The 72,089-nt window shown below is 41.8% G+C and overlaps 1 pseudogene across 1 annotated transcript; it reads left to right on the top strand.

Annotated features, from left to right (window-relative positions):
• Positions 1 to 14,502: 14,502 nt before the first annotated feature.
• Positions 14,503 to 34,234, top strand: LOC311606899 (large ribosomal subunit protein eL19-like; annotated as a pseudogene). The gene is made up of 2 exons: positions 14,503 to 14,508; positions 33,608 to 34,234. The product of its transcript is annotated as a large ribosomal subunit protein eL19-like (transcript).
• The last annotated feature ends 37,855 nt before the right edge of the window (positions 34,235 to 72,089 follow it).

Raw genomic sequence — 72,089 nt, 5'->3', positions numbered from 1 at the left:
TCCTGCTTGGTACCCCGTAGGTGCTAAGATTTTAATTAAGTCATTCTGACCCACAAACTGGTCAACCTATGACAAATACCTCTTGGGACAATTTGAACAAGAACCTGTGAATTGTAGCATCCTGTAGCCCTGGGTCCTATCTCTGTCAGGTGCTAGAATCCTTGTGTTCTCATAAAAACTGTCTGTTTGTGGCTATGCAAGGAGGGACTTTGCCCCAATTGCTCCAAAGAGGAGCAGTAGAGATCCATAACATGAACAAATTGGATGCACATCTGGATGCAATGTGCTTGTTATTTTGGTTCTGTTTTGTTTTTTTCGCTAGTTCTTAATTTCATCAGTTATGCCTTAATCAAATCCTGATTATTCTTCTCAGGCTTGGATAATGCCTGTCTGTCTATCTCCTTAACAATAGGGCATTTCAGAGTCTCTAAGTGCACATTTGTACTTAATTCTGTAGAACGAAATGTGCACCTACACATTGTTAATGTTTTGTTTCTTTGAGTTAACCTTCCATTTAGATGTCATCCAAACAGTGGCTCAATAGGAAAGCAGGTCTCAGCAGCCTTTGGTGTATGTGAACCCTCCCCTGTTAGACAGTGAGGTGATAATGAGAGAGCAACAGAAATCTCCCCTCTCTATTGAGAAAAAGGAAATGATAAAGAAAAGTCACCAATACCATAAATATCAAAGACAAGAGTAACCGCCTGACCAGAGGGGCAAGACTAAACTTTGGGATGGGTGGCTGCCTTTATGTTCCTTTCCTATACAAGCTGTGGGCTAAAGACGAAATGGAATGACTCTAGGATGTTAGCCCACTGCCTTCTCAGATTGGTGACTGGCTCCTCTGAAAGAAAGAGTTTACAGATTCAATTTCTGGTGTTTTTTGTTTGCTTGTTTGTTTGCTTTTGTTTCGCCTATTTGCCAGGTGATAGGAACTGGAAACAAAGTTATGCCTTTAATGGAAGCCACTTTTCCTAAAGTTTGTTCAAATAGGCTATAGAGCTTTTGGACCCAAAACTTTGGGCATACAATATAACATACAGGTAGGATTGTGGATTCCCTTGGAATGACTTGTTTATCCCGCAGTTTCCTTGCCGGTAAATTGAAGACAATAGTAATGATAATGATGGTGATGGTGGTGGTGGTGATGATGATGATGATGATGATGATGATGATGATGATGATGATGATAAAATAATAGTGAATCAGCTATGAGGATTAAATGTGCTAACAAATGCATTACTGGAAAAGAATGCTTTCATGAACAAAAGTGGCCTTTAACTATTTTTGCTGTTGTGAGTGTCTCATATTTGCCAGCTTTCAGACTGCTAAGAAAACTTTCCTTTGAACCATTAGTTTTCTTTGTGAACACAACAAATTTCCCATCTCTTGTGTTTCTTCTACGTTTGGTGAACTTGAGGGAGAGACTATTATGAACAACACAAAGACTGCATCTTTTCTTCAGTTCTTACCATCCTCAATTAGACAAAGAAAAACAGCACAATCACATCCGAAGTCTGCCTCTAGCATGGAAAGGGTGAGCCTGTATCCAGACCCTCAGATTCTCCTCAGTTTGAAGAAAATAATTTTACCTCTCACATCCAATCAATATCTTTGCTGGGTCTATTGTGAGCTGATAATTTAAATACAATTGTCTCCTTAGCAACCATCCTTTTCCAGGCTGCCTTCCTGCCTTTGAAAGAGCTGGCAGTTATAAAATTCACATTTTCAGCCAGAAACTTTTTCTTTCTTTCCATTTTTTCCCTTTAATTTCTACAGGAATCATATTCTCTTTACAAACAAACTCAAAAGATGGAAAATGGAATAGGATTTTTAAAGTAACATAAAAATTGTCTAATTATAAAGGTATTGAAGCAGAGTTTTACATAAATGGCAGAAGTTTTATTACCTTCACACTTTAGTTACAGGACCATATACATGGGACTGTTACTGAGAGGTAGACAGAGTGAACTAGTATCCTAAGATGCTAGATCTGGAAGAAGCTGAGAGAGACATTACTTTTATACCAACTTTTTCTGGCCTCTGTTTACAGAGAAATAAACAGAAGACCTGAGGACAGGTAACTTCTTCCAAGGGCTGACAGCTCCAAGAATAGAAGCTGAACTGGATCTAAACCTGGTCCTCTACCTATGACCATCAAAACTAGGCCCCTGCATTTTCTTGGAAGAGATGGACATGTGTAAATACAGGGCTTGGAAGTTATCTAAACCCTCCTTTGAAGTGCTGTGTCTGATGGGTTTCCCATTGTCCTGGGTTGCCTCAGCTTAATGAGATATTTCAGAACTTGAAGTTCCAATGTCCAAATTGAGAAAGTACTAAATAAGCATAGATCGTAGTTCACCATGATGACTAGTCCATTTCTAGGTAATTTGGAGACATTCTAGTCTCTGTGTCCTCATGTATGATCATCATAATAGTTTGTTGCTTGTAGTGGGGTGGTGGCTCAATTGTTAAGTCCTCCTTTGTAGTAGGGCATGAGTTTTATACCCCCAGAGTGTAAGCAACACAAAATCCTAGTGTTGAAAAGGCAGAGAGCTGTGGATCTTTGGGGTTCACTGGCCAGCCAGCTTACCTTAATTGTTCAGTTCCAGGTAAATGAGGAATCCTGTCTCAAAATACAAGGTGAACTGCACCCTCTGAACAGCAGCTGAGGTCCTCTGACCTCCATGTGGATGCTTGTAGACACAGACACACACACACCCTACATACACATAAACACATACTTACGATTTGCATATACACAATAATAGTTTGCCTCTTGATATGAGTCTACAATAAAATACTGAACATTCGTTTCTTTCCTTTCTCTTCGGATTTCTTCTGTACAATTGGAAACTCTTCACTCTCTTTAGCAGGAAAACATGGGTTCACTTAACTATGACAATAGAAATTCTTCCCCAGGCTTTCTCAGTTCAAGCGAAGTCAGGGAACAAGATCTTTATCGTAGATGGTCCAGTACTCAGAGACAAGTTTAAGTTCACTCCCCAAATGCCACCCACAAAGTGAAAAAAAAATAATCAAAATTTGCTTCTTGGCTGCTCTTGGCAGCTGTGATTAATCATTTGATAACAAGACAGTTGAAGCACAACTATTTATTTGCATTGGATCAAGGAGATTACAGAATATAACATTTTCATAAATTTGTTAGGATTCTAGATATATGTTAGCATGATAAATAGTTTAGGTCACAATAGATGTTTTCGTTTGAATAAAGTTATTTTGGGGATATATTTACATGATGAAATAACCTATTATTTATCCAACTGCATTTTTATGAACTAATTTTTCTTTTTGTGCCAACTTGCAATGGTGATTCATTACTTTCTGCCCTTCAATTTTTCTTGCCTTATAAATAGTTTCTTGTTTATTATTGTTAAAGTGTAGAACTCCATTCAGATCCATCGACCAGTTTCTCATGTGATCCTTGTTCTTAGCAAAGATCTTCCAAGATCCTGGAAGTCACTTAAAGGGAAATTGCTTTATTCTAACTGTACCCGGGGCCTGGAACTTAAGATTCTATGACCTTGAATGAATCATCTCCTGTCCTGGAGACTCAGTCTTCCTGACTTAGGAGGTTTTGGGTGCAAAATAAGCACTCAGTAGTTTTGAAGGAAGGTTGTGGGAGAATGGAGTACAGGCTACAAGAAAGGAAATATGTAGGAGGCCTCTAGGAAGAAGTCTTGAGGGATGAGGGAGTTGTGCTACTTCCCAGGGAGAGACAAAGAAATATCTTTTTGTACCAGTTTGTTCATTTGCCATTTCATACTCAACAGTAAGAAGAGGCTGTGGATTCCTGAAAGGTTGTGGACACCAGGTAATTTCCTCAGGATACTAGTTATATTCCTCGGGGTGGGGGGTGGGGGGTGGGGCATATTTTCAAGGGTAGGACATTTTACACTAACTTCCTATAAATAATTCAAGCTCTATCAAGTTAAAATTTGAAGTAGAAAATGGGTAGTTGCATGCCAAAAATATGATTAGCTAGGTAGTAGAAATATTTTTTTTTTTTTTGCTTGTGAAAACTTTAAGAATGTTCTTGAAGTTTCTGGATGCATTTTTAAAACTAAAATATAGTTGTAGCAAGAATGCTACTAAGTTGGGTTGTGAGAACTCCATACCTTTGATTCCCTTCATCCTTCAGAATTGAATTCTTCCCCTTCCCTACTCCTCAAGTGATGTCTAATTGTTTGGCCCATTCTCAGTAAGCAGTAAGTTTCTCCAGAGTTTCCTTTTGTATCTGACATTTCTCTTAGTAATGATCCATTTAGCTACCTTCATCCTGCACAAGAACTAGGAAACATGAAGAACTAGGAAACTAAAGTTCCAGGTTCTGCTTACATTGCTGTATGGCAAGAATAAAGAGCCCCCCTCTCCCTCTACCCCTCTCTTTCTCCCCCGCCCATGTCAGTTTCTTCATCTGTCCATAAATGAGTTGAATTATATGAACATGGGAGATTTATTTTTCTAATAGTTTAGTTCAGTGTTTCTGGGGTCATGAAACTTGGGAGTCTATAAAAGATATTCTTGAAGCTTCTTGAGTTATGGGGATTTTTATGACTTTTGCTTAGATTTCAGTTTCCTTTTACAAATTTTATTGACATTGAACAACATTTGCATAGAGTGAAAATTTTTTCCTTCTGTGTTTTTCTTTTTTCCTTTACACTGAACTTTCTTTTTAACCCACAGCCAATGTAATCTGGTAAGACCCATATTTTTTTTTAAAGATTTACACATTATTCTAGAAATATCAGGTAGTTTATATGTATCAGTACATCACTTTAAAATCAAGGGAAGGGAATGTGGACCATTTGATTCATGAACCAGGAATGAAAAGCTTAGAAAGAAGTTTCTGGTGATGAGGTAGCGGTTGTTATAAGTGTTATTTGTAGTGATAGAAAGGAAGGAAATATATTAGACCATTTATTCAACTGGTCACTTAACAGCTATCCATCGAGTGCTTACTGAGGATCAAGCACCCATACAACATTAAATAGAAAGCAACCGTGATTTATTCCCTGCCTTCCAGGGTGTCATGGACTAATTGAACTAGTAAAGCAAATATGTGACTCAGTTAGATGCTGACCATGATAGAGCAAGTACAGGTGACCATGGGGTACAGATAAAGGTGGGTTTTATTTTTTATTTTTTATTTTTATTTTTTGTAGCGTGGAGAGACTGTGGGAGGTAGGGAAGTTTCAGAGTTAACTGGGAGAACAGTAAGAAGTTTCAGGCAGAGGAAATGTAAAGGCTGAAGCTCTAGGGATGAAAAGCTGAGTGTGCAAGGGTGAGCACGCATGAGTAGTGAAAGGGAGAATAAAATCAGATGCCAGGGGGTCACTCTATTGGATGATGGGAGATGAGACTGGATCTTTAATATGACCGTATCATAAAAGACTATGTGGATCTGGATAAAGAATCTTATCTGTTATATAAAGGCTAGGGGATCCATGGGAGATTTTTAAGTAAGGCAGTAGCACTCAGGCATGTGTTTTAACGTGATCCCAGTAACATATTTATGCTGAGAGTTTACTAAGACAGCCATCTTGGAGGCAAGGCTGGCTAAATGGGTTGGATGTGATTGTTCTAATGAAAGGTTATATGTCTGTCAGGAGTACAGCAGTGGAGGTGCATGGGAGAATGGGCCCACGGTTCAGTGATGTGTGTGTGTGTGTGTGTGTGTGTGTGTGTGTGTGTGTGTGTATGTGTGTGTATTATGTATGTGTATATGCATATATATATTTATGCATGTATATGTATATATACATATATGCTAAATAAAGACTAGGTAGGAGAGATTGTGTAAGTCACTCCTCCATGGCTATCACAAATACCTAAGGAGTATAACTTCATGGGAAGAATTATTTACTTTGGTTCACGGTTTCAGGCCACCATGGAGGGAAGGAAACGGTATTAGAAAGCAAATCATCTCATGGCAAAGAGAAACCAGAGGGAGAAAAAATGCCTGAAAGCATGGGATTTCTCTATTTAAAAAATTTTAAACTGAGCCCTTAGCCTATGGGATGGTGCCACCCATATTTATACTAGGTCTGCTCTGCTTAGTTATCCCTAGAAACCACCCCCCCTCTCTTTCTCTCTCATACACACACACACACACACACACACACACACACACACACACACACACACACACGCACTCAAGGGTATGCGCTATTAATCTCCTAGGTACTCCTCAATCCAATCCAACTGACCATGAAGATTAGCCATCATAGAAGTAAAGGAGAAAAAGAGTCTAGAAGCCCCAGGTTCCTGTGTTGTATGTCATTTACTTAAATCAGGAAAGGGACCACCTGAAGAGATGGTTTTGTGCAGATTGAATCTGAGATGCTCATGAGATGTCTAGACATGGACATAAGGCTTAGAAGAGAGACAACATGACTCTTCCCTTGCCCTATTATTTCATTTACTTACCTTCATAGCCACAGAGAGAAGAAAGAGAATGGTCACTACTGGATTTTAGAGCTAAACTGGAATTCTGCTCAGTTTCTGACATGCCTGCTTAGTGACTCAGGCAGGCTGTATCCTCCTTGTCATAGATGCTTAATTTCTGAAAGAGAGAAGACAAGCCTTGCATCCTGTCATATCTGGGTAGCTTTAATGTAGTTACAAGTGGAGAAGATGAACCAGAAAGGGCTGCTAGCTTCAAGTTGTCCTGTGTTTGTATCCTAACAAGCACTTCAGCTCCTTTTCCTTCCCGAGAGCAGCAGGGCAAAATCTTTACAAGTCAGGATCTGGGTGACTTTTAGGGAAGGTATTTTCTGTGCTTACGGAAATAGCTTTATGAACTATTAGGACTTGGAAAAGAAAAGGTAGAGTGTGTTTTACTGAGAGAGAAAGCATGGGAGGGAAGAGGAAGGAAAAACACAAGATGGTTGACCAGTCGAGGAAAAGAAAGGTAGGACAACTACAGATGGTAAGAAAAATTACATGTTGTGGGGGGTGGGGAGGAGCATCTTTCAAAGATTCTGTGATGGTTGTAGGTAGGACTAAGGGGTACATTAAAAGTTGGGTATATAATATTTGATTAGAAATTATTTGTACTTGTATGGACAAATGGGGCATAAAGAATGAGAGTCAGAGAATGAAGAGTGCCGTGAAGTAGTGGTGTCTGGACATGACATGGATGCTGCACACCTGAACTCAGAGCATCTGTGTTAGGTCAAGCCAGTTAAAAATTCTAGTACGGACTAGAGAGAGGAGTCCTACACCTCACCCCTAGCCAAGGAGCTATTGGCAGTTGATGGCTGCCTTGGAAGGGAGACATACTTTTTTTGAAGAGAGGTGGCCATTGGTTGTCTGTCCATGCCCCAGTGAATGACTTCACAACCCTCCCAATATAGTCAGTATTTACTGGACTCAATTGGATAAAACAAAACAAAACAAAACAAAACAAAACAAAACAAAACAAAACAGGATGACATAAAGTTGAAAGGGACATGTATTTGGAAGATCCCAGTGGCAATTGGAAAGAAGAAATTGAGAATGGATATGTTCAAGATATATTGTAAAAATGCATGGCATTTTCAAAGAATAAAAAAAATAATTTTTTTCTCTAGCTCTGTTCTTCAAATAATTAGTAGTTAGCCATGCCCAAGAGTTCTTTATGTGTATGAAGTATTTCTTGTGACAAGTGCAAAGGGATTTGAGCTGGGGTTTTGTTGTTATTGTTTGTTTGTTTGGGGGCTTTTTTGGATCAAAATTATACAGGCTAGAGATGGAACATGTTCCATTAACATGAATTCTGTAGATACTAAAGGTCAGAGTTAGGATGACTCTAGAAGGTTCTGTGCTTTCATGAATAGGAAATCAGCTTAATTTGATCATGGTCACTAATTCATTCATTGATTCATTCATTCATTCCATACTTTCTAGATGTATAACTGAGAATGTAGTTATAAACAAAATGGAGTTCTAGCTATTAGAGGGCATTCTGATTGAAACTAACAAAATGAATAGAGAAATACATGAGAATGCATTAGGCAGTAGTAAAAGTTACCAAGAAAAGTAAGCCAGAGTAAAGAAAGGGTGGCTCAGAAGTCTTCTTCCAGGAGGTGGCATTTGAACAGAGACATGGATTAAGTGACAGGAAAAATAAATGTAAGGAGTAACTTTGTACCATTTTGTTTATGACCTTGAGTAAAAGGACAATCTCTTCATGTAGGTTTTTTTTTGTGTGCTTTGTCTGATGAATGCTGAGATGTCCATGTCTTGAGCTGGAGGTCAGGGTTCCAAGGGTTTATTTGAAAATATAAAATCCAAAGCCAGCGCTTGCTACTGCTTATGTATAATCCCAGTTATTCCTGATGAGGCAGGAGGATCACAAGTTTAAGGTCTTCTTGGGCTACAGAGTGAGTTAAAGGCTAACCTGCGCTGTTCTCCTAGACCGTGTCTCAATGTAAGGAGTAAATAATGGGGCTATAGTCAATTCAGTGGTTGAGCACTTGCCTAGCCTGCACCAGAAAGACACAAAGGACAAACCCAAGGTATTGTGGAAGACCCAGGCAAGAAGTGGGGTTAATTTCACACTTTACTATGAGTTTGATTTGGACCATGCCCTGAAGTTAATTGTATGATCTTTTTGTAAGATTTATCAGGCATCAGCAGTTAAGTCAAAGCTGGACAATATATTAGAGTGTGACTGGTCAAACTCTGCTGAAGTGACCTGGGAGAACTGTCTTAATATAGACTATTTCCAGAAGCTCATGAATTCTGTATTATAGCAAGCCATCCCATGATTCTGCAATTGTCTTGCTGATAATACAGTCCCTGATGTATTTATCATCACAACTCAAGCAGAAAGACCTGATAAATCTTGGCTACACAAGGACTTGTCTACTTTCATCTTGTTGTTCTCTGCTTAACCCTTTACCCACTGGCCAGTCCCTTTTGAAGAATTGCATAGAAACAATCAACATCATTTTCCCTTTTCATTAAATTTGTGTGTATTTAGTCTATTTTCTGGCTGCTGTTGTCTATTTCTGCTGTGCACACACATGTGTGTGCATAAGTTTGCATGTGTACGTATGTGCTTGTGTTTACATTTGTGGTGAGCAGAGGTCAACTTCTAGTATGGCTCCTCAGGGAGCCATCTTATTTCCATCTTATTTTCTGAGCAGTGTTTTTCATTAACCTGGAGGTCTCTGATTTTTGTGGCCTGCCTCTACTTACCCAGTAGAAGCATTTGCCACAGGGCTTGCTATTATTACATGGCTCTAGACTCAAGTCCTTATGTTTGTATGGTAAATGCTTTTACCATCAGAGCTATCATCCCAGCTTTCTATTATTTTTCTTAGTGAGACTAAAATTAATATAAGATGCTATCTTGTCAGCCTCTCTTGCAGCAGGGCTATGTGTATCAATTACTTATTGCTGTCATAATGCTGGATTGCAAACCTCAGTGGCTTAATACAATAAGCACTTATTGAGCTCTGGAGTCTTGCATTGATTTAGCTGGAGCTCAGCTGAGCAGTTCTACTGACCTGAGTTTTCTGGGTAATCTTACATGCCTACTGATTGGCTGGCTGTTATTATGAACAAATAATGGTTCTCGTCCTTTATTGGGTTCTTAAGAAGGCTTTCCTGGGAATTGGTAAGGACTGACAGGTAGATACACAGATGGTATTTTGAAGCTTTAGAGCACTGTCAGTTTGCCTCCATTCAATTGACTGGAGTAAGCTGCATGTCCAGTCTAGATTAAAAGACTGTAGAACTGCTTCCCGTGTGTAGAGAAATATGAAGACTGGTTCTAAAGGGTGTAAATACAGGGAGAAATTATGAGTTGGGACAACCATAAAATGAATTACCCATACAATATGATCTAATCTTAGATAATGCAATGTTTTGCTTGAGCAAGCTAGCTTGTAGCCACAAAGGGCCAATCCTAATGGTTAAGATAACAGAAAGAGAATGATAATACAGAAGGTTAGGAGGAAGTTAAGTTCTTGATGACACAGTGGGCTCTGTGAATCAACCCTGTAATCATCTTCTGGTGCATATCTTGTTATGTGAGACAATGCACTTCTCCCCCCATTGTTTAAATCACTTAAAGACTGGAGCTGTTCTGTGACTTGAGACAGAAAGTATTTATGTCTGCTCTGGGGATTCATTGATTGAGGCATCCAATTCTATTGTTCTACTCTATGAACAGATTACATACTGTGACAGATACTGGGCTTCTTTGCTTCTCCAGACTCTTTTGCAACAAGGATATAGGTCTATAAATCAAAGGCTCATACTCTAGAGTTTGAACTAGAAGACAGCAATATGAAGAAGCAAGAGTTAGCCACCTAGGTAGTAATAGTTTTGATTGTAACAACCTGTGATTGCCTGATGCCACCTTGGAAAAAGGAAAAAGACTGAAAATCCAGAGGATGCATTGATGGAAGTTCAGAGATAGAGATCACTTTGAGCAAGAAAAGATTTTTTTTATAAAAGTGAGCAAGGCTCTTTTGATGCTGAGCCAGCATCCTGCACCTCTCCAAATGCTTGGCAGCAGTTACATACTGATGATGGAAAACAGATCACCAAATCTCATCTTAAATTCATCATCTTTCTTCAAGGCCTGGTGTGAAGACATCCATTCTCAAGGCCTTTCTTATTCTTCCAGCCTGTCTATAAGCTAAAATTTGCAGCTCAACCTAGTCTCTCTTTTCGAGCAAGACTCTATCTAGTGAGCATTTGGAGAAGACCGACTTTCTGATTCATGCCATGTAGTGCTTCTCTTCCTTGTGTTAGCAGCTAGAGACAGAAAGAAGATGACAATATATACAGATTGTTTTAGCCTATTTCGCATTTTGAGTCTTCAGAAAGGAATGTAGCCTGGCACTACCTTGTTGTTAGCCCAACGAGACTTAAGATTTTTAACCCACAGAACTATACATCTTGTGTTGCTTAAGTCTTTAAATTGATGATCATCTTTAAGCCAGCTATAGCTGTTAGGATTCTGCTTCAGGCTGCTACCTGTGATGTCATTGCCTACCTGCCATGGGGCCATGGCCCTCTCTAGGGCTATATAAGGGGACATTCTTACCATGTCCCTTCCTTTCCACTCTCTCTCTCTTCTTCCTCTTCTTCTCACTCTTCCCCTCTTTTCTGTCTCTGTCTCTTTCTGGGGTACCCCTCCTCCTGTTCCTTCTCTCCCTATGCTCATTTAATAAACTCCTCTATAACATAATATCTGGCATCTGGTACCTTATTATATTATGTTCTTATCTTATTCTCATACATAAAAATAGCAACTAAATAGAATTCTTCTTACCCCATGCTGCAGGAAAATATCCTGTTTGCCTTAAAAGCACACATCTGACAGGAATACAGTTACTTGAGGATAGTCCATAGTGGCAGGCTATCTTTGCACTGTTCTACGTATTAGTTACCTAATGACTTGTATGTGTTACACCCAATATGTGGGTGAGTTCTGGAGGGTGAACACAATGTTGGATCATGACTGGACTAGAATTATAGGTTGAGTTCTTTAGGATATGAGGTTAATTGAGGCCAACGCAAATTTTTGTTTGTGGTTCAAGTAAACTGAGTGGAATACTTTTGAGTTCATGATATCAGCAAAAGGATAAAATTATTTTATTTACGAATTGTCATTTGTGCTGTGAACTCAGTGGGTAGGGAGTTCAACTGGGAAGCCTAGACTTACGACTTAGAAGTTTTCTTACCTTCTGGAAGTTTTTATAATTTTTCCATTTTTATTTTTCCTTTTTAGTATAAGACTGAGACACTGGGAAATAACAATGCATCAGAATCTTTCCTATGTGTCTTAACTCATGCATCATTGATATACAGGCCCTTTCAGCTATTAAGTCCCTGAATCTCCCTGGAATAGGCCTCCACCTTGCTAGCCTGAAAGGTAACCTTTTGTCATCCCTCAAGCCTCATTCAAATGCAATTGCCTCCTACTGGCTTTTACCATTACCCTGCTCCTGGCAGAATAGTTGCCCTCTGTGATTGATTGATTGATCCATTTGTTTTCTACTATGTATATTATAGTTATTTATCTTCAAGCCTACACTCTAACTGCCTGGATTTATTTATCTCTGCAGCCCCAATGCCAGACAAACAATAAACATTTCACAAACCTTTGTTGACTAGAATAGAATTCAAGTGGTCACCGGTTATCAAGAATAATTTAATCTTTTAACACCTGAGCAGACTTCAGCAATCACCTTACCTCCTCTTACATTTTTCCCCTAGAGAAACTGAGACACAGAGGGTGGCTGTGACCTCCTCCAGAACCCTTGCAAAAGATTTAGGGCAGAGACTAGTGCCCCTAATAGATGGTCCAAATTTATAATGGACTATGGCCCTTGATTTAGTTTGTTTTGTGTATATATTAGGATCACTAGAGAAAAGATTAAAGATATTATCTTTGGTGTACAATCTTCAAACTTACTGTGAGCATTGACGTCCAACTGACAGAGAGACAAAAGAGAATTTATAGAAGATTTATTTATTGTATGGATTAGGTTTTTGATTTCTCTCTTTTAAATAATTCATTATTAAAGGTGTGTGGGGAATTTTGTGGTGTTTTTATGTGGGGGTGGAGGTGCATGACACAGTGCTTAAGCAGAGGTCAGATCACAACATTGTAGAGTCGTTTATCTCCTTCTACCTTGCTGTGGGTTCTAGAACTCAGGTCAGCAAACTTGTGCATTAAGTTTGTTTACATATTGAGCTATCTCATAGGCCCAGAGATGGTGGACCTAAAACAAACTCTTCTGCCTTACTTTTTTTTTTTAATCAGGACATTTTATCCAGCAACCGGAAAGAGAACTTAGATAGGAAGTGAGATATCCAGTTTCTGGACATTGGTTAAAGCAGCCTGGAAGAACTGGTTCAGATATGAGCCCAGGAGGAGTGGGGAATTAGCTTAACAAACAGCCATTCTCAGCTGATGCATCCTAGCTCCTCACATGGGTTTTCATTGCTATTTCTACACTATGTACACCAACCTGTGCTTAAACTTAGGATCCTCCTGCCCCAAAATCCTGAATGCTGGAGTTGCAGGTGTGTGTCCCCGTGCCCATTTTAATTATTTATTTAATATATTATTTACTCAGAAGCTTCCAACAGGTCCTAGTGAACTTAGAAGTATATCATCAAGTGTTGAAACTATTATTTCTTGTTATTATATTAATGATAGAGGAAGAAGTGGCAGACAGGAACTAACATGAGTTACTTTTACATGGCTAACCCCAAACACATCTTGCCAGGCAATTTGTTCTTTATCTTTAAACCTATGAGTGTTTCAAGAGGAATTTAATCCCTGTGTTTCTGATTCATTTGCACTTAGCTCATCAAAATGTTGCTTTGTGAGGTGCGTTTGATGTACAAGGAGGCTCATAAGCCTTTTCATTAGCTTTTCAAATGCCTTTTCTCTTTGAAGCCAAAGTTTGTGCTCTTCCAGTGCTAAATAAGGCTCAAATCGGCAAAGTCTTCAGTTACCTTCTACCCTAGAGGCACAAATTAAGGTGGTTTGTAGAGATCAGCTATAGAAAATGCATGTTCTTTGCCAATGCATGGTGGGTGTCCTTGTGGAGAGAACACATGACCATCACTCTGGGTCCTCATGTTTTGTCTTATTGCCTACAAAGCCAGTGTTCTTTCCTTAAAGTTTTCTTACTGATTCTTCAGTTCGTGGGGTCCATCACTCTGAAACTCCTTGACCATTCTCAAAAAGCACCAAGCAGTCATCCCTTGGTATCTGTAGAGTGCTATTCCAGGGATTCACATGGGTACCCAAATTAATTACCAAGTTCATCATATAAAGTGGTTCGGGTTGTAACCTTAGACCATTCCCCTCATGATATGAATCATTAATATATGATTTATAAAACTTAATACAGTGGGAATGCTGTGGAAATTGCTTAGAGAATAATTGCAAGGGACAAAACAGTTTATATAAGTTCAATATAGACTGAACCAGTATTTTTGATCCATCCTTGGTAAAAACTGCATGTGTCTCTATAGGCAGGAGGGCTGACTACTACTCCTCTCTCCATTTCCCCCTATATTCTGTCTCAGCCTTAATAATTAATGTTAATTAAATACTTACATTTACCAGACACTCTTCTAATGTCCTCACATCTAACTTTAGTCCTTCTAGGGGAGATGTTATTTCAGCTTCTTTACAGATGAAGAAACCAAAGACCAGAGTAGATAACTAAGTTTCCTAAGGTCCCACAGCAAGAGAGCTGGTATAGTCTTTATAGAGGCTTATGCCACATCAGCATAGCGCCCATCAAGCTATCTGCAGGAAGATGCTGGTCTTCTCAGTGTCCATTCTGGCTATCAGAGAGTCTGGCCCAGTGCATCTCCCCCAAACTGTAGGAAAGGGCTGAGGACACAGCATTGAGTAGCTCTGAACTAAGGCCTGCCTCTGTTCTTTGGTTTGCTGAAATGTAGGTATTTAAGTTTTATGTGCCAATGTTTCTTCACAGCCAAATAGCGACAATGATGGTAAGTGTATGGTTGGCCTGGGCTACATTTTGATGTTTTATATAAAGAGATGTGTGAAAGGAGAGCCAGATGTCCAATCTAACAGGAGTAGGAATCTGAGATTGAGTCCTGCACAGTAAGACCCAGTGGGGAACATCTCATGCTTTGGTGTAAACATCAGCAGCACAGGGTAGTGGTGGCAGAAAACAGAGAAGAGCCCTGAGGTATCCACGACACATACGTGCTGTGTGACAGGAAGCATGGGAAGAATAGTGTCAGCTAGACAGAGCCCTGAATAGCCTGGAAAGAACGTCTCTAGATTATGGTGGTCTGTGAGCATGTCTATGAGGCGTTTTTCTAAGTTGGGTTAAGTGAAGTGGGAACCTCTCAACCTGAACGTGGGTGGCACTATTTCCTGGGCTGGGTTTGGAGCTGTGTAAGAATGAACATCAAGAGCTAAGTAAAAGGCCTGAATGCACCCATTTCTCTCTTCTCTTGACTGTAGATGAGACGTGATTAGCTGCCTTGATTTCCCTGCAGTAATAGACTGTAGGCTGGAATTGTGAGCTAAAATAAACTCTTTCTCTCCTAAGCTGTATTCTCTCACATTAGCAGAGATGAAACTAAGACAGGGTTGAAGCCACTTCTGTCCATCTGTAGCCGTTATTAGAGTGTGGTGCCTAGAGAGAGCCGAGCCTATCCTGTGCACTGCACATCAATTATGGCAAGAACTGAAGCCATTTTTAGGATTCTGCTTGGTGATTTTTACTTGTAATGCACTTGTATGATTATAAAACACATTCAGCATTGCCAATTTAGCAAATTTAGAGAAGATTGAGGAAGAAAAAAAAAGATTATACATAATTGTATAACCACTTCATAATAGCTTGGCATACTTCCTCTTCCCCACTGTCTCTCTATATATTCATATTACAGATGTGAATTAGGATTTCTTGGCCCCTTGAGATCTAGATACATTTGGCTCAGATTCTCATTTTATACTCGTTGAAGTCCAGAATTCTCAACCCTTCTGTAGCTGTCTTGGGAGTTCTTATTATATTGCCACATCTAGCTTGATTTCTTGTCCCTCACACTTTCTTGCTCTTGTAGCTGCTTTTTGCTCTAGATCTCTGAAAAAGTGTCAGGCATAGACAGGTTGGTCTTTCTTCTGGTTTTCCATTCTGAGGCAACTCTATCTATCCATCTCTCTCTCTGTCTGTCTGTCTGTCTGTCTGTCTCTCTCTCTCTCTCTCTCTCTCTCTCATCTATCATGTATCATCAATCTATCTATCCATCAATTATCTATCTATGTATCATCTATCTATCCAACCATCAATCATGTATCTATTTATCTATCTGTCTATCTATCTATCTATGGAGTGAGGAAGTGATTGATGGAGAGAAGTCTCAATGTAGTATACACAACAAAACATCCAAACAAACAACTGGCAAACCTACTCCACTCCTACTTGTTCCAATTAATTTTTTGGCTGCATTAGCATTTTTGATTTATGGTGGTGATGATATATATGATAGTGAGATCACGTGGAAAGTGAACTGGGCACATACCAGCACAGGCTCTGTTTTGAGTGCTGTTGGTATCCACAGAGGAAGAATTGCTATTGCTGTTTATTTACAATGAAGAAATTAAATAGCAGGGTGCCTAGACAATTAATTCAAGGTCACTGAGTATTCGAATCTAGATTCAAACCCAGGCCTATTGATAACATTTAGTAGACAAGCACATGTTATTTGACAAGTATTTTTTAAATGATTTACTGCATCCCTTTTCAGCTGCAGGAGGTCTTCATCATTATCTTTATTTTGTGGACAAGGAGACTGATGGATGTTCCCTGACTTAAGTAATCTGTTCAAGGTCACTTTTGAATTAGGTCTGCTTGGTCTTCATATTCAGTCTCTTTCTGCAGTTCATAGCTGTATGGGATCATCCAATTCAAAAAGCAATTGTTAAACACATATTCTCTCCCTGTACCCACATTTAAACATCACACACACTGGCAAGTGCCACTCCACTGATTATGTGTGGCAGATGACGTTTGCCCATAAGGAACTGTGACACTAATGCCATTATATTAGAAGTACAGAGACACCAGTAAGTTTTTGAGTGCTGTGTTACAGTAGCCTACTCTGGGTCTCCAGTGAGAGTTTCCCTTTCTGTTGATTTGCTTTGCCTCACAGTTATTTCAGTGTGATTTCCCCTAGTGCCCCAGCCTCCTTCAGCTCTCATTTAGAGTTCCCTCCTAGATGCAGCCATTTAAATGCATATCAGCAGCAATTGAACCCACCAGATTTCCTCTCCGATTAGCTGGGAAGACGGTCCTGTTAGTTATCTGTGAGCTGAGTGGAGAAGCTGGCAGGCTGGGAAAATTGCTTTGTTACATGACCTGATTTTGGCAGTGTAGGCATAGAGGTGACTTACATGAGTCCGCATGTTGTTGAGAAGGGGACTTGGAGGGTTATGGAGAGGAACTTGCTATGGGAGGTATGTGATTAGAGGTTACAGAATCAAATAGGGCTCTGTGTCTATATGTGTGTGTGGGTGCTTCACAAAGAGTACATGGACAGTGTATTTACAACACAAGACTAGCATTGCAGAAGGGTGTATGAAGTGCATTTTACCTACGAATGGAAATGTACATATATGGTTGCGGTTGGCCTTAAACTGTGTAGGTGGGTAGATTTGTATACAGTTAAAGTCTCTCAGAGAGGCACATCACCGCTTAACACAAAGGCTCTCATGTTAGCTTTTCATTGTGATAAAATGCCTAAGATAAATGGTTTAAGGAAGGAAGGATTTCTTTTGGCTCATGACATTAGAGGTTTTACTGATTTTACTGATTTGAGGTAGAAATAAGCTGCTCACCTCACCACAGCTAGGAAGTAGAGACAGAGAGTAAAGAACCAGGGAAAGATATAGCCCTCAAAAACACAAGTCTAGCGACCCATTTCTTTCCATTAGAGCTCACCAGTTAAGAGTTCTCTCATCTCACAAGAACATTTGCTCAACATTGTTCATAGCAGCCTTATTCATAATAGTCAGAACATGGAAACATCCTAAGTGTCCCTCAGGAGAAGAATGAATGAAGAAACTGGTACATTTACACTATGGAATTCTACTCAGCTATTAAAAACAAGGAATTCCTAAAATTTGTGGACAAATGGATTGAACTAGAAATGATCATAATGAGTGACTTAACCCAGAGGCAGAAAGAGTCAAATGGTATATACTCACTTATATCTAGACACTAGACCAAGGGGCATGTCCCATGAAAGTCTTCACTTACCAGGAAAGTGGGACAGAGGAGAGGACATCCTATTGGGACTTAGGTGAGAGAAGCATGGGAGAATGGGGAAATAGAAGGATCCAGAGGGTCCTAGAAACCTTCAAGAAGAATATTATGATGGGCAGATCTGGGCCCAGGAGTCCTGCTCAAACTATAGTACCAGCCAAGGACAAGATGTGCAGTAAAATTCGAACCCCTAGCCAGATCTAGCCAATGGACAGGACATTCTTCACAGTTGAGTGGAGAGTGGGGTCAGACTTTCACATGAACTCTGGTGCCCCATATTTGGCCACATCCCCTGGCTGAGGAGGCCTGGTGGCACTCAGAAGAAGGATAGCAGGCTACCAAGAAGAGACTTGATATTCTATGAGCATATACAGGGGGAAGAGATCCCACTCATTCACGGTCATAGGGGAGAGGAGTAAGGGGAAAATGGGAGAGTGGAAGGAATGAGAGGATACAAGGGTTGGGATAACAATTGAGATGTAATATTAATCAATTCATAAAATATATTTAAAAAAAGAGTTCTCCCATCTCTGCAAATTACACAACCAGCTTTGGAGCAAGTCCTCAATCCATGACCCTGTGAGGAACTCTTCATATTCAGTCTATTCTCCAGCACTTAGGTTCAGGAAATCACACTTATCCAGCTGTGGGGCCATGAGGCTGGGGCTTGCTTCCTAACATAGAAAGCAAACAATGAAGGATTTGAGGCAGACGAGAACAGAATTGATACGATTTCATCTGGGCATGATGTTTCTTTTTCCTACTTCACAAGTCAGATTTAGTCTTTGCACATTCAATAGACAGGAATAGATAAAGGAGCAGCGTGGCCAGGACTTACACTAATTGCATTCACTTCACTGGGAGGAAACATCAGGGCCAGGAAGGTATATTTTCTATCGGCATGTGCTATTAGCATACAGGCGAATCAGTTAGTTTGCCTTTAGGGACCTAGCAATTGCTTACATCATCACCAGCCACCACCACTAGGTGTGACGGGTGTATGCAGCCCATGAAAGGGTAATCCACCACCCCCAGCTCTCTCTGCTCTCTCTGTTCTAGGTTCCATCTGTTCTCTCTGTTCCTATGGTTTCTCTTTCTGTCTGTCTGTCTGTCCCTGTTTCTGTCTCTGTCTTTCTCTGTCTCTCTGTTCACTCTATTACAGGTTCCATCTGTTCTCTCTTTTCCTATGGTTTCTTTTTCTGTCTGTCTGTCTCTGTCTCTGTCTCTGTCTCTGTCTCTGTCTCTGTCTGTCTCTGTCTGTCTCTGTCTCTTCTCTTCTCTTCTCTTCTCTTCTCTTCTCTTCTCTCTCTCTCTCTCTCTCTCTCTCTCTCTCTCTCTCTCTCTCTCTCTCTTTCTCTTCCTTCTTTCTGTCTTCTCTTTGTCTCCCACCTCTCTTTGCCCTCATGGCTGGTTTGTTGCCTCTACCTCCTCTCTCTTCCCCAATAAATCTCCTGAAACTAGATCTGTTGCATGGAATAATTCATCAGGGGTATACCTTGTCAGGATATCACCACCATGATACACCTACATTGCATCATTATATATCATAACACGTGCAGACTCTGTATTGTGTCAGTTTAAACTTCCTATTGCTAGCCCAGGATCAGCTCAGTACCTGAGCTCTTGCAGGGTTCTATCACTGTGGATGAAAAGAGTGGGTTGTTGCTCCTGTTGTAGGAATGTAGAGATTAGCTAGACAGGTAATCAAGTGACATGAAATATGGTGTCTGGGTCATGGATGTGTGATCAAACCTCCTGAAGTGTAAATATTTTGAAAGTTCAAGGGATATCTAAGAGGGTTTGCCTACATGAATAAGGCTTAGAAATGGGCACAGACAGGAGAGTATGTGCTTGCCAAAGGTAAGTGTGTATGTGTATGATTAGTTTGTGAGACTGAGAAATATAAATAGGGAAGGAGATTGTCCAAGAGATTGACAGGAAGATAGAAAGAAAGAGGAAACAGAGCTAGATCCAAAGAGATATATTAACAGACACAGACAAATATTACATATAAGTCAAAGGAGGTAATTTCTTTTCTGTCACTCATGCAGCTCCTCTTCCTCTTTCTGATCTACTTTTTTTCCTTTCCTTGTAGCATCCTCAATATCTACTAGCAATATCCCCACGTGCATACAACGTGCTTACCTTCACACACACCTGTACTGGGCTGTAAGGGTGTACACAGCTGACATTCCAGGAGTGTCTTCCATGTGCCAGGCTGCTCTCTGCACAACACCCTGGATCAGACCATTCCATCTGAGGGGGCCAGGAGTGTGAGTCTGTAGTGTAAGAAGCAGAGTCTGAGACTCAGAGCGATGAAGTGTCTCAGGCATTGGCTACTGAATTGTAAGAGCTAAATGTGAAGGTCTGGTCTCTCAGAACCTCTATATAGACCTCATGTCACACTACCAGCAGTGACAAGGCATAGGTGAGGGGACCAGGTACCCTATCCTGTCAGTGCTGGAAAGCCCAGCTACCCATGGCCTAAGGCAGATAATCCATGATGAGGTTTGGAGGTTGAAGCAAGGTGCCCCCTCACTGCCTGCTGGCCCCCAGCAGCATAATCAGCCCATTAGCAAGTCATCCAAAGTGCAGAATCACCTTTCCTGACAGGCTGTCAGAGGCTGGCCTAGAGGTGGGCAAGGAGGCAGGAGTGGGAAGGGAGCCGACTGTAGGCTTGGCTCAATCCATAATTTAATACCAATGTGATGTCTTCGATCAGTTTCATTGCTCCTGCACGTTTTATGAAACTTTCTCCCCTTACTTTATTTTAAAATAACCGAGACTTTACCAAAAGAGGCAGCTGGAGGTCAAATCCCAGGTACTGGGGTCGGCAGAACTGTCTTTGCCTCCCGCTGGCTACACAGAAATGAAGCTTTGTGGTCAAAAGCTTACCATCCACCACCCTGACTCTATAGTGGTGAAAGTTAAGGCAAGGCTAAAGTTCCTGTCATCCCAGACTTATAGTTAAGAAAACACATTGCTGTGGAAGAACAGAATAAAGCTTTAGTGTATGAAAAGTGATGTGTTTTCTGAAGCTCATTATGAGCCAGGTGACAATACCAAGTCACTGGTACTTACTGTGGTGGCCTCAGTTCTAGGTAAAACAATGGCTAGGCAATGTCCATGAGCCAAAAACAATGATTAAATTACACCAGAGTCTGTAGAATCCTTCCTGGAACATGATAAACAAGACGGATGAAGAAACACAGACACCAGCCAGTTGGTGGTTTCTGTTCTTACAGCAAGTCCTTGCTGCATGCTGCTTGTCTGGAGGTGAGGCTTTAAGTCCTAAGAATCAATGCACTAGTTCCTGTAAAACAGCCCTGAATCTAAAGTACAAAATCCCACTCTGGTGGTCAGGCTCCAGGGAGCCTAGCTGTACTCTTTGTACTAGGCGACAGAGATGGAGCCATGGCACCTGGGAGCTACCTGGCTGGGAGAGCTATGTCCAGACGATGAGATTGTCCTTAAGGTAAAGAGAATCTGGCTTTCTGCAGGACACTGGACTTTGGTTGCAGTGAGTACCCAGACTCCATGAAGGAGTAAGTGGAGGGCTCATCCTCAAAAGGACTCCTTTCAGGGCACTTAGAAACCTTTTGAGGGAGTCCGGAAAGTGGGGCATCGCAAAAGCTACTGCTCAGATCACTGACAAACGTATTCCACATGCTGAGAGTCCCAGTCGTGGGCAAGTGAGGCTGGGGACACCAATACACTTGCTCTCTTTCTTTCAGTATGCAGCTGTTAGGCATCAAACTGTACTTGTGTGCAGCCTTACCTCCCATCTGTTCATCTCTCCAGACAGGATGTAACAGCTTAAGTTCTTGGTGTGACATGGGTACCCTCTTCACTTTGGTTGTTCTAGAGGCCTTGGAATGTGGCCCATCTAATGGGGAGGAGGAGCAGCAGTAGCTCAAAGCAAGATTCAAGGCAGAGAAGATATCATTTGCTCTAGGAGGCAGGCAGTATACCAGTTGTTGTCACCAATGCTCCTGGAGAGATTTCCTGGCAAGCTCAGGAAGCGAATCATCTCCAAGGATGCTCAGTGCCTATCAAGTATCTGGAGTCACTGTAAAATTCTCAGGAAGCTTGACACTCACTTCTGATCCTTCTCTCCACTGTTCTCTTATTGACACTGATCTCTTTTGAGTCAAGGAAGACAGAAGAATAGCCCCTAAGCTGCAAGACTCAGGACAAGTTTACATCTACCAGCACTTGATATATTCAGTTTCCAAAGCATCAGGCTTTCCCATGGCTCTTGCTAGTTTTCTTCCACCTAGTTCAAGGGTGCACCCCCATTCTCATTCTCTTATTGTAATTACAAATCCCAGGCCATTACACAAGAAGAAACATATCTCTCGCATTTCTCCCTCATTTGTAATGAGAAAGCAGAAACTAGATATGTGGGAAGGTCTGTCCAAGTCTATGGCACCTGTCTGTGGAATAGCTAAGACCACAAACTGGATCTCTTAATTTCACTGAGAGAAACCAAAGGTGGTGGAGAGGTTATTTGAAGTCAGGATCTTATATATATAAATTAAAAACAGATGATAGAATACAAGGTACCAGGCAGCAGATGTTATGTTATACAGTTTATTAGATGAGCATGGGGGGAGAAGGAAAGGGGAGAAGAGGGTAAGAGGGTAAGAGAGAGAGAGAGAGAGGGGGGGGGGGAGGGAGGGAGGGAGAGAGGACAGGTAGAGAGGTAGAGAAGTAGAGAGAGAGAGCACCAAATGGAGGGTGTCTTTTATATGGCCCAAGGCAGGGCCATACCCCTGTGGCAGGTAAGCAGTGACATCACAGGTAGGCAGACTGAAGGCGAGTCCTAACACAGGATACCCCAGGTAACCATTCCAGTTTCTCTCCCCTCCGTTGTTGTTGTTCTTCTTCCTTTCATTTTCATCCCCTCTGAGCACTGCCGTCTTTATCCTCTCATAGCAACAGTGATATAAGCTGCAACATGCCATTTATTGAGAACTCACTATGTTTTAAATATTGCATTAAATTCTTTCATTCATTTTAATGTCCTCCCCAGTGATCCCATAACACAGAGCATTTTGCCCATTTTAGAGGCAAGAAAAGTCACATTTAGAAAAGTGAAAAAACAAAAAATATTAAAGAATGGAACCCCAGGTGGTATGGCCAGCAAACCATGTCAGTCTGGACAGGCTTCAGCCACTGGGCTAACTTGGAAGGCATGCTGCTTTGAGAAGACTTTGCAATGTTGAACTAGCAAGCTATCTACCTACCCATGCTGCTGGTGCTTCTCTTCCTCCTCCTCCTCCTCCTCCTCTTCCTCCTCCTCCTCCTCTTCCTCCTCCTTCTTCTGGTTTTTTAAAACAGGGTTTCTCTGTGTTAGCCTTGGCTGTCCTGGGCTCTTTGTAGACCAGGCTGGCCTCAAACTCACAGTGATCTGCCTGCCTCTGCCTCCCGAGTGCTGGGATTAAACTACCCGTGCTTCTTCACTGCAAGCCACTTCCCTATGTTTAGAGTGAGGCTCTTCTTCACATGGTGTCTTCTCTGCCTCAGTGTGTTAATGGGAGGTTCTAATGAAGATTAAGTAGAAAGAACTAGACTTTACAGTTTGGTGAGGATGGCAGGCCACAGCATTTTTCTATTTATCTTGGTACATTAAGTGCTCATCTTAGTGCCTGTCATGTATACAGCAGGTGGCTATTAGAGACTTAAAGAATAGTCACCATTCTTCTTGCCAGCATTTTATTCCCTAAAGACATGAGTCTCTTACCTAAAGAAACAGGACTGGGAAGTAGCTCAGTTGGTGTAGTGTTGATCATATTGGCAGAGGGACCTGAGTTTGATTCCAAGAACCCAAATTAAAAAGCCAGGTATAGCTATGAATTATTGTAATTCCAGTAGTGGGAATGGAGAGACAGGCAGATCCCTTGGTCTGGCTGATCAGTCATCTTAGCCAAACTGCTGCACAGGACTCTCATTTTGGAAAACTAGATAGAAGGTGCCTGAGTGACAATAGCCAAGGTTGTTCTCTGCCCTGACTATGCACATTGATTTATGCACTGGTATACTTATATGCACCTCCTCCATCTCTCTCTCTCTCTCTCTCACACACACACACACACACACACACACACACACACACACTGGCATGCATGATGGGGGAGGAGAGAGAGAGAGAGAGAGAGAGAGAGAGAGAGAGAGAGAGAGAGAGAGAGAGAGAGAGAGAGAGAGAGAGAGGCTTCTGCATCTTTTTGCCCTGTCCCATTGCCTGTGAGAGCAGTCTGGGGTCTGAAGCTAGTGTGTCTCTGTCCTTGTGGCCTCCCAGACTCATCCTCCTCTGGAGGTTATCAGTGAATACTTAGAGGGGAAAAGCCTGGAACTGTGGGGAGAGAGGGAGGCAAATTGTCCCTTCAAAGCATTTTCTTCTGCCTTTTTATTTTTTAATTTCATTTTTTTCTTTATCCAAAGAGCTCCAGAGCTGAAATAATTTATTTTGGATTTGAATAGAATGCGATAAGCCGAAGAAGGGGCAGCCGGGTGGACACGGTGGAGGCATTAGGTTTTAAATTAGTCATTTGATGCTGGTTTGGGGGGCCAGAGCAAGGGCTCTGGCTGGCAATGTGGCGCCGGGCCCTTCACTGGCTGCAGCAGTGGTCTGAGTGGGAGAACACAGAGGGATGCCAGTGTGGATACTGTAAAAGATTTGGGGTGAGGCATTCTGGGACTGCCTTCCTGGCTTCATTTTTAGGCTTTTTCATGGGTCTCTTGCTCACTTCTCTGTGTCTCTCTGCCTGAGACTTTGGGTGAGGTCCCTTTCTTTTCACAGCATCATTTTCTTGTGTAAAATGGGAACATTTTTCTTTTCTTCTGAGCAGCATCAGAGTGAGGACAGGCACATAAATAAGATGATGGCCAGCAAGCTATGCAGTCCTGTTGCACTTTATGACAAGGATGAGCTCTGAGAATATGCTTGGTATGATCTTTGTCATGTAAACACTACCCAGAGTTATTGATGCAAACTAAGAATGCTGTGATACCATTAGGCAGTGTCTCCTGGCGGCCCCACTGTCACAAATGTGGTACTATTGACCAGAACATAGTTATGTAATACATGACTGTATTTTTTGAAATTGCTATTTACAAAACCAGAGAACAAGCAGCATTTAGCCCTCAGGCTGTGAGTTTGCAGACTCATTGGAAGAGTTAAGTAGGGCCACATGTGTGAGGTGTGAGTCTGTCACCTGCCCTGTCAGAAGCTCCTTCATGTTAAGTCTCCTCCTCAACTCAGTCTCCTTGATCTAAACCTGCTAAATCTCAGCCTGATGCGGATGTTACCTATCTTCTTAGAAGCCCCAGGGGCTCCCTGCAGTGTGCATAAGGATACCTAAATACCTTTTTGTGATGCTCAAGCATTACACCCTCTGTTCTCACTAATCATATTATCCCCTGCACCAAATAGTTCCCTTATCCATCCAAGGATAAACCTGCAGGGATTTTTGGTCCTTTGAGTATGCTATGGAGTTCTTTTTTCCTTTCTGCACCCTTCTGTGAAGCAGTGAGATCCGGTAGAACCCTCTCAGGAGGTCCCTCACCTGGCAAGCCTCCTCTGATCCCTGGCAGAACCAGGGAGTAGTCTGTTCCTCTCATTTAAGCTTATTCTGAGAAGCTGGAACTTCATGTCCTAGAACTTGGCCTTGGGTGTCCTAACTGGGAACAGAGAACAAAGGCCATGGCCATCTAAGCCTTCTAGAGGCCACTTCCTGGGAGCTTTCATTTGACTTTGCCTTAGAGAGGATTAGGTTTGTTCTATTGAAAACTGTACTTAAGGCTAAATGGAGGGTAGGGCTTGCCTATAATCCCATCTACTTATAAGGCAGAGATGGAAAGATTTAGAGTTTCTGTCCAGCCTGGGCTACATAGGGAGGCCTTGCCACAAACAAACCCAAATAAGGCTGAGTCTTTTATGCCATCCTAATCTACAAAGAGGAAGGGTGTGAAATATGCAGGATAGAAAAAGAAATTTGCTGGCAGGGGAATGTGTTTATAGTTGTGTTTCAATAATAAAGATAATAATGATGATAATAATAATAGTAATTTGTTAGTTGTCACTCAAAACAATGGCATTCATTATGGCATTTTCTTGTATATTCTTGTACTTTGCTCAAATCTGCCATCCCTCATCCAGCTCCCCTCTCCTGGTGTTCTTCCTCTCATCTCTACCATAGAAATGGTAATCCTTTTGTTACTTACTATTTTTCTAGTTGGTTGATCTAGAGCAAATTGCTTTACCTCTGCAAATTCATTTTCTTATCTTTCAATGAGGCAAACGCTTGTGTCACAGAATTGTCATGAGGATATTAAAAATAATAATTGTAGCCATAGTGACAAGTACTTATTGAGTCCTGTCAGGATCCAGGAACTATGCTAAGTGCTTTACAGATGTTCACTCATTTGACTTTACAGTGGCCTTGGAAATGAGTTCTACTTATCCCCAGCTTCAGATGGAAACACTGAGGCTCACAAATGTCCTTAGCAAGTAACCTTGGGTATGAACAGTCCTTTTTTAATGTCATTTCTGTTGTTGTTAATAACATGTCCTGATAACAAACAATTTAGGGGAGAAAGGGGCCTATTTTATTTCATAATTCCAGAATATAGTCCACTGCTGTAGCATAGTCATAGTGGTAGAAACTTGACATACCTGATCACATGACACCCCGCAGTCAAGTACAAAGAGAAATGAATGTATGCATGCTCACTTGTGTGCTTGCTTGTGCTCAGATTAATTTCTCCACTCTTAACATTCAGGACCCCCTGCCTAGGGAATGTCATAGCCCATAGTGGTCTGAGCCTTTTGACATCAATAATTTAAGACAGTCTCCTACAGACATGTCACAAAGCAACACAATGAAGGCAGTCCCTCATTGAGACTTTATTTTCCTATCACTTCTAGATTGTAGCAAGTTGGCAGTTAAAGCTAACCCTCAGAAGCCCTCTGATCTTTTACACTATGAACTCGTGGACTAAGAGTGAAAGCTTAGGGCTTGACACACAGTAGGTACTTAAGAAATGCCACATTCTTCCTTATCTTTGCGAAACTGTGTAGACCATATGGGATGGCTGTACTTGGCTCATTTGGGGTTATGTCTGGCTTCTAAAGTGTTTCATTTCCTTCTTATTATCTTGCTAGGAGAGTATGGAACATCTGGATATCCTGGGGGTGGGGCTAAAGTAGAGACACTATGGAGAGGAAGCACAGTGCTTTGCTCAATCTCACCTGCACCCATTAACCAGATGGAACTTGGAAATGAATCTGAAAGTGCAATGAGGATGACTTGAGAAAGAGATAAACACCTGGTGGGAAAGATCTCCATTTTCTTTTTAGAGCCATTACATTTACAGTAACTGATGAACTCAGTACAAACCCAATTAAGCTCAAATAGAGATGCCTAAGTTGAAGAGAACACGTACAGGCAGAGGCTTTGAGTTGGCTGGAAAGGCAAGCACTGAGATATAGTGAGTCTCGATGGAAAGATGGTTGGACCTGACACAGAGTGAGCACAAAATCAGGTTCTCCATCTGGATCATAAGACTCCAAAGTTTATTCACCTCATTGATTCCTAGCTTGCATTAACGTTAGTGGGACTCTGCTGCTTAAAGAACATAAAAGTTTTGTCTCTGACAGGCAAGGATTCAAACCCTTCCTCTTTTGTTATTTACGTTTGTGATTTGTTGTGTCTGAGTTTTGATTTCTCACCTGCAAAATGGAAACATTTACCTTCCTCATGTGAGTCTGAAATGAGATAATGGTGCATGATATCCTTCGAGGCAAATGGTAGATGTTCAGGAAGTGGCAGCTCTTGTAATTTGGTCTATATTAGACAGAAAGGGTACCTTCTTCCTCTGCCCTCATTGCTCTTTTTTTTTCTTTTTTCTTTTCTTTTCTTTTTCTTTTTTTTCCCCCTTTTCCTTTCTTCATACTCTGTAGTGTTGAAATTGACCTCTGAATCTGGTTCCAGTCACTTGACTCCTAGTGGCTAGAAGGACATTGACAAACATAACATATTCAGAGTCTTGGTAAAATAGTGTATAATGTAGCTTTCCCACTTTTCTGATTCTTTGATTTCCCGGAGGCCCTTCCCAGATGGGGCTGCCGCAGGACTGGAAGCATGCTGATGAGGCTGAGACACCACAGTCTTCCCTGCCAGGGCCCTTCTAGACCATATGACTTCCAGCCAATGCCCAGATAAGTGGAAATGTCAGCCCTGGTAAAGAGAGATGCCCAGTCAGGATTCAGATTCATGAACCAAAGCATAGATCCTTATTGTTTTATGATTCTGAGTCTGTAGCATGATAGACTGCCTATTCATGTTGTAGATACTTTTCAGATATTAGTTCAAATTCCTACTCCTAGCCAAGTTATGGAATCAACCTAAGAGTTCACTAGTGATGGATGAACAGATCAAGAAAATATATACACATATACACACAATGGGTTATTATTTGGTCTTTTTAATAAAGAGAGAGTGTTATTTGTAACAACATAGGTGAACTTGAGAAGCAGTATGCTGTATGAAATCAGCCAAAAACAGAACAACAAATACTGCGTGACCTTCCTCACATGGGAACTCTGAAAAAAATATCAAATTTCTAAAAGCAAAGGCGAGAGTTGGAGCTGCCTGGGAGAGGTTGGGGGTGGGGGAGGAGAAATAGAGAGAAGTGAGTAGAAAAGGTGCAATGTTTCACTCAGACAGAAGAAATAACTTCTGGATACCTTTTTCACAGCCTGGCCACTGTTGATTATACCTAATACTGTATTGTACACTTGAAAATTGTTACAAGAATAGACCTTAAATGTTCTCATGACACTTACACCTGCACAAAGAAAACTATGGTTGGTGATGGATGTGTTATGAGATTGTAGTAATCATTTCAGTGCCTGCACATACCATGACAGTGGACACCTTAACTATCTATGAAATAGTATATATTCACTTGTCAATTATAACTTTATAGAACGGGGGAGGGGGAAGGGAGTCCCCATTTCTCCAGGAAGTATTTTGGAGACAATTTTCTGGATGATCCACTCCCCAAGGAGGCTTTTCAAAGTTCAGTGTTTCGTATTGTGTACAGAAGCTTTGGCTAGATCTGTGAGGCCGCGCAGCAGGGATGGTTAGAACCGTGGCTTGCTAGGTTGTAGAACACAGGGAGAAGATTGTTGTTTTCTTTGGCTTATTGCCAGACAATCTCAAGACACTAGACTAGAAAGGCATGCAAATGAGCCTGGAAGCAAACTGTGGCTAAAGACAAACTGTGGGACAATCACAGAGGATACATGAAATTGTTGGTGCCTACAGAAGTGGCACTTCCTAATGCTGGGACCCTTTGATACAGTTCTTCATTTTGTGGTGACTGCCTCCCCCAACTGTAAAAGTATTTTTATTGCTACTTCATAACCACAATGTTGTTATGAACTATAAATTGAATATATGATACGCAGGATAACTGACATGCTACCCCTGTGAAAGAATTACTTGACCTGCAAAGGGATTGCAACCCAGAGGCTGAGAACTATTGATCTACAGGAAGCTTCCATTCAGTGCTAAGTTGTTGCTGGCATGGTTGGCTCTAAGTGCAGTGGTTTAGCCAGTGGATGTCATGATAGGAATGTTGTGAGTGAAGTAGCATGGGAGCCACATACCCTGTCCACCAGTAGCCAGCATGGCATTCTCTTGTTTCTTCTGGAACCACATGGTAGATAAAATAGCCACCGGTGACTGGATGGGAGGCCCACCCTCAGCTGAACCTAGGCTGTCCTCATGATCAGCTGTCCTGTAGGCTGTCTCATCCTATGTTGAATTTCTTTTGTAATTCTTTATCTGAAGTCCATACATTTATTTTCCTCAGATGACACAGTCACTTCTTTCATCATTGATTCAAAATAGGAAGTAAAAGGAACTTGATTATTTATTACACTCAAGGCCTCAAAGAAAGATTTTCAGAAAGGATGGTGAGTACACTGTCCCGAAACACATGCAAGTAGAGGCTGAATAATTATGTCTTGGCTTTGTGTACATACACATGCATGCATTTGGGCATGCATGATGAAGAGGACAACCTAATTCTTCAGGTGCTGTCTGCCTTGATTGTTGAGACAGGTTGTTTTATTGGCTTTGAACTCACTGATTATGCAATACTGACTGGCTGGTGAGCCTCATGGATTTGTCTGTCTCTGTTTTCCTCTCCCTAGACTGGGGATTACAGGGTATGCCACCAAACCTGGCGTTCCACGTAGTTTCTGAGGATTTAATTTAGGACCTAATGCTTATAGGACAAGCACACAACTAACTGACCCAGCCTCTGCATTGACTTTTCCTGAGGATGAGCTGGCTACTCCTAAAGTGACAACCAACATTTATAATTTTCTATGAGACCACCAATAGAAAAAGTATAAATAGAGCATAGTATTAAAACTGATGTAAATGCAGTAGCAATTTTGGTCAAAGAATGATTTTCATGATTATATATACTCTCCAGCTTACATATCATAAGAAATAGTACATCAAAATGTTTTCTTTTTTCCCGTCATGCCTCGGGTAGGACAACTATCAAGATCAGAAAGGCTCTAATGACAATTCCCATGTCTCTCTAAAGGCCTTTCCTATCTGGCCTCAAAGCTGATGGGGAGGAGGCAAGACTGGGTGTGAGGACTGGTATGTCTGTCCTTCCTTTGTGTGCTGCTCCATCTCTGCTTGCTCACACAAGGCTGTAAGAGTGCTTTGCTCCTAGGGACATCAAGTGGACTGTGACCAGGAGTAGTTTCATGGAGATTGAAGAACAGTAGGGAGAGATATGTGCCAAATCAGTGACATGAGCAATGACAACGAGGATCCGATACAACAGATAATTAATTCTACAGGTGTATAAGACAGGTCCAGTATCAAATCCAGAAAGGAAACATAATAGTTGTTAAGCACCTACTGAGTGCTTGGCCCTTTTGATATGCATTTATACACATAACAGAAAAGTCTGAGCTGCAATGTAAGCACAAGCCTATGAAGTGCTACATTCACTCCTATCTTCATGGCATCAGATACCCTGTGGACTTTAGATAAATCTAAAGAAATTGGACTGTAGGCTGAATAATGGTCAAGCCAAAGATGTCTGTTGCATAATCCCAGGGACCCAGGAATTTGACTTAACAGAAGAAAGGAACTTTCAGCATGCGATTGTGTTAAGGATTTGAGTGGGGGATGTTGTCTCCTGACCTTAAAAGGGGAAATAAAAAGGAGAAAAGCAAGAATGTCAGAGCCTGGAGGGAGTGATGTCATACAGGAAGGAGAATATGGAATGCTATCAATGGCAGTCAAGGAAGATGGTGACTTCTAGAAGCTTGCAGGAAGCAAGGACAGATTCTCCAAAGGAGCCTAGCCTTTACTTAGCCCCATGAGACTCATTTATTGGACTTCTGACCTTTAGAACTATAAGAAAAATCAATGTGTATTGCTCTAAGATAGTCTTTGTGTGTTTCTTGGTAGTAGTAGCTAATTCACCTACTTATCTTGGGAAGCAAATTCAACATCACTATCATGTTCTTATTGACCTGCCCAAGGAATAAGTCTACCTTGTGCTATACTCAACTGAGAATTTAACTTTGTCTAAACAAAATTCTGGATTCTTAAGGGGGAGATGAGTCTAGAAAACCATTAAATGATTATTTTGATCATGGGAAATCAAAGACAGCATTAGACAAAATATTGTTCATGGATTATTAAGAAGAAATCTTCTTCCCTGCCATACCCCACTAACTGGCTCTACCTGGTTCCTGAACAAGAGTTCAGGAAATAGGATTATATTGCTGTTTAAGCCCTTTAATAAAGGTTGGGGTGATATTTCAGTTGTTAAAAGTTTTGCTGGCACAGCACGAGGACCAGAGTTTGATCCCTAGCACTCATATACAAGCTTGGCATGGTGGAGCACATTTCTAATCCTAACACCGAAGAGGAAGAGACAAGCAAATATTTGGGGCTTTCCTGTCAGCCACTCTGCTTGAATCAGCAAGCTCCAATTCTCATAAAAAGATGAAGAGTGATTGAGGAGGGACTCAATGTTAACCTCTCCATAGATATGCACACAAGTGCATACACACAAACAGACACATACATATAAATGTGTTCCTCTGTACACTTGTCCCCACATGTACATACATATATACATGCACTTCCTCATTTACATGTACCCTCCAACATGTTCACAAACAAACATATAGGTATCTGCACCTGCATTCACATATGTATATACATATGAACAATATCTGTACACAAGGGCTCATACTTGTGAAGATATGCAAATTCATTAAAATAGAAAGCTTTACAGTAATGTGCCATCACCAAGACATCTGACCCTGTCATTAGAGTATGAACCTTGCTGAACTGTTGTCTTAGTTACTGTCTTATTGCTGTGAAGAGACCCAATGACCACAATAACTCTTTTAAGAAAAAGCATTGAACTAGAGGTTTGTTTGCAGCTTCAGATACTTAGTCCGTTATATTTGTGGCTGGGAGCATGGTGGCAGGCATGAGAGACATAGTGCTGGAGACATAGTTGAGATCTGCATTCTGATCTTCAGAAAGACTGTGTGTGTGTTTATGTGTGTGTGTGTGTGTGTAGTTGAGAGAGAGATTACATTATTACATTCTGATCATAGCCTCCTCCCTCCTTTCTCCCTATCCTTTAGAAAATGGGAGCCCAACCACCACCAACCCAGCCCAGCACATCAAATCATCTTAGGACTGAGTGAATTCTCTTCCACTGAGGCTAGGCAAAGCAACCCTGTCAGAGGGAAGTGGTTAAAAAACAGAGAAGAGAGTCCATGTCAGAGACAGCTCCTGCATTCAGTACTAGGGTAACCACATAAAGACTAAGCTGTTCATTGACTACATATATATAGGGGGCCTATCCATTCCATGCATGGTCCTTTGTTGGTGCTTCAGTCTCAATATGACCCTGCTGGGCCCAAGTTAGTTGATTCTGCTGGTCCTCTTGTGGAGCTCTTGTCCCATCTGGGTCCCTCTATCCCCAGCCCCTTTTCCACAAGGCTTTCCAAGCTTTGACAACTGTTTGCCTGTGAGATTACCCTGCCTACAACAAGGCCAAAGACTAAATTAGAGTAAAGATTGAGGGAATACTCAAGCAATGCCTGGGCCAACCTGAGTCCTCCTCCATGGGAGAGAGCCACCGCCTGCCACTATTAACAATACTCTGCCTTGCTTGTAAGTGGGAGCCTAGCATAGCTGTCCTTTGAGAGCCTGCACCCAGCAGCAGACATTGAGATTCACAGCCAAACAGTAGGTGTGTGGCTTTTGAAGCCTCAAAACCCAGTCTCAGTGAAACACTTCCTCCAACAAGGTCATACATCTTATTCCCTTCAAAAAGTGCAACTCCCTTGTGACTAAGTATTCAAATATGTGAGTGTATGGGGGCCATTCTTATTCAAACCACCATAGCTGTACAGACTGTTTCTGGTGTAGTTGAAAGTGGGTATTTAGTAGCAGGTGGCATAAACCAACTTTCACCATATACATCTATTTGTCCATACAATTTTCCATGATCAACTGGGAATTAACCACCAGAAAACTAACCTCTAATCTCTTACTCCACAAAGTTTAAGAAACATGGAAATATGACCCTATTAACTACCTGGACGTGAATATTGTGAGATACAAATTTTTAAGACTTTTATATACAGTTGACTCTCAAGAGATCATGTTAACATTTTTGTATGGAGCTCTTTCCTTTTGTTGTTGCACCTGCAGCCATGACTCTGGCTACAGAAGAAGCTTGCCTCTATGTCCTCCGCTGTGGAAAAGAAAAGGTCTGGTTGGACCCCAAATGGCACCAATGAAATTGCCAATGACAACTTTCATCAGCAAATCCAGAAGCTGATAAAAGATGGACTGATCAACCAAAAGCCTGTGACTGTCCATTCCCTGGCTCAATGCTGGAAAAACACCTTGGCTCAAAGGAAGGGCAGGCATAATGGCATAGGGAAGCTGAAGGGTACTGCCAATGCCTGTATGCCCGAGAAGGTACCTGGATGAGAAAGATGAGAATCCTGCTCCGACTCCTGAGGAGATACCGACAATCTAAAAAGAATGACCACCATATATATATATCACAGACTGTACCTGAAAGCCAAAGGGAATGTGTTAAAAACAAACAAACAAACAAAACAAACAAACAAACAAGCCGATTCTCATGGTGCACACCCACAAGCTGAAGGCCTGCAAGAAGCTCCTGGCTGAACAGGCTGACGGCTGCAGATCTAAGATCCAGGAAGCGCCTCCAGGCCAAGAAGGAGGAGATCATCAACACTTTCCCCAAGGAGGAAGAGACCAAGAAATGAAGTTTCCCTCATGTCTGTATATAGTAGCCTGACTGTGGCCTCACGAGGATCAGTTATTAAACATGCCTTTGTCTGTTAAAACAAAACAAAACAATAACAACAACAACAACAACAAAACTCCAAACCATTTACACACATATTTTGTGGATTTGAAGACTCCAGATTGTACTTATCTATCCTGTAAAGACTCATAAAAATGCTTCCCTTGTTCATTTGGTGTGGCTTTCACTATCAAGCTACTACTCCTGGTTTTCATACTGTGTTTGTGATTCTAGCTTCTTGGGTTTCACCTGCATCCATCATCTGGCAACCAAGACGATGGTCAAGCCACATGCTAGGCTTTGGTGGATTGGAGAGGGGAACGTTTTCTCCTTTATTCTGTGTCACACTTGCTCACCCAGATCTCTGTAATAGTTTGAATCTGAGTTGTCTCAAATAGGTTCACATCTTTAGCTCTTTCTTATTCTCCCATTTGATTACAGTACTTTGAATACTGTCAAGCCTTTAAAGTGGGGGTTGGATGGCAGAAGTAGGTCACTAATAGAAGACCTCTGAAAGTTATAGTCAGGTCCCTGTTTCTAGCCACTGTTTCTGCATCTGCTATAAAGAGAACAGCCATCATGCCCCTGTAGGCACAAATGGAGCAGTGCTAACTGCCATGCATGCCTCACCATGATGGCAGAAACTCCTTTATAGCCATGGGTCTTGATATATGAACTGTTCCTCTTTTAAATTGTTTCTGCTGGAAATTGTGGTCACAGTGATGAAAAAGTAACAAATATTATAACCCTAGAGCCATATTTTAGTCCTAGATTCCACAGACTTTCACAAACATACCTCTTATGGCTTGACAGCCAGGATCTTGCTCCGCTAAGATGCTAACTTCAACCAGAACACTTGTAAAGAAGGGATCAGAGATGAAGCACTTGCTTCCTTTTCCCCATCTGTTCCACTTTGTTATTTCTGCATCATTTCCTTGGATATTGGGGTAGACAGTCAAAATCCAGTGGGGACATCAATACTTCTAGAGGTTGAGTTTAATCTCCAAGCAATACCAACAGGATTTACTATTAGGTTAGATGTGAGAAAGAAGGGAGGGAGGAAAATAGGATGTTATCTAGATATCTTCTGTGTGTCCACATGTAAACAGTGGTTCTATCTCCATAGGAAATACTGGAGAAGAAAAAGGTACAAGGGTAGATGGCAAATTTATTATTGAACATTCTGAGTTAAGAAGGGGACAGCAGCTTTTTATGTGGGTCTGAGAAAGAAGACAGGCACCCCTGATGCCTAGGAAGTGCCTCTCACTGATCCTGAGGCCTCTGTGTTTTAGGACCCAGTCTGCATTCCCACTTGGCCTGTGGTATTTTCCTTCCAGATAAACAACTTTGCTGAGCACCAACATTAGACAAGGTCACTCTGTAATTGTGATGAGGTTACAGACCTCTTCACAGTCTTGTCTGGGCACAGACAAGATCAAGGTCACCGTGAAAATCAAAGAAAGAAGCAGCTCCCTGGCTTTGTCTGGGTTAGACTGCCTTGTCTATTCCTGCTTTCCCCTTGCTGTATTCTTCCTTTCTCTGTATTAGGTGAGATTTGTAGTGGTAATCCAGATGTGGAATCATTCCCCCTTACAGGTGTTCCCCAAGTGCTGGACACCCCAATCCCAAATAATCTAACAGGGCCTCACATTCTGTGTTATTCTTGGCTTTTCTTACTGAGAGACCTCAAGGTTCCATGCCATAGGCATTCTCAAAGCTGTGATGAGTGCTGAAGTTAACTCAGTTTAACCACAGGTGTGTCAACAGTCCAGATGTGTTTCTGGTTCTTCTTGTTTGGGAGAGATTGACAGCTCTGCATGGATGGCTAGTGATGATGGCCCCCGTGGGCCACATAGGCATTATCTCTTCTCTACGGTGTTTCTGCTTGTTCTGCTTACAACAACCCTGAAGAAACTTGTTGCAGACTGTGAAATGGTCTCCCTTACTCACAACTCTCTGGGTTTTTGTTTGTTTGTTTGTTTTGTTTCATATAATCTCCCTTCTCATTTTAATGCCTCCCATTGGTTTTACTGTGTAGCTTTATCCCCTGAGCCCACCTCCATTTTTCCTGGGTCTGGAAGAGCATGATATTCTCAGAAGGATTTTCCCACTTGTTTTCATATGTCTCTGTGTGTGCATGAATGTGTGTGTTTGTGAGAAAGAAGGGGGGGGGGGGCACATGTACATGCCTGAGTATGCCCTTGCACTTGTGGGAATTGTTTCTTAGGTGTCATTTCACCTTGTTTTATAAGACACTTGCCAATTGGGGTAGGCTGGCTGCCCAATGAGACTCAGTGATCCAACTGTCTTCACTACCCCGTGCCATGATTATAAGTGCCAGCAAACATGTCTGTCATTTTCACATGGGCACTGGGGATCGAACTCAAATCATCATGTTTGCAAACAAGCACTTTACTGGCTGAGTTATCTCCCAAACCCTGTATAGATCTTTCTTCAAAGGGTCTTGCATAGTGTTTCTTTTTGCCTCCACTGTGAACAAGATTTACTGCACACCTTAGAACCATGGAAGAAAAAAAGCAAACCCTGTGTCCAAATCCAAGTTGGAGCAAAGGAGCAGGCAGCAGGAGCTGCCCTCTCCAAGCCTCACCCAGCAGTTCTGGCCACCCCAAGGATGCAGCTCACATTCTTGGGATGTGGATTGCCATTGATCCTCTCCTGGAGGAGTCTGGCAGTTCTATTTGGCTATGAAAAAGAGCCTGCCATGTTGATGAATTATTTAAACCTTAGCAGCACCCAATTATGCAAATCCGATTATCTGTTTAAGGGCAGCTTGGCTTGGAACAGCTTGTAGTTGTGATACTTATTATTATTATTATTTTGGCTGAAAACCTGGCAAATTCAGTTGAAAACGGAGAGTTTAATTTAACCGGAGGCCTGCTTAGCCTGGAGCTCCATCCTTGATGGGGGTGGGAGGCCACCTTGATTTGCCTGGGAATGCCTTCCTCTTTCTTGTTTTCACACAGCTGAGCCTTGGGAAGAGCCTCTGTCCAGCTGCTTCCACTGCTTTCTCTTGCAAAGTGGAAAACAAAAGTTTCCCATACTGTGTGCAGGGTTCTGGTGGACTGAGAATTCATACCCTTGTTGTACACCTACACTAGTCTGCCTTGATGTTTTTAACAGGCAGGTGGACAGCAGGGCTCAGGGCTGGACACACAGGTATTCATTTAAATTTCTTGTGGCTTAACAAATGAATAAAAGTTCCATGGGTGGTACAGGACAGTTAAGAGCCCATAATTTAGAGGCAAGAAACCCAATGAATCTCAGACTTGCTCTGAGATTACTGTTCCCGTCCTTTTGTGAGTGGCAGCTCTAACTGTCTTAAACAACAGCGGAGGCGCTGTATATGACCTAAATTAAGTCTCTGAACTTTTCCAGCTCCAGCAATCTGAGAATTGATTCTTAGATTAAGTAGGACAGGGCCAACTGCATGTGGACTCTACAGTGGCTCAAGAAGTCACACTTGGAAAGGCTTCATGCTTGATTGTATATTCTACTGTTGCCATCTTGATGTTATTGGTTTTTTGAGGGAGGGTTTATGTAGCCCAGACTGGCTTCAAAGTTACTGGGTAATAAGGATGACCTTGAACTTGGCCCAAGAAGAAAGCACTGTTCTGACCTTTCTCCTTGCTATGACCCCAGACAAACTGGGATCCATTTTCCGTGCTTAGACAGTTCATTCTTTTGTCATTTCCTAATGGGCTTTTCTCATCCTGGGCCTTCCTCCTTCCTCTAGCTCTTTATGACTGCCCTGCTGACCCCACTTAAGCAAGGCAGAAATAGCTCTTCTGCCCCACTCTTGAGTCAGACTGTAGTCTGCTCAGTCCTGTCTCTTTGATTATTGCATTAAATAGGCCACAGAGCAAGCATCCAAGGAGACAGAATACCACAAACAGCCTTTCACTGGGAGTGTGTGGAAGGTCCTGAGAGTGGCAGCTAGGGACTGATTACCCAGCTAGCAGCAACAGCAGCAGCAGCAGCAGCAGCAAGATTGCCGACCTCAGTCCTGTAATGACAAAGAGCTGAATTCTGCCAAGAACTATTCTCATTGGAAGGGGGCTCCAAGCTTCAGGCAAGGATTGCAGAGCTAGCCAAAATTTGATGTCCATTGGAGACCTGTGCAGACAATCTAGCTGGCTGCACCAGGACTTTTGACAAAGGAAAACAGAAACAGTAGATTTGTAGTTTTAAACAACTAAATCTAAATAAAACTTATCCTAGCTTTTTGTATCCCTCAGGGGAAAAAATACTAATAAGATTCCATTGCTCAGGTCCTGCTGATTTGGTCAGACACTGTAAGGGTCTGAGAATCACTGAAGTAAGACCCTAGACTCAAATAGCATGTAAAAACAAAGGGCATTTATGTTACAGAAACAGTTTGCATGCAGGGGTCAACCTTCTATACAAAATGGTGGCAACCCGAAGGGGGAGATCACAGGCTATTTTAAAGGTTCCTAGTATTCTATTTGTGGCTGAGTGACTCTGACTGGGATTGGCTAGTGCCTGTGTAGGCTAAGTGACTCTGACCATGGCAAACCTTTTAGCAAGTCAGATCCTCTCAACCCATCACTTATCCCTTGGTCCTTTTTTGCCCTAGTTAGCTCTCTTTGGTTACTTTGAAGGAGAGTCTCCCTTCCTGGCTTTTGTTGATGCCCTCCATGTTGTAGAGTATTCTTCTTTCTTAGATGACCTTCCCTTTCCCTTTTCTTTCTAGCATCTCTTCTTCTTGAGAGCTTTGTCCAGATTGGTGATAGTCCTTTTCACTTCATGGCACACCAGACTCTGTCCCTTCCATCATCTTCTTTTTTTTTTTTTAAGTATAATTTTCCTTTTTCCCAAACAAGACTGTGATTATTGATGGCAGGTGCCATATCAAGTTTATGCTCATAGTCTTTTAAGTTAATAAAGTGTTAGAACCAAGTAGGTGATCTGTGATTATACATGACTAGAATTAAGAGGTTTCACTTATGGGAACTCCTATAATGATTAAAAATAAGACACCAGGCAAGATATATGATATGAAGAAGTTTATTATATGATCATGGGAAAGCATGGAAGTGGGAAGTGCCTCGGGGGGTGGGGTGGGGAGGAGGGAGACAGAGAGAGAGAGACAGAGAGAGAGAGACAGAGAGAGACAGAGACAGGGACAGAAAGAGCAAGAAAGAATAAGAGCAGAGCAAGAGAGTGGAAGAAGAGCAAGAAAGGAGCGCAAGGGAGAGATGAGTTTGCCCTTTTTACAATCCTGGGCAGGGGCATGCCTAGGGGCAGGCAGGTAATGACATCATAGGCTGCTAGGCAGACTAGGAGCAGTATGCTAACAACTCCCTCTTGGTGACTGGGGCTGGAAGTGAAATGAAAAGGCTGGACAGAAAACACAGAGAGTCAGGAAGTGTTCCCAGCAGTCCAGGCAAGGAATGGTGGCCTAAAGATGTGGTGACAGGAAGTCTGGAACTCACTGCTGAAGCAAAATTGTAGCAATGAATGAAAAAATACTCATTAAATAGCATCTGGCTGCTGGGCTCTGGTACAGGCTCTCAATGCACTAGGTACTTGTGGACACATGAGATAAGCAGTTACAAATACATTCAGAGCCAATATTGGAAACCTGATGAATACAGAATCAGAGAGGCTTTCCCACTAACTGTAAAGCATATGAAGTTGAATTGAGGAGAACCCTTTTTCCCCTTCGACCTTAAGAACAGGTGAGACATTTTGAAGAAAAACACGAGAAATTTGTAAAGCATTCCTTGACACTGAGAATTAGGACTGTAATGACCAATAGATGAAGCAGCCATTTTCCTGCAGTGAGGTTACCAGAGTATTGCTCCTTTCAGCCCCTTTTACTTATGCTGTTCTCATCTGAATCTATCCAGCATGCCTTCTGTTATTCAGAAACCATGATTGGCAACAAAAGCAGAAAGAATGTGTACGCACACAAGAAGGACATTTTTCTATTGTGAAATTCAAGCAGTACATATGAGGAGCTGTAGACCAAAGAAAGGATATGGAATGACTAATAATGCCGCTGCATGGTGGCGATTGTCTCGCTTGTGTTACCTGCTCCAAGGATTAGAGAAACAGTCACCAGTGTAAGGAGATGGAGGTCAGGTGGAAAGATTCAGCAGTTCAAGCTACGTAGTGAGTGAATTTGAAGCCTGCTTGGGTTACCTGGGCTACAAGCGTGCCCCAAAGCCAAATGAAACCAAGTCAAACCAAGAACAATCAGTGAGAAGCTCTGGCCCATCTCTCTGTTGAGAACAGGGTGGGGTGATGTGGTAGTTTGAATGATGCACATAGATTTGAATACTTAGTCACCAGGGAGTAACACTATTTGAAAGGATTGGGTGATGTAGCCTTGTTGGAGGAAGTGTGTTATTTGGGACTGTATTTTGAGGTTTCAAATAGCCCATTCCAAGCCTGTGGATCCATGTTTAGACTTCCCAGTTCCTTCTTTTTTTTTCTTAATATATTTTATTGATTTATTCATATTACATCTCAGTTGTTATCCCATCCCTTGTGTCCCCCATTCCTCCCTCCCCCCCCCATTTTCCCCTTACTCCCTTCCCCTATGACTGTGACTGAGGGGGACCTCTTCCCCCTGTATATGCTCATAGGGTATTAAGTCTCTTCTTGGTAGCCTGCTATCCTTCCTCTATGGCACACCAGAGTTTGTGTGAAAGTAAGTCCCCACTCTCCACTTAACTGTGAAGAATGTCCTGTCCATTGGGTAGATCTGGGTAGAGGGCACAGTTCCTTCTATAGCACCATGTCTGCCTGTGTGCTGCCATGATTCCCTTTATAGTAATAATGAACTAAACCTCTGAAACTGTAAGGAAGCCCCTGTTAAATGTTTCTTTTATAAGAGTTGCTGTTTTCATGATACTTCTTCAAAGCAATAGAACACTAAGATGGCCAGTGTATGTGTTTTTATAGGGTTTAGAGTCTGTTACATTTTTGGAGAAGAACAATTAAAAATAATCATATGAAAAATTTATAAAGAAAAAAAGGAATCTTTGATTATTATGGTTACACTGTTTGGTTGGCGTCTCTGCGCCCTCCTCCCCCACATTGTGTGTTAAATCCCAATTCTTTCTCCAACCCTGCTCCCTTGAAGGAAACCCTCCACATTCCTGACATTTCTGAGTACTGCATCACCCCCTCACCCAGAGACACCAGCTCCCCAAGTCCAGCAGATGGCAGAAACCTCATCTTCCTTCACCTGAAATCCTTAAAAACCCTAGATACCATAGTGAGGGTGCAACTTCCTCTGGCCTCATCTCTTGAAGCTGTTGAATAAACCTGCCCTTTTTATATTTTTAATCTGGCTTTGATTGGTTTATTTTGTCAGCTGACACAATCCATCACAGAGAATATATGTATGTATAGATATACACTACAACCTTCTGACCTGCTTTTGTTTTTTTAAAACATATGGTTTCAATACTGACTGTTTTGTTTTTGATTACCAATAAGAGTTCATCCCTAGGAGAAAATGGAAGGTTCCTTGGAGGACCTAGAGGTAGGAGAGGGAAGGGGGGAAAATGATACTATCTCAATTTTAATTAAAAAATGTATTGAAAACTGGTTTAAAAGTAGAAAAGAGGCTATAAATATGGAAAAGAGCAATAGGACCTGAAGGGAGGAAAAGAAAAAATGAGTGATGTTATTATATTGTAATTTCAAAAGATTAAACAAACAAACAAACAAAACCCCAGGAGATCTATGATAGAGGTAGAATCCAGGAAAAAAAAAATTAGCCCAGTTATTCTTTATCTTTGGTACATATTAAGAAAACATGTTCTATGTCTCCTGACTATTAAATCTCTGGCTCCTGGATCTCTGGGCAGTGTCAGGGATGGGTCCTTTCTCAGGGCATGGGTCTAAAGCTGGGCCAGTCATTGGTTGGCCATTCTCACAATTTCTGCACCACCTTTACTTTAGTACATTTTGTGCGGAGAAAAAAAAAAGTAGGTTGAAGGGTTTGTGGCTGGGTTGGTGTTCTAATCTCTCCACTGGAAGTCTTACATGGTTACAGGAGATGGTCAGTTCAGGCTTTGTATCGCTCAGTGCTCGGAGTCTTAGCTAGCAACACCCTCATCAATTCCTGGGAGCTTCCACTGCCCTAGGTTTCTAGCTGATCCCAGAAATGCTTTCTCTTTTAAAAACAACATAGCAGATATGATAAGGAGAAGTTTATTATATGAGCATGGAAGAGCAGGGAAGTGGGAGGCGCACTCCAGGGAGCAAGAAAGAGTGAGAAACAGCAAGAGAAAGAAGGAGATAAGAGAGAGGAACAAGAGGGAGAGAAAAGTAGGTGTGTCTTCATTTTCATAAATCTGGGTAGGGCTACACCTCGTAGCAGGCAGGTAATGAGGTTATAGATTGTTAGGCAGACCGGGACAGTATGCTAACACTCTCACCATTCTAGTGGTCTCTTCTAGTATATTCTTTCTCTCCATCCTCCCCACATCTGATCTTTCCTGTTCCCATCCGCACTACTTCATCCTTTCTCTATCCTCCCATGTTGTCTATTCTGTTTCTCCTTCTCAGTGAGATTCATATGCCCTCCCTCCCCAGGAGGCCTCCCTGTTACTTAGCTGCTTTGTGTGTGTGGATTATAGAATAGTTATCCTTTAATTTACAGCTAATATCCACTTAGAAGTAAATACATACCTTGTTTGTCTTTCTGGATCTTAGTTACCTCTCTCAGGATGATCTTTTCTAGTTCCATCCATTTGCTGACAAATTTCATGACATCATTGTTTTTAAATAACCGAGTGACATATATATTGTATATGTATACCAGATTTTCCTCATGCATTCTTTGGTTGAAGGACATCTAGGTTGTTCCCAGTTTCTGGCTGTTATGAATAACGCTGCCACAATACAACCAAACATGAAAGGCAAAGAAAGTAAGTCAATTAAATGATTCCTATGGTATTTTGCTATACTCATAGGTCGGTATCTAGCCCAGTTGTCACAAGAGAGGCTTCACATAGCAACTGATGGAAACAGATGCAGAGACCCACAGCCAAACATTAGGTGGAACTTGGGGAATCCCATTGAAGAGGTGAAAGAATTGCAGCAGCCAGAGGTGTCAAGGACACCACAAGAAAACCCACAGAATCAACCTTAGCCCATTAGGGACACACAGAGACTGAACTGTCAACCAGACAGCATGAGTGGGACTGACCTAGATCCACCACTCATATCTTACAGTTGTGTAGTTTAGTATTTTTATAGGACTCCTGAAAGTGAGAGTAGGGGCTGTCTCTGACTTTGTTGTCTGGCTTTGGGACCCTTTCCTTCCCCTGGTTTGCTTTGTCTAGCTTTAATAGAAGAGGAGGTGCCTAGATTTATTGACACCTGATATGCCATGGCTGGTTGATATCCATGGAGGCTGACCCTTTTCTGAAGAGAAACAGAGGAGGAGTGGATGGGAGTAGGGGAAAAGGGAATTTGAGGGGAAGGCCTGGGAGGAGAAGAGGGAGGGGGAAACTGTATTCAGGATATAAAGTAAGTACTATCAAAATAATAAAGAAAACATAGTCTGGGACTATGGAGATGGCTCAGTGGCTAAGACTGCTTGCTGTGTAAACATGAGAACTGAAATTCAGCTCTCTAGTATTCATGTAGAATTTAGGCATGGCTATGGATGCTTGTAATCTAAACATTGTTTAGGAGGGAGACAAAGATCTCTGAGGCTTGCTGACCTCCAGCTTAGCTGAAAAGGAAAAATAAAGAGTGAGTTATAGATTCAGTGAGTAATCCTGTTGCAAGGAAATGAGGAAAAGAGTGATAAAAGAAGGCACTTGACATATTCCTCTGGCCTCTGCATTTGTATGCATGGATAAATACACATACACACACACACACACACACACACACACACACACATACACACACACGTATCTATGGTTTTCTTGAAAAGAAAATAAATAAACCAAAGAAAACAAGTTGAGCTATGAGACAAAGGGTACTGCACAAAACAAGGAATTTCAATTTCTCTTTAGTCATGAGTGAATCAAAACAAACTATAATTATAGTCTGTGTAAAAAGAACAGTGTAACTGCAAGAATATAGCTTACCAACACAGATGGAATATTGCCAAAGATATACCCAAAAGAATATTCAGTTTTTAATAATTTTCTTATCCGGCAAGAAAGCAAAACATATAAAGACCAGAAATTAATAAATTATCAGAGAGAATAGTAGATGAACTGCAAATAAATTCAAGATTAAATTTTTCTAAAGAAATTAATACAACTTTTGGCATCTGGAGAACTGGAAACCATGCCCCACTCTAGACATTCAACAGTGGGTAATGTGTATGTGCGTGTGTGTGTGTGTGTGTGTGTGTGTATAAACATAGATAAATTGGTGATTAAGGTAAAGTGTTATAAAATCTTACTGTTGGGAAATTTGAAAATCTGAACAGAATGAAATTTATAGAACAGATAAAAAGGACACAAAGGAATCCAAATTAATATATCACAGAGATTTAATATACAACCATGTTTATTGAAGTACTATTTTAAATGGCTAAATTATGGAACCAAGCTAGGTACTCAACAATAGAGAAGAGATGAAAAATGTGGCATACATATATAATGAAACATTTTAAGTCATAAAGAAGAATGAAGTTCTGTGTTTTGCAAGAGAATGGATACAATTGAAAATAATCGTATTAATCTAATTAAGCCAGTCCCATAAAGACACACATCACTTTTCCCTCTCATTTGTGACTTATAAAATTTTATATATAAAATGATTTATGTATAAAGATATGAAAGTAGTTGTAAAACTATCTAGGAGAACAAAAGGTGTTAAGGTAGAGTAGGAACAAGGAAACTGGAGTATAGGAGGAAATAGTGATAATATGTTTAATTTACAACATATATATTAAAAGGAAATTATTTTAAATATGTATTTATGTGAGCATGACACAATATATCCTTAAATATGTGAGAAGGAATCACAAACAATTATCTTAAGATTGGTAAGAAGATCATATATAATTGCTAGGTAATTTATCCTGAATTTTCATAAAATAAATTATCTTTGAAAACATTTTCAGTGCACAGAACGTAGGTGAAGAAAAACTAAAAGAAATTGGTGTAGCAATTTCTACATAAGTTAAAGAAAAAAGCTATGATCTGGAGTTTTTATACCTAGCTAAATGCATAGTTAGCAGGAAGAATTTCTTTGCTATGGAGGGTTCCTATCCCATGAAAGGAGTAGCATGTCACATGACTGGAGAAGAGTGGATAACTCAGTAATTGACACTGGGATGAATTAATGTCCCTAAACACAGACATTTAGATCACAATCTCATATAAATTACTGATTTATAGGTACATCAAAGGGAAAAATATCTAAAATAGAAAGCCATGTTAAGGTTTTTAAAAATAATAAGTTTGCTTGAAAAATAATTCTTGGAATTGAAACAGTTGTTGATTTTTATCAAGGAAAAAATAAAAATGTTCACCTGGTTGCAGAGCTAACAATACTTTTATATGTAGTGAAATAAAAACTCAAAAAGAAATAATAGTAAGACTTACTGATGTAACTAAAGTAAATAAAATTGCTAAATAAAAATAACTTTCTTCAAAACTCAGTAGCCATACTTAAGAGCTAAATATAAACTAAGAATGAAACACACACACACACACACACACAAACACACACACACACACACACACACACACACACACACACACACACACACACATACTTTCAACTAGAAATGGTAAGTTGGAGCTGTTGAGAGAGCTCTATGGGTAAACTGCTTGCTTGTCCAAGCAGGCGCCCTTACAGTTTGAGTCCCTACTTCCCATGTAAAAGCTGGACATAACAGTACACACTTGTAATCCATGTGTCGGGTGTAAGGAGTTAGGGTTAGAGATAAGTTCTTCATCCCAGGCATTGAATTCACAGGCTGTGAAAATATGTGTAGTCTCTGTGGGAAACATGTGAAGGTGAATTTTTGGTTTTTGACTTTAATTTAATTACATTCCTCCATTCCCTTTTTCCCTTTCATACCTTACTACCTTACTAAATATCCTTCTCTGGTTCTCTTCAAATTTATGATACTCTTCTTCACTACTTGTTATTTCTCGTACATATCTGTATGAATATAAATATCTATTTATATTCTAAATATAACCTGTAATCTTGGCTGTTGCCTTAAGGAACAGATAGGACGAAAAATGTAGATCAAAGGAAACCTTCATATATTGCTAGTGGAAATGATAACTAGCTTAATCACTCTGTGAGTCAACATGGAGGTTCTTCAAAAACTAAAAGCAGAACTGTTATTTGCCACAGCCATTGCACTCCTGAGCATTTTCTCAAAGGACTCTAAGTGAGTAAGTCTCCAATGGGTATTGCTATTTATAATTGCTAACTTAATAGCATCAATCATGGTGTCCAACTACAGACAGATTGATAAAATACGGTATATATACATAATGAAACATTTTTAGCCCTAAAGATGTTTTCCCCTAGTAGGAAGATGGATACAACTGGAGATAATCATTGTAAGTGGATTAAAATTTTCTCATAAAGATAAAATGTAGTCTTTTCTCTCTTACGTGGTCTCAAGATTTTACTTAAATATCTACAGTAATATTGCATAATAAGACATTAAAATCAAAACAAAACTGTCTAGACAAACAAACAGAGTAATGGGAGAAAAGAAATGAGAATGAGAGAAGAGAGGAGCTAGCAAGGGATATGAGGATATGCTGGAAGCACACATCCCTTGTATCCTCTCACTCCCCTCTCCCTCCTGCTTTCCCTCTACTCCCCTCCCCTATGACTGTGACTGAGGGGGGCCTCCTCCCCCTGTATATGCTCATAAAGTGTCAAGTCTCTTCTTGGTAGCCTGCTATCCTTCCTCTGAGTGCCACCAGGTCTCCCCATCCATGGGATGTGGTCAAATATGGGGCACCAGAGTTCATGTGAAAGTCAGTCCCCACTCTCCAGAGAGTGTCCTGTCCATTGGCTAGGTCTGGGTAGGGATTTGAAGTTTATTGCACATATTGTCCTTGGTTGGTTCCATAGTTTGAGCAGGACCCCTGGGACCAGATACACCCGTCATAATGTTCTTCTTGTAAGTTTCTAGAACCCTCTGGATCCTTCTATTTCCCCATTCTCCCATGCTTCTCTCTCCTAAAGTCCCAATGGGATGTCCTCCCCTCTGATCCACTTTCCCAGTAAATGAAGACTTTCATGAGACATGCCCCTTGGGCTAGTGTCTCGATATAAGTGAGTATATACCATTTGACTCTTTCTGCTTCTGCTTCATTATGATCATTTCTAGTTCAATCCATTTTTCCACAAAGTAAAAACATTCTTATGTAGCCCAGTATCACATAGACTAAATATACAGAATGTGAAATTCAATTACACAATTTAAATACAAATTTAAAAATTGGTGTAGAAGCTCAAAGAAGAAGAGAAGGAAAAGAAGTAATGAAATAATAATAATAACTATAATAGCAACAATGGCAATATAATAATAATAATAATAATAATAATAATAATAATAATAATAATAATAATAATAAATAAATAACCATCACAAGAAGATATGACACTAGGAGATAAGTGAAGCACCCATTAGATACATCAGTGAGCAAATCTGCTGAGGATAATAAGGCTTTTGATGAAAGCAATGAATGAATTCTTTGGTGGATTCATAGTATGATAGGGTTATTGGAAAGTGATGAAAGGTAAAAGATAAGGCTTACTTGGAGGAAGCAGGCTGAATGGAATAAGGAGTATACTGGGTGTTATATTTTTGCCTGCCATCTTCCTGTGTTCTCCCATTTTCTGCTTCCTGTCTACTTTGTGGTAGCTCCTCCACTACAGGGTTCTTCCAGCACATTCTCAGCCTCACAACTGGCTCAGAAATGCACAGTCAAGTGACTATAGACTAAATTATCTGAAACACTGAGTTGGAATTAATAATTCATCCCATAGGTTGCTGTTGTTTGTTATTTGATCATAGACAACAATGTCAAAATACAAAGCTTTGATACTATATTTCTATAAACTAGGAATATATCCTAAAGAAATACCCAATTTTTATATATAAGGACACTGGCTGGAACATTATGTAAAATAATGAACTCCAGAATCAGGGGATTGGTTAAATTATATATTCCCATACAATGGAGAATTATGTTCCATTGAAATGATATAGAAGATGTGTAATATCATATGAAAAGTTATGTGGTTGAGTAAAAAAATTAGAGTTCAGAAAAACCAATGGATGCCATGTTATGCATGCAAATATATATATATATATATATATATATATATATATTGTGTGTGCGCAATTATATATGTGAGCATGCATTCACATGCTCTAGTGATGTATCTCAAATGCCACACTGGGATTTCTTGCTAATATGTCCGTAGATTAAAAAAAATTCTACAGTCCATATATCTGACTTGGCAATCAGAACAAAATAAAAATAAAATATACACATTTTACATCACAATACATGATCCATTTTCATTTTTCCCATATATCATCACTCATGAACAGTAATGTTACCCAGCCATGCTCAGAGGGCCCTGATTCTCCAATTCAGTACCTCAAAGGTCTTTAGATTTCTTCTTTCAGCTTCTGATTGTTTCTGAGGCCCCACTACCGCTGTGTTCTAATTTGGTCTAGAATCTGTGTATACATGTTACTTTAAAAATTTTTAATCAGTCTGAGCATATAGTTCAGCCACTTCCTCCAAAGTATAAGAAGCCCCTCATCAGCAGCTGTGGATGAACTTCTAACATGACTGAAGTGTGTGTCCTGTGGAAGGTCCCATGCCCTCCAAAGCAAGAGATAGAACTGTTTTCAAGCTCTCTTTTCTCCATCTTCTCTTCAGTTTCTCCCACACAGCATGCACTCTGAAGTAACGAGAAGCCTCTCTTTTCTAACTCATTATGACTTTTCCTAAAATGCACTGCAATGATGGTCATTTCCTTACCAAGAGGAATGTAGGTCATGGATCAGGACAGGAGGGAGGGAAACATTTTCTCTATTTTGTTAGGTCAATATACTATCTACAGCCGCATGCATGTGCAGCTGTTATTTACTCTTTTTACTAATATCAAAATGACTTCATATCACTAGTAGTTTTCTGAATTAGTTTTTATGTTGAGATTAGGTGCTCTATTTATTAAGATTACTTTTTCTCTAAAAGGAGTTACATTCCTCTCATTACTTTAAGCTCTGCATACTCTCCACATTGGTTGGTCTAAATGCCTGAGGCTATCTTTAGGAAAGAAGCCTAGTGGTGACTGAAAACTATGACATGTAAGTGGTGGGCTCAAGCCTGTGTCTGTGTTGTTTCATAAGTGCTTCAGATCCTTCTGGAACAAAATGAGTATATAGATATGTTAGAAACCAACCTGAATTCATGTAGCCCTAATGGGCAGCTGGACAGTCTCCCAGCTATAGGAGAGGAGAAGGAGACCAAGGGAAGTGGGCATTGCTGGGCGCAGCATTCCACAGTGGGGAAGTGCACTTTTGAATTCATCCCTGGAGTAGTTGTGAAATCTTTCTGAAGATGCACATTCCAGGCCTGGGCTTCTCTATATGGACACACATCTGTTTCACCCAAGAAGGGCATACAAGTAAAAAGAGGGCTGATCATGAGTCATAAGCCCTGGCTACCATACCCATTGTCTAAGCTCACCCTGTTTTCCTTACCTATTTATAATATTACGCACTCAAGTGCACCCCATTTCTTCTGTATTTCTTTTTTAATATATTTTATTAATTTATTCATATTACATCTAAATTGTTATCCCATCCCTTGTATCCTCCCATTCCTCCCTCCCTCCCTCTCATTTCCCCTTACTCCCCTCCTCTATGATTGTGACTGGTAGGGACCTTCTCCCCCTGTATATATTCATAGAGTATCAAGTCTCTTCTTGGTAGCTGGCTATCCTTCCTCTGAGTGCTACCCAGCCTCCCCATCCAGGGGACATGGTCAAATATGGGGCACCAGAGTTGATGTTAAAGTCAGTCCTTGACCCTATGTTTCTTGTAGTAAATTTGACAGGAACTTTCCTGTGGTGAGGCCACTCAAGGTCATATACAGAAAAGATTAGATACTATAGGAATGTTAGCAAGAACTTAATTTTTTAGCACAATTATTTATAGCTTTCGTTAGACTCTCACTGTCTTGAATAATATCCCCCAAACTCCTTTCTACCTGGAATCTCATAATGTGACCTTATTGAGAAACAAGGCTTTTACAGGTGTGATTAGTTAATATGAGGGTGGTTGGGTTGGGGTGAAGCCCATATTCCCTGCCAGATATCAGTGTAAGAAAGAAAAAGGCTTGGGTTTATGCAGAGGGAGGATCCCCTGGGAAGACAAAGGCAGACATTCCGTGGAGGCAACCAAATTCAGGAAACACCAGCATTTCCTAAAAGCCATAAGAATGCAGGAATAGACAAGGAAAGATTCTCTTCTAGAACCTTCAGAGGGAGTGTGGCCCTGCCAGCATTTTGATGTCAGACTTGACCTTTCCAGACATGTGAGAGAACAAGTCTATTACTTCAACTCACCCATTTTCAGGCAATGTGTTGTGGAAGCTATGCCCTAGGAACCTAATATGTCAATTCTCTATGCCCTATTAACCCATACACCATATCCTACCAGAGCTGTATGTGGCTTAAAGTCAGACAGCTTAGAGACTGGAGAAGAAGCAGGAATTATATTGTGTGTGAGGGTGGGGTAGGGGTTGGGAATCTATATTTGTCAAGGTGAAATGTTGGATTTATATCCTGAGAGAGGAATGACCACAAGGTGTTCCAGGAGATGAGTATGGCCTTGTCCTTATATCACTAGAGCACAGACAAGGGCTCCAGTTGAAGCCTGTGGATTTTGAGCATCCTGTGTGTCCTTGATAAACTGTTATTTAGCCATCTGCAATTGGGCAAAGACAACAAATACTAGCTTCCAGATTTTTTTTCCTCAATTGCATCAAGGACAGTATTGCTTCTTCCTTCTGCCATGGATGATTCTGTGCTGAGGCCACATGTGAAATGAAGCAGAGAACATGAAATAAATTGTCTAGGACAAAGCCTGCTTTCTCTTTTGAGGCAGCAGAGACGGCACATGGGGAGTTCTGCACACAAAAGCTTATACTGCAGTTGATTTGGTATTGACTGGAAGCTACTGCTTTATATATAATATATACAAGTGTATGAATATACTGCATATAAAGATTTAAAATCATTTATGTGTATTGTTGTGTGCCTGCATGGGCTATATGCACCCTGTATGCATAGGTACCAATGGATGCAAAAGAAGGCATTGGATCCCCTCAAACGAGTTTACTGGTGGTTGTGAGACACCAGGTTCTCTGTAAGATCAGTGAGTGATCTTAACCACTGGGACATTTTTTAAGTATTACAATTTTGAGGATAGATTTTACTGGGCAGGTAGTTGGCTTCACTGAATGTCTCCTATACAAGGAAGATGGACTTATTTTTTCTTTTAGCCACCTGGGAGTACTGTTTCCTTGCACCTTGGGCACTGGAGGGAGCTGCAGGTATCTTAAGCCCTGCTTGGTGGAAGGGGTTCACGGAAGGAGGAGTTCAAAGAGCTCCTAGCCAAGCATCTCAGAGATTCCCCTGAAGGTGCTAGGGCCAGTCATAGGTCCTGACTCCCTCTTACAGGTTTCTGCTGTAGCTGCCTACCTAGTGTTTTCTGAAATATTCTCTCTTTGTTTTCTGCCCAAGTACTCCACAGGCAAGGAGATTCAGTTTACTTTCCTGGAATGTCTCTTTATCTCTCCTTCTCTGCTCACAAGGTTTGTACACACCTAGTATACAATCTAGTATAATCTAGGATGTTAAATGCACTGTTGGTTAATGGCTGACACTTTTCCCTTCCACCATCTCACAAGTGCGTCTCAGATGTGTCATGAATACATAAATAAATCATGCAACATCAGAAGTGGAGAAGAAAGATCTGCTGAGTCAACCTTCTCATTATTTACTAATAACAAGGCATCTTAATGGGTGGCAATGTAAACATGAAGCCTTTAATTTCCCTTCACAACTACTGCCAGCTGTGTCTGCTGCTCCTGTCTCACTGATTGGAAGTTTCCCTTCTCCACAGCCCAGGGAGGCCAGCACAGCCAGCTACTTTGGGTGTGGAGGGAGTTGTCTTTTAAGTATCAAGAAGCATGTTTGTTTATTTCTAAACCTTCAAGCTCATATTAGTGTTAAAACTTCCTTTGCCTCCCAGAATAGAGAATGAGCCTTGAGTGGCTGGAGTGAGCCTAGAGAAGAGGTAACTACTATTCTGCAGTCTCCTCTGTCCTCCCTGCACTTTTCTTTCTGAGGCGGGGTTGGGGGAGCAGTAGAAAAAGGACAAAGGGAGGAAGGTTACCCCACAAATATACTTTAAACTTTCAGAGCTTACATTTTCTCAGTTGAGGACAGGGATGGGTGGAGGAAAGCTAAAGGAGTGGGAGGAGGGTACCTGAAGGAAGGTGATAGCAAGAGGAAGAGGAAGGAACGTGCTTCCTTACATCATTGTTTCCTGAAGAAGGTCACCTTTACTTCAGTGGTAAGTGCTGATCTGTTTTGTGGGTTGTTAAGCTCATAGTGGACTTGGGTAACTTCAGTAGGTCCTACAGACAATGGCTTTTATCAGACGCTCACCATGGCTATGGCTCCCAGTCTTTCTCTGTTTTAGGACCCCAATTCTGAGATTTGTAATAAAATATGACTGGCTAGTGCAATAGTTCACAACCTGTGGGTTGTGACATGAGAAATGCCAAAAGATGGAAGCAAAGAAACATTCACTATTTATTGTAGACTAATATCAAGAGACAGAATATGAGAGAGAGAGAGAGAGAGAGAGAGAGAGAGAGAGAGAGAGAGAGAGAGAGAGAGAGAGATTGAATATGGGTTGGGTGCATGTATGCCTAAACTTGTTGGGAATCTTTCTTGACCACTCTTCACTTTGCTTGTTGAGGCAAGGTCTCTTAATTGAACGCTGATCTCATTAAATTTGACTACTCTAGCTAGACAGCTTGTTCTGGTGCATTTCCTGTCTCCACTTAGAATTACAAGTAGTCTGCTGTGCTCACGTACCAAGCACATGGATTTCAGTGATCTGATCTCGAGGCTTTCCTCACTTGCACAGCAAGCATTTGAACAGCTGAATTATCTCCCTAGTTCATGGGTTTCTTTAATGATCCTTGACATGTGTATCCTCAACTATTCTCAAACAGAAAACTCAATGATAACAGATATTAGGGGATACTATGGGTTTGTATTGTGGGCTATCAAGTCAATTGTACAAGTTCAAATCCTAAATCTGTAGGATGACTTTGTGTGAGTTACTTAACTTGTTTAATTTTCAAAATTGGCATACAAGGTCATAAGTATGATGACATTTTTGGACAAAGTGTGGTTTAGCAGATTTTTCTTTCCCAGTCCTCACCTACTTTATAACCTCCCCTCCAGCTTACTTTCTACTTTCATGTCCCATGTGGCTCCTTGTCCTTCCTTCAGCACTACTTTCCACTTTTGTTTAATTTTCCTTATGTTCTAGCTCTAGCTCTTCCTCTGAGGGTAGAGACATAGTATTATTGTGACTATATAGCACCATGAAGCACCTGTCTACAGGTGTTCTGACATTGGGTCAACATGCATGGATGAAGGATGCTGTACCATTCCTCACCAGTAATACACTGACAATACATGCCAGTTGCACAGGTCAAAATGGCAGTGGTGATGGAGACCAAGGCGTTCATACTTGACCCCTTGAAATATATCTGGCACAGTTCCTGGCACAGTGTTAGAAGCACTGGCATCACATTCCTCATAACTGAATCCCCAGTTCCCTCCTGCCTAAAATGTGGATATTAAGAACAACTTTCTCACAAGGTTCTTCAGGGCATTAAATGTCATACATGTTACCCAGCATATTGCTCAAGATCCAGCCTTTCATAGAGAACAACTTTTGGTAAGATAGTAACTGAATGGCTTTAGAATGGCAAGCTAGTGGCAGCCTCTGAGTCTCACTTTTCCTAGCTACAAATGAGAGTCTGATGCCTACTGAAGGGTGAATGGGTAAACATTGTAACTTCTAGTCTCCTGACAAGAATCATTCTGTGCTCTGTTTGGTCCAAAACATGCTGAATGTTTCTACTGGTCATCTTCCTAGGGAAGATCCTGCCACTGTTTGACCCAGGAAACCATAGCAGTCAGATGGCTACTCAACACAGAGGCCTGGCATCTAGTGCTGGTGTAACTCACTGGCTGGGAATGATCTTTAGCAGGTGAGATGCTCTAGGGAAATGAGATCTGGCCCTGCTTTGGACTAGTTCCATGGTTGTGAGTGAGCTTCATTTCTCATGGTGGAGTAAGAGATGTGCAGTGTGAGCCAGGCTTGGAGAAAAAAGTCTCCCTAGAAGACCTCTGGACAGTTGGTCCTTGGAAGGATGCTACAAGGCTGGGTCTAGGGTGCAGCTGGAGAATGGAAGGGGTGTCGGGTACTAGAGGGTAAATAACTAGAATGCTCTCTTTATCCTCCTCTGGGCATGTTCCTTAGGCCCTCCTCCCACTTCCCTTCTCCTCTGCTCTACCCTCTTTCCCTTTTGCCTTCTCTCCCTTCCTTTTTCTTGACCTTTAACTTACTATTCTCTTCTTTTCATTGACTAAGTGCTTCCACAAATGCTGCCACATAGCCTTTTGGTGCCTCAGTGAGCTCATCTGTGAAGTGAGGATCACCACCTATCTCCTGGGGGAGTTATAGCCCAGCTATGGAAATGGACAAAAGACCTCTGCAAACTATCACTCTGTACAAATGTAAAAAAAGATTGCTCATATTTTATCCTGTAAGTATTAATGTGACAGGGGTGGGCAATTAAAGCAATTTTTGCATAAACTCCTTGCTTTGAAATTGCCACCAGAGATCAGGAGGGATGAAAGGGACAGCTCAGTTCCAACTTTGAGCTGATGCTGAGGTGAAAATAAAATTCTCCCTTCATCTGGGCCTTTTTTTTTTAATTGTTGCTGACAGATAAAGAAATAATTTTTCTCTTCCTCTTTGCTTGGAAGCCACAATAATATTTTATTGCTACTGCTTACCCTAAAAAATAGATTTCCTTTTCATCCTTGCCTGGTGATTTGGTTTGCATTAATGCCTTTCATAACTCATACATTTCGCTATTAAAAATTAATGCTTGGCACTGACATAAACAAATGAAATTTGTATTATTAATGTTTTACACAGGTAAAGCTCTGTAATAACAGATTCATCATAGAAGACTGTTTTAATTAAAAGACTCACTGGTTCCTTGCACACTTCTGGGAGACTGGTTTGGGTGGAAATAGGAATGGAAAAAAAGGAAGACAGGTGAAAAAGGGTCTCATTGAAAACTGGGACCAGAGAGCATCTCTGAAGCTCTGGGTGTTGAGAATGATGTCACATCCAGGTATTGCTGGTAGAATGTTGGTAGTCTGAGACCTAGAAAACAAAAGTGCTTCTACACCAGCACTTAACAAACTAAACATTTATTTCTTGATTAGTACTTGATATTAATTGACTAATACAACAATCATTCATTGAGCAATTGCTGTGCATTGAACACTGTTGTAGTCAGTGAGTGCTCTCAGGAGGCTAATATGGAGCAGGAAGAGGGTGACAGGCTTTCTGGCTGTCTTCTGATACAACATGCTGCTTGAGCATAGGATAAGAGGAGGGAAGGGAGTGAACAGGAAACTTCCTGAAAGTTTTATAGGAAGATAGAAGAGCCTGGGCAAAGGCTCTGAAGTAGAGTCACATGGGTGAACAAAGGATACAAAAGGAGTCCTTGAGGGTTCAAATTTTAAGGGCAGGTTGACAACATGTCACAGCAGTCTGTGAAGGACAATGTAAAGGTTCTGATATATATATATATATATATATATATATATATTAGTTATATTGTATATTAAACATTATATATATATATATATATATATATATATATATATATATATAATATCATTCACAGATGTGTGGATTGAGGCATTGGCACAGCCTAAATGTCAGAAATGGGCTAATATTGAGATTTGTAGTGGTTTGAATAGGTGTGGCCCCTATAGACTCATGTATTTGAATTCTTGGCTTATAAAGATTAGCACTATTAGTAGTTGTGGCCTTCTGGAATATATGAAGCCTTGTTGGAGTAAATGCTTCACTGTAGTGGCAGGCTTTGAGGTCTCTTCTGCTCAAGCTACATGCAGTGTGGCAACCAGTCTCCTTCTGTTGACCTGAGATCAAGCAGATCCAGATGTAGAACTCTCAGCTACCTCTCCAGTACTGTGTGTGCCTGAGTGCTGCCATGCTGCCATGCTTCGTTGCATGATGATAATGGGCTAAGCCTCTGAAACTGAAAGCCAAGCCAAGGAAATGTTTCCCTTTTAAAGAGCTTCCATGGCCATGTATTTCTAATTAAGACAAGGTTCTAATCCATATGGTCTGAATATCCTACCCAGAGTTTTGCAATGTACTATGTTTGAAGGGACCTGGAGGGAGCTATATCAGCCATCTCTGTCCAACAGTGTCCCAGCACTACTGACACTGTAGTCTGGGAAGTTTTAGTGGAACAAAGACTTGGATATTGCCCAACTCCACATCCTGTTTCATAGATGAGAACCCAGAAGCCCCAATACATGACTTAACTAAATTAGTGGGGCATCTGGAACCAGCTGCAACACCAGGGCACCTACCCCTCTTGGAAACACTGTGATTTCATTCTGGTTTGACCAGAGTACAGGAAAACCTGCTGGCTAAGAATTTTGGTTTAAATCCTTCTTCTGCTACTCATTTGCTGGGTTACCTCAGAATGTTTCTTAATTTTTCTGGGTCTATATTTTCTCAATAAATATATAATAGGTTTTAGTAGAATTGTTTGAAAGATGTGCCAAGGCCATGTAGTTAGCACAGTATGCGACACAGCATGCTCCATCACTGGTGATGATGATTTTCATTCTTTACTCTGTCTCATGTGGAATTGGGCATCATTCCCTGCTTTGTACAGATGATAAATTGAACCCAGAAATGCAGCAAAGTTTATGTAAGGATGCTCAGTAAGTTGAGGGTCTGTTCCTGGTGCTCCAGAGACAGATTTGATTTTTCAGATTTTGGAGCTTTAAAGAATTCATTTGCCTTTACCCTAGAGGTGTTGTAGGTGTGGCTGCTGGGTCACCTGTGTGTCACTTGGTGGCAGAGAGGAGAGAGGCTATGTCTTTGCTCAGTGCTCTGACTTATGAATTTCTGAATGCTTAGTAGCCTAACACTCCCTGAAAAATGTGAGCTTGAGGTGGCCACCAGTATGGTTCAAGGGGGCCCAGACAGGGAACTAGATTGAGGCAATCATCAGTCAGGCACCACACAGAACAAGACAGGCTCCTGAGACTGGGACCAAGCAGGAAACTAGAAGATTCCTGACTGGGGTCACAGTCCCTGCATGGGAATGATCCCCAGGCAGACAACCTTCACCTCAGGCCACTGAGAGGGCCTTGTGTGAGGAGTGAGCCCAAATGACCACCAGACTGGTACTGTGGGGTCCAGACAGAAAGCTAGCCTAAGATGGCAGGTGGGAGAACTGGCCCTGGCGTCATGACATCTGGAGATCTGGCTCTACCCCTCACCAGTTGAAGCACTTGGGGGCAGTGGGTCCTGTATCTTTCCTGGGCTATATAGTAGAGTTGGCCTTGGACATGAGGAGCCTGTCCTGCAGATGAGTCTGTCCTGAAGATGTGCAGAAACTGGTCCTGCTCTTTGTCTGCTGTGCTGTGGTGCAGAGGAGAGAGTGATGCCCTTTCTTCTTTTGCCACCTATGGCAGCTGAGAGCTGGGCCTATAGTCTTGAGAGTGAGAGAAATGTCCCTGCTCCTCACTGGCAGCAACACTAGGGAGAGTGAGCCTTGCACTTTGCCTAGGCAGCAGGGTAGAGCTGGCCGTGGTTTCAGGAGTTGCCAGTGAGTTTGCCCCAAGGGAGTGAGAGCAGGATAGCCAGCAGGATGACCAGCTCAGATACATACAAGGCCCAAATCCAGGGCTTTAACTAGGGCCACCCCAATATCTACCCCATTGCTGATGTGAGTGAAGGAGCTGGTGCTACAGATCCAAAACTACAGGATTTCCATGATACAGGACAAAAAGAGGATATCCAATAGGAGTTCCAATGATGTTCCAGTGTCGACTGAGTAGCAGAAGACAGAGGCCTCACAGAAGACCAATGAGTCATTGTAATGAACAGTTGAAAGCAAAGAAGTGTGCACAAAAGGGCATGTACTGTGCGACACTGTGATACAATATAGCTTGACAATGAGATTTTTTGCTCTGCTGGTGGGAAGGTTGTAAGGAATACCTGCAAGGAGGGGAGGTATGAGGGGAGAGGAAGAAGAATGGGATTGAGGTGCATACTGTGAAAATCACAACGAACAAATAAAAAATTTTAAAACAAAAAATTCATTTGCATATTTCTTGACAGTCAAAGGTCCTTGTGTGCTCAGTTCTCTCTGCCCTGCCTACCACTCTGTTGGAGAATCAGGAGACAGGGTTGTCATAGAGATATTAGGGGATGTGGCTTGGTGGGAAGGCAGACTGCCAGCTCTGCTCTCACCATTCAGAAAACAGCTTCAAGCAAGGGACTTCTCCATCACTGTGAAAGCTCTAGAGATGCTGCAGCTGCCCCATCTGCACAGCTCTTATTTGCTTGAAGGTGGAGGTGGTGACAGCGTTTGGAACTTTACTCTGTAATAGTAATAGCTCCTGCTTCTGGAGCATCTAATGTGCACCAGGCAGTGAACAAAGTACCTCATAAGCGTATTTCCACATCTCCCAATAGGCCTGCAATGTAGTTATGATAATTATTTTTTTTTACCAGTGAAATTGATGCTCAGAAGCTGTACTACCATTTTCATGGAGCCAATGAGAGCTGTTATTTGGCTGTTTGTTTACTCAGTTGGTTCAGAAGTTCTCATTAAACACCTCCATGGGTCCAAAACTGTGTGAGGTACAAGGACAGATATTGACAAAATCGCTCCTCCTGTAAAGCCTACATATACTGTACAAGCTAGGAAATGACCAAAGCAACCAAGCAGGGGCTGTCATTTGTTACTTGGGGAACATGAGGATGCTGTGAAGAAGGCTGCTTCAGTGACTTGGGACAAGTATTGGGAAGCAAGAGCTTCCCAACACTTAAGACGTGTTGGAGCAGAACATAGACCACTTTTAGAACAATCCAGAGATGAAGCCAGGTTTTCCCCACCATACCAGAAACTAACACACCATGGTAATCTCCCACACTTATGCCATTTAAAGCAGTCTCTATCCTGAAACACCATCATGATGTCATAACATCACTTGCACTGTGGTTTCAATGCCTCTCCTTTTGGGGGATCATGGCAAGAAATCCCCTAGGAGGGAGGTCTGATCTGTCATGATTTAGGATGGGTAAAATGAACTTACCCTATGAGTGTGCCACCCACCTCATAAATATTCACACAACTGTCACATACATATTCACAAAAACTTCTTTAAAATACCTAACATGGAACCCCAAGCCTAGGTCAGCCCATTTCAGTCTTTCTTTGGAGTGTCTGTATTTCTATGCTTTGATAAATAAGCTTCCATTTAAGCTCCCTATTGTTTCCTGATTCGATTCTTCTCTTTAGGAAGAGAAGAACTAAAAGACCCTGTTTAAATGGTGATGGACCTTCTCTGTTTCTCAGATAGTAACTTCCTCTGCTTCATCTGCAGGAGATGGACTCTGTGTCTTCACAAAGGATGAGCAGGTCAGAAGGCAAAGCAGGAATTACCTGGTTCTCTCTAACACATCCATAATACTCATCCAAACTATGAAAGCAGAGAGGCCTCACAGCCTCTGTCACCTCATGATACCCACTTCTCAATGCTCTTGCAGCGGGAATCAAATTGCAATTCAAATCCCAAGGGATACAAATATCCAGACATAGTGTCCCCACTTTACATGTCTCCCAAGAAAGTCAGATTGCTCCTCAAAGTGGTAGAAGCCCTTCGTGGGTGACACTGAAGATCAGGAAGAGGGAAGCGGTGATGATTATGGAGGGCACTACCTCATAAACTTCACATTGTTCACTGACTTCGACAATTGCGATGTAATTATATTAGTAAATGTACTGTACTCTGCTCCCGGGGAGGTAATGGAATTTTAATTACATGTGACTGTCCAGCCCTGCCAACCCTGTTCTGATTCTGCAAGGATTTGTGACAGCTAGTGGCATTTATGAAGAAGTAGGTAAGAATAGGAGTGGCTTGCTAGTGTCCCATCATGATCAGTAAGTAATATGATTCATGGTTTGCTCCTATTGTAGTGGTCCCAGGAATCAGCCCAATTACACAGACAGGGACCATAGTGTTGTATAATGAAGGAGTTCACATGAATCCCAGAGGTGAGATGGAGCTGAGCTGGTTGGCTCCTTGTGGACTTCCTTCTTTTACAATGTGAGACCAGAATAGAAGATGAATATGATTTCCATCTGATGCTATGTTTATCACAGAGGAAAGGAAAATAGGTTCTCAGATAATTATCTATTTGGTACTAGCATTTCTGAGCACATGGCAAGGTAAAGAATATTTATCTGTTCTTAAGGAAAAACTGGACCATGTCAAAGTGAACATGTAGAAGACAGAATATGGGATGTTCAGGTAACCTGGGAAGGTTTCCTGGAAGATGCAACATTGGAGGTAATGGCAGAAAAGAAGGTGTCCACATATCTGAGAACCCATCACCCTGAGCTGTCTCCTTGTATGTGTTCAAGTAGACTGTGGGTAGATTCTGTTTATCTTTTTTTATGATACAATTTTTTTATTGAAAAATAAAATCATTCATATTACATCTCAATTGCTATCCCATCCTGTGCATCCTCCCATTCATCCCTCCCTCTTGCTTTTACCCCATTCCCCTTCCCTATGACTGTGAGTGAAGGGGACCTCCTCCCCTTGAATATGATACTAGGGTATCAAGTTTCTTCTTGGTAGTCTGCTATCCTTCCTCCAAGTGCCAACAAGCCTCCCCATCAAGGGGACATGGCCAAATATGGGGCACCAGAGTTCATGTGAAAGTCAGTCCCCAGTCTCCACTTAACTGTGGAGAATGTCCTGTCCCTTGGCTAGATCTGGATAGGGATTTCATGATGACTGCACGTATTGTCCTTGGTTGGTGCCATAGATCGCCCAGAACCTTTGGGTCCAGATACCCCCCATCATAATGTTCTTCTTGTAGGTTTCTAGGACCCTCTGGATCTGTCTATTTCCCTATCTCCTATATTTCTCTCACCTTAGGGTGTCCTCACCTCTTACCCACTTTACTGTTAAGTGAAGACTTTCATGAGACATACCCCTTGGGCTAGTGTCCAGTTATAAGTGAGTATATACTATTTTGATTGAACTAGAAATGGTCATAATAAGTGAGCTATCCCAGAAGCAGAGACTCAAATAGTATATACTCACTGATTTATCTTTTGGTGCCTATCATAACACCTGACACACAGTAAGTGCTTTGCAAATGTAACAGCAAATGAAAATCTCATATGATCTTCAGTAAATCGCTCTGTAGCAGTGGAAGCTGAGATAGGCTGAGTGTTGTATTGAAAGACACAAAATGTGGAGGAATTTCTGCAGGTGGCTGTACCCTCCCCCCTTTTTTAGCTGCACAATGTAGACATGGAATTAATGTTACTGTTGTCCTTACTAATGACTGTGAGGTGATGATGCTGATGGAGTATTGATACTAGACATTGTTTATGGAGCACTTATCATATGTGACACGTATTCAGGAACACTTTTACATAGGTTCCCCCATACAACCTTTATGAAGCCATATCAGGCAAGTTCTTATTATTAGTCCCATTTCATAGATGAACACACTGAGTCTCAGAGACATTAGGTTACTTGTGTTGACTCTCACAAATAGGAAGGGATGAAGGCTTGAATTCAAGCCTCTTTCTTGCTAAACCTCATATTATTTCCTTACCCTGCATAATTCCGTATGCTACAAGGAATGGCCAGAACAATTGACATTGACCTTCAGGTCATGAAATGAAAGGTAAACTTTTCTCAAAGAAAACGTGTCTCATTTGTCACAAATGTAGAGGAAGTTTATACATAAGGTGACATTATTGAGATCAGAGAAGTTTGTTAGCTCATAAATGGAATTCCTCATCTTTTTCCTCTTGTAGCTACCAGGCCATGTGACTGGCCTTCAGGATGGGCAGAGCTAATCAGGAATCGTATGGTAGGGAGATAGTCTCCATACAACCTCCTATGAGGAAGTCTGAGACTGAAAGAGATCTCTGCCCTTTATTACCTAAAGAACACCCTAGAGAAGTAAGATAACCAGGTGGTGGCTGGCAATGGGGAGCAAGAACAGAAGGTGCTCTTCCATTGGGATCACTCTGTCTGAACCATAAACTGAGAACTATTCTAGGGGACAAGGAGTACAATGTCACTTCTGAATCCCCAGAACACATCAGAGGCACTGACTGTGAGTGTCACATAAACCTTCTTATTAATGCCAGAGGAATTTCTCTGCCCCTCACCAGTACCCAGCTACATCTCCCTAGCTGCTTTCGTTTGAATGAATAAATGGGAAAAAAAGCAAGTTCTCCTAACCTTTCAAAACATCTGCTTGGGAAATACTCCAAGGGCATATTTGGAAGTTCATGGCTGGTTGGATTTCCTGAGTGGCTTCAGGAACAAGGTCCTGTCTTTCAGTCTTTGAGTTATTCTCATGTCCTAAAGGTTGGAGCTAGAGACATGGATGTAAGACACACATACACACACACACACACACACACACACACACACACACACACACACACACAGAGACACACACACTCACACTATTTCTTCTCCCATTTAAATTGTTGCTGAGCTCATCTTTAATTTTAATTAATGTTTTAATTTAGCATATACACCATGAGGCACTTTCTCAAAGGGAATAATTAAGTTAGAAAAAAATTGGCTACTCCAGACATAGAGACTGGGAAACCAAAGCTCAGTAAGGACCAAAGTAATTCCGCACATTTAGGATGGTTTTTTTTTTTAGTAATAACGGGTCTTTTAGGGTGCCCTGGACAACCTTGGCATCTCTTCTATCGTTGAGAATATTCAGAGAGTGAACAAGAAGTGACTGGCATTATTGGAAATCTCCATGTGCAGCAGATAGCTGTGTGGGATATGCCATGCTGTATAGTACCCTCCCATCCTGCTACAAACCCACAAAACTGTTGTTTTGATCTTACTTCCTAGATGAAGACTCATGGGTATAGTAGCTCTTCTTATTTCAGCATACAAAAAGGAAATGGTAAGACCTCAAGCCCAGCCCAATCTACTCTCATTCCCCACGTTTGTGTTACCTGACTATAGTTTATGTCTTTATCTCAGAGTCCACATAAAATACTGAGTAGCTTACCTTGGAGCTAGCACGGAATCCTTCAATCAAGAAATCATCTGAGCCTGCAGTGGAATTAACCTTTATGTTCATGTTCAGAGTTATTTTTGAGTGACCTTAAAACTCAGAGTGCCACTGCCAGGCCCTCAGTTATTCTTACTCACAACACAAGCAACATTGTTAGGGAACTGTATGCTCAGTGTATTATGACTTAAAGGAGCAGGCTCTGCCATTCACCCCAATTTACAGACCGGATTCACAACAGTTTCTATGCTTTGCTGGGAGCCTAGTCTCTTTCAAATTCTGACCCCATTTTTCTCCCATGAGGATAATGTAGACAGGAAAGCCTTGATTTACACTAGTTCGCGTGTTAAACCCCACATGTCTGTTTTTCCTTCAGTGTCTGATGACTGGCTCACATGAAAGTACCTGGCTCACAGAGTGCTCACAAGCCACCATGCAGAAACAAACAATAACCAAATGGAGAGCCCTAAAAGACGTCACTAGATAAGAGTGACCACCCTGTGTGGAGCACAGCAAGGTTATGTTACAGCAGTGGTTCCCAGCAGCTTCCTAAGCTGCGACCCTTAAATTCAATTCCTCATGTTGTGGTGACCCCCAACCATAAAATTCTTTCATTGCTACTTCATAACTCTAATTTTGCTACTGTTATGAATCATTATGTAAATATATGACATGCAGGATATTTTATATGTGACTACTGTGAAAGGTTTGCTTTGCCCCCAAAGGTGTTGCAACCCACAGCTTGAGAATTGCTGTGTTAGGACATGTTTGATGGGGTCATTCTGAGGGGATGACACCTAGGCTGTGGTTTGGATGTGAGAAGGATCCAACCTTGTCCAGAGATGGGCAAAGCTTCCAGAGTGGGGAGTGACAAGCATTGGCCCCAGAGAAGGAAGTTGGCTCAGGGCCATTTTGCATTTCTTGCATTTTGTTGCTCAGTGCTCAGTGCAGAGCACATCTCCCACACAGTCCCACAAATCACAGTTTCTTTATCTCCACCTCTCACAGATCACAAAATTCAAGGGGCAGAGCCTAAGACCATTCTGTTCCCCATAGGAGCCACAGGGTCCAAAGACAGAGTCTGATGAAGAAAGTTGCAGAATGAGTTATTTGTGTGGTGGCTACTTTCGACTATCAGCTTGTCGAGACCTAGAATCATTGAAGAAGGGAGTCTCAGTGAGGGGCAGTCCACATTATATTGGCCTGTGGGCATTTCTTTGGGGGATTCTCCTGGTTAGTGAAAGACTTGCCCATTGTGGGTACTATCTTTCCTTGGTCAGGGGACATCCTGCATAAGAGTGGAGAAAGCAAGCTGAGCATTGATATGCATACAATAATTAACTCAATGCTCTCTGCTCTTGACTGTGGGTGTAATGTGAATAGATTCTTCAAATTCTCACCACCTTAACTCCCCGGCAATGATGGACGGTACCTTATGATTGTGAGCCAAACCAACACTTTCTCCTTCAGGTGTCAGGGTATTTTACCCTAGTAAGAGGAAATGAAAACAAGACACTTAGTGAATGCTATTTGTCAGCCCCTATTCTCTTCTTATAAATTGTGAAGTCCAACTACTTGTCAATTCTGGTGAAACAATAGATCCTCTGCCCACTTGAGTACTGAAGAGCTGGAGAGAGGTAGACTAGCTCCTCATCTGCTGCTTGGCTCACTGCCTTTAGTAGACCTTCCACCTACTTCATTTATGCAAAGCAGGTCTAATGCCTTCTGGGTACCTGTCTTCGATATTAGATCTTGCGACCAGCCTACTGAGTAGCCTGCACAAGACCTGCACACTACTCAGGTGAGGAAAATGTCTTTCTGTTTACATGGCCAAACTTAATGATCCTTGACTCCTGTAACAATATTTTCTCCCCTCAGATAACCTACGCAAGTCTTGTTCCTCTCACTGGGGTATGAATTTTACTTCTACCATCTCAGTGCACAGAACAGTGCTGAGGCAGAGAGGAGGCCTGGGCCATGAATGACTCCCTCTGGCTTATTCTGATAGCTCTATTGTATCTGTGCGTTGGATATCTAGTTGGCATCCACTGTATTCTTGTGTCTCAGAACAAAGAATTGGAGCCAAGCCAGTAGTAGTAGTAGGGATAGTAGTAGAATCAGAGACAGTTTATTATGACAGAGAAAGGCATTCCAGAGAATGTAAGTGGACAAGAGACCTGGGAAACATTAGAAACTCAAAGGTCTTGGGCTGTGAGTATAGAGACCCTTTATGGGTTGTCTAAGTAGCAATCTCCTCCCCCAATATTAGAAAATGGCTGGCTTTGGGTCTGCTCAGCTTTTTCTTTTCCATACATGCAGCATTGATGGACTGTGTATTGAGGGTGTTTTTAAGGTTTTCTGCTATCTGGGTTCTTTGCTAATCGTGATGCTTCTGTTCCTCCTCTCTTTTGCCATGATTGTCCTGAGGTATGCTTGACTGATAAACACGGTCCTGTATTGCACCTTCCTGTCCCAGTGGTTATAAATACTTTCTCTTCTCACATTCCTTTTGCCTTCTATTCTTTCCCAGTGCTACCAGACTGCCTTTAGCCATGAAAACAGTACGCTCACATGCCATTGGTTGGCCCTCTGTGCTTCCAGGTTTACTCAACTGCAAGACTGTGCATGTCTCCTCCTGTCTGTTTAATGCTCACCACGGGGACAGGCACACAGTTGAACCTCAATAAATACTTATCAGAGGAGAGGCTGGAAGATGTTGGCCAATCCCAGGAGGTAGTTTCACCTGTTCCTGTGAGTTGCCTTATTTTGGGGTCTCCTGGCAGGGGTCATTTGGTCTTCACGGCATCTTGCAAACTTCCTTATGCTGCAGGTCTGAGCTGAGCGTCTGGCATGTGCTCGCATCCATTGCTGCAATTTGAGAGTGTCGAAGCCATTTAATTAAATGGGATGGAATTGGATCTGCGAGGCTGTTATCGCGGATATTGTTTTCTGTGCACGGTCTGGCTCCCAGGGAATCTGCAGGAGGCCTGAGAGCAGTGAGCTTTTTGGCTTATACAGAGACCTTGCTCCTCCGAACCCCCCCAGCCCAGATGGCATTAGAAAGTGGCTGAGATTCTGGGCCCAGATCTGAAGTCAGAGGTTCAAAGCCCCTCTGTGTGCAGGACCCCACGGGTGGTGGGTCGGGACCGTTGCCAGACCACATGCCTCTCCCCGGGAGGCAGCCAGAGCTTCTCAAGCTAATTTTGCTGAGGGGAACTTTGCCAAACCAGAGCGAGCTTTCATTCGCCTAAGTTTGCATCAATAATTAATCCAACCTGGTTTTACACAAGACCCGACATAAAATTATTAGCTCTGAGAGCTTAGCTTAAGCTGATCCCAGAAGGGGCTGATCATGAGCCCTGGAAGAGAGAACCTGGTGGGAAGGAGAGCAGCTCAGAAAGTCACTTCCATTGTCCCTGTTCCAAGCTCCCTCCATGGCTTTATCTAGCCCTCGCCATGGTCAACTATAACTGTGAAGTTTGGGGTTATGGCCCTGCCTGGACTCTTGGTTCTGTAGCGTCCGTCCTTTATAATACTCACCATGTTCCCTGCATACTCTCTCACACCCTCCTGTGTCCCTATGTCACCAAGACTGCCTTATCTTCAACTCATTCATGGTGCTGGCTGGCACTCAGCACTGCTATTTCTGTGGGGTCAGCTTCCATGGATCCTGAAAGGCTCATATCCGTTATTACCTCCTCTAGGAAGCCTCTTCTGATTTCTTCAGTGAGTACCATGTTTCTTCTGTGGTTCCGAAGTCACTTCACTGGGTTGAAAGACACCACAGTCTGCCTTGTACAGCATCATTCACATCCAGTCTCCCTCCATAGACAGATTCGGGGAGCAGTAGTTAACAATGGGATACATACTGGATGTTCATCCACGGAGGGGGATTCAGGAGCCAGGGATGCTCTGACTGAGGCAGGAAAGGGGACAGCTGCTCTCTTCCCATGATTGTATTCTCACTATTCTCTGGTTTGCTGAATAGTACGCGCTGCTTCTCAGGGACAGCAGATTGTCCTCTTGGTCTTGCCACTTGTTCCTTCTGCTGATTTTTTTCTTACATAATCCTTGTCCCTTCCTGAAGAACTTTTTCAGATTCCCATCTTTTTGTTTTTTTCAGTCCCTCCTTCTTGCCAGTAGCCTTCACAATCAGGTTAAACACACCGTTTCTTCTTTGCAACCTCTGCCCACAGACTCATCCCAGACTTCTTTCCTAATGTTCCCATAATACTCTAACTTTTCTTTTCACAAATATCACATAGGCACTCTGGGTCAAAAGCCAAAACTCTAGATGGGTCAAAGCTACAGCTTCCATTCTCCTTTCTCCCCTCTTACTTCCTTCTCTTAAGAGCATGCCTTCTCCGAGGAGGCCTCAGGCAATTTCACTTGCCAAAGTTTCTTTTTGGTTCCTTTGTATGCTGTAGCCCTCATGTGGACTTTCAAGGAGGCCATCCAAGGTGCCTCTGTCATTCCTTTTTAGAGTAGAAGATCTCACTTTTTTTTTCATAGCAACACATTCTGCAGACTTCAATAACAGCAGATATTAGATGCCCTGTGTGGTGCATATTAATTCCTCCATCTGTCCCCAAATGTTGATCCATTTCAGGGAGTGACCACATCATCCTATGCCTTCTTCACCAATGATCTAGTACATCAGAGGCAGCCAGCAGATGCTAATAAGTGCTTGTTGAATTCATGAATAAGCATGGGAACAGTTGAAAATTAAAGTAGCTAATTTTACCATCTCCTGGTAATGGATAGTGTTTTAGTTACTATTGTTTCCCATGTATCAACTAACATATCTCCCTTACTGATGTGGTCCAAGGATCCAGGCACCTTCTTATGTCCACATTTCAACTTTTAATCCCTCTAAGAGCACATAGAAGTCTCAAATCAGATATCTCTAGATTTTCTTTTAAGTTTAGTTCCTTTTAAAGAGTATTAACTGATTCCTGCTGTATTCTAAGCCTGAGGTTATATGCTAGGGTGGGTATTCCCATAGTCCCTGAGTTGGGAGAAGTTCCCCTTCTGCTTTGGGGACAGGAGAGTCTCAGGGATCTAGGAAGCAGGGTGTGACTAATAACGGCATTTTTGATCTTAAAGTTGCTCACTAACAGGCAGATTCTGCGGTAATAGAGCTGTCACAGCTCTCCTGTCTTTAGCAAGCAGCACTGGCTAGTGAGGAGCCAGAACATAAGAGAATTCAATCACTGTTTGAAAGGCATCACTGCCTCGTCATGAACGCGACTGACCGAAGGCATAGTGTTGGTTCTGGCCTGCACACCTTTCCCAGCAGAACTGTTTTCTTCCTTTGGCTTCTACTCCCTGTACATTCCAAGCTGCTTCCTCTTTTCTTCCCAATAAATCTCCTTTTGTTTCTTCAGAGACTTCACTGCCAAACCTGTCAGGAACTCTGCACAAAATAGTGTATTTCTGTCAAGAGTGCCTTGTGAAATGTTAGCTGTCTTTTGAACACTGGAGGCAGCCGAGATGGTGTGTAGGGACACCCTTGTCCTAATGTCTGTTTACTTCCTTCCTGGCAATCTGGAAGCCTGCTGATCAAGCCTGTGCATGCAGCTTTAGACAGAAATTGGGCTGAGCTCTCCTAGGCAGAATGGACCTTGGAGAAGAATCAATGTCTGGGGCTGTTGATGGGGAGACAGGGCTTTCTGTGGCTCCAGGACAACTGCCACTTCAAAGCCCAGGGAAACTACCATGTGAGGGGGTGGGGAGGCATGGTGAAAGGGTTAAAATAAACTACAGTATGTCCTCAGGCCAGAGACAGCCTTTCTGTGTCTAGAGTCTCCCATCTCTATGAAAGTGAGTGCAGATGTTCCCCAGGATACCTTCAAGCTTTGTCTTTCTATCATTTTACAAATTCCCAGCAGGGAAAACTTGTTGAAAATGTAATTCTCTCTCGGGTATCCAAAGTCAATAGGAAAATATATGGTCCAGGAGGTAATTCAAAGACCCAGAAGGGACATTCTTTTAGGTCAAGAGAAATAACTATAATAATAAAATCTAGGATCAAAGTACTTTTCTACCTCTTATCTCATGCTAGCTCTCAAAAATTTTTGGAGCAAGAGCCACAGATACAAGCCTATTTGCTTGACCACTGGAGCCACACATACAGATGTTTAACATCTGTACAGCCCAAGTGTGGCATATCAGAACAATATTGTATTAGGAACATAGGTGAAGTTTTAAGATGGTGTGCATGGCTGTGGAGAATCTAGTCCCTCTAGATGTCATCTAAGCCTATGTAGACTTGTAACAGAGTCCACAATGTAACACAATTACTCTAAAACACATGAGTAAATGTCTTCCTCTGACGTGACTGCATGTGGGTATGTTGGGTGACTCTTGGAGTTAGTTACCTGTGAACTGCCTTTAGAAACAGGATTCCTACCGCTGCTGCTGAACATGATGCTATTGGTTCAGGGAGGACTGGCAGGAAATGGTACTTCAGAGACAGTGACACAAATGGCACATATTTCAGGCAAGAACGTCAATATTCAAAATGGGCACATTTCACTTGCTGACTCTGAAACCTCTCTGCATCACAGTCAGGCCAGAACAAGGGCATGAGGCCATAGAGTGGCAACTGCAGCAGCAGTGTCACTGATTGGCTCTTTTTGGGACTTATATGCTTCTCTGCTCATCCACTCAAAACCAAGCCCACACGTGCAGTGTCTGGAAATCCCAGCCAATGAGTTCAAGAGTCCTGGGACAAAGCTCTCTTACAATTCCTTTGTCTTCACTTCCCTTTCTTCACACAAGGAGCACGAAACGTCATTTCACATTGTTGTGGTTGTGTCTGTTCACATTGTGCCCCGGTAAGTACAGATCTCTATACCTGTGCAAGTTAGTATTCCAATCACAGAGCGGTGTTGCTGGTGCCAAGGTGCCTTTCCCATATTTGTATGAAGGTCCTGTATAGGCTGCTGGTGCACATGCTGAATGAGGAGTGCATGCATGGCTCTCCTCATCCCTCCTCGCCTGCAGATAATAAATGCATCTTCCAAAGACATTGGTGAGATGGTCCTGTTTCCCCCCTCAAACACCTTCTGCAGCTCCCTTTTTTTTTTCTGTCGCAGGGCATTGTAATGGTGGCAGATAAAAGACACATGTTATAACTTCATGGGCCATGTGGGAAAAAAAGCACATTTCCAGGTTCTGATTCACATGTTAGATGTTGGAAGTGATGTGCATGGGAGGGAAAAGCACAGAGCAAAGGTGCATGTGCTCCCAGGTGACATGACCCTCTGGTAAGAACCACCTTCTGCAGGATGCTTTAGACCTGGCTACAGTTTCCTAGGAAACCAGTACTCCCAGCCTGTTTCTTCTCCTGCTGCTCAGTTTTACAGGACCATGCCCCAGAGTGCACAGGCTGTGCCTTGCTGCCTGGTCACTGCCATCAGCATGATACTCCTTGATGAAAATATCTCCCTTCTTTATTTGTCTTCACAGTTCTGACTAGAGAGAGTTTTAGCCTTATACAGTCACATTTCCAGCTGTCGTTTCCACAGTTTCAGGATTTTTTGATAAAAAGGAAAGACATTGTGTCTGGGCATGTATGTGTGTATGTCTGTGCAAGTGTCTGTGTGTGTGAGTGTGTGGCCTTGTGTGTGTGTGTGTGTGTGTGTGTGTGTGTGCCTATGTGTATGCAGGTGTCTATCTCTGTATCTGTGTCTGTTTGTCCAACTGTCTGTGTGTGTCCATGAGTGTGTGCATTCAGGTATCTCTCTGTATATGTGTGTTTTTCTGTGCAAGCACCTGTGTGTGTCTGTGAATGTATGTGTATTCATGTGTATGCACAAGCTTCTGAGTGTGTTTGCATACAGTTAGGTGTCCGTACAAATCTGTATGTGCAGGTGAGTGAATCTGTGTGTGTGGGGGTCTGTATGCATGTGTCCATGAATGAATGTCTCTATGGATGTTTTCATGCAGGTACCCATGTATATCCATGCATATCTGTGTCTGTTTTTTCCTATGTTAAAATATATCGATTTATGTATCTCTATGTGGCATATTTGTGTGTGTGTGTGTGTGTGTGTGTGTGTGTATGTGTGTGTGTGTGTGTGTGTGTGTGTGTGTGTGTGTGTGTGTGTGTATTTGTGTCCGTGTTTCCTGCTCCTTAGTCACAGACCCCACCATCCCCTTGTGACCCCTGAGTGAAGTTGGGCACTGATGCCAGGGCACTGACAGCTGGAGGCACTGTAGTATTTCCTGGAGAGTGGTGAGTATGTTTAAGTGACCAGAGTCTGAGTGTATATGCCCGACATCCCAGGGAACTTTGGCTTAGGTCTGCACGGCTTTAGCCTTTTTGCTATGAGCTGCTGTGGTCAGTG

Source organism: Acomys minous (genome assembly GCF_964271855.1).
Source record: "Acomys minous genome assembly, chromosome: 1".
Classification (NCBI taxonomy): Eukaryota; Metazoa; Chordata; class Mammalia; order Rodentia; family Muridae; genus Acomys; species Acomys minous.
This window is presented reverse-complemented; position numbering and strand designations above follow the sequence as displayed.